At 49.4% G+C, this 70,283-nt stretch overlaps 2 protein-coding genes across 4 annotated transcripts; one reads left to right on the top strand and one right to left on the bottom strand.

Annotated features, from left to right (window-relative positions):
- Positions 1-29,210: 29,210 nt before the first annotated feature.
- On the bottom strand, positions 29,211-49,540 carry Adgrg5 (adhesion G protein-coupled receptor G5). The gene is made up of 13 exons (XM_027405672.2): positions 49,223-49,540; positions 49,079-49,126; positions 39,555-39,642; positions 39,410-39,485; positions 38,917-39,079; positions 38,317-38,436; positions 37,737-37,853; positions 36,323-36,475; positions 35,593-35,714; positions 35,110-35,378; positions 34,209-34,326; positions 30,753-31,030; positions 29,211-30,501 (listed from the first exon to the last, which is right to left on the bottom strand). Exons 3-13 carry the CDS (start codon positions 39,616-39,618, stop codon positions 30,401-30,403), a joined length of 1,581 nt encoding a protein of 526 aa, XP_027261473.1. The 5' UTR covers positions 39,619-39,642; positions 49,079-49,126; positions 49,223-49,540; the 3' UTR covers positions 29,211-30,400.
- Positions 49,541-54,098: 4,558 nt separating this feature from the next.
- Positions 54,099-70,077, top strand: Ccdc102a (coiled-coil domain containing 102A). 3 transcript variants are annotated; one of them, XM_027405671.1, is made up of 10 exons: positions 54,111-54,218; positions 58,059-58,241; positions 58,339-59,067; positions 60,401-60,627; positions 62,381-62,489; positions 64,258-64,374; positions 64,737-64,946; positions 66,518-66,688; positions 67,250-67,353; positions 69,554-70,077. In XM_027405671.1, exons 3-10 carry the CDS (start codon positions 58,486-58,488, stop codon positions 69,681-69,683), a joined length of 1,650 nt encoding a protein of 549 aa, XP_027261472.1. In that variant the 5' UTR covers positions 54,111-54,218; positions 58,059-58,241; positions 58,339-58,485; the 3' UTR covers positions 69,684-70,077. The 3 variants fall into 3 exon arrangements, with proteins under 3 accessions (XP_027261470.1, XP_027261472.1, XP_027261471.1); XM_027405669.2 differs by lacking the exon at positions 58,059-58,241 and having other exon boundaries at positions 54,099-54,218; XM_027405670.2 differs by lacking the exons at positions 54,111-54,218; positions 58,059-58,241 and adding an exon at positions 54,649-54,881.
- Positions 70,078-70,283: the final 206 nt, after the last annotated feature.

The following is a 70,283-nucleotide window of genomic DNA, read 5'->3' as shown; positions in this document are numbered from 1 at the left end:
CTCCCTGTCCAGGTGCAATCTTGGGCCACCATGCGAGGAAGCAGCTGGTAGAAGAGGGGAACCTTTGACTAGACTCTTGCAAATGGGGTTACAAACCTGGGCTGAGAGGCAAGGGGACCCTTGTTTGGCAGCAGTAGAGACTGACATAAACTAAGCTCTGCCCTTTTGCTATCGCAACAGAAAAATCTGCCTACCTCCTCTTCCTCCTCAAAAGTCAAACAAGCAGGGTAACCTGCTGCTAAACCGGTTCCCACGGATCTCAGAAGGAAACTGCTCTGGGAGCACTGGGGACGAAGAGGAAGTTGGGGTTCATGCTACCAGGTTCCAAGCTTCTCTGGCCCTCGAGTCGATGGGCTCCTTCTGAGCAAAGAGGGGCGTGCTTCACACCCTGCAGTACTTCCAGTGCCCCCGTGCCCCCATGCCCAGGCCACACTCTGAGCAGCAAGGAGTGGCCTCGGACAGCTGAGCCTCTAACTCATTCCCGAGAGACACCAGGGATCAGGCACACTCACAAGAACCTCCAAGCACTGAGCTGAACCTGAGACCAAGGTCAAGTGGGCTGAGCCAGGCTATGGCCATGCCATACCTGCTGCCCTTTCTTACCTCTGTCTCCCTCTCTGGACAGCAGCCTCTCACCTCCAGGTCTAGGCAGGCCTTTCTGTTGACAACATTTGCAGCCTCCTCGTCCTCCTAGGTGCCCAGTGCCTAGTCTGAGCCTGTCTAGGCAACAGTAAACTCAATCCAGGTGAGGCTCCACCTACCCTTCTAGCTTCCGGTACCCGTGGCCCTCTGACACTCCGAGTTTCTGGCGAGGTTTGAATGGTCTTCAGCCTTCTTAACTTTTGGCATCTCTACCCTGGACAGTATGAGCTGCTCTGTGCGAGGCTGGGGTCACCCTGCCTCTGGACTTCAGACACCTTTCCAGGCTGTGGGAGGCATGCCGCTACGCCCCCACACACCTGCAAACTGCCAGCCCTTTGTGACTTCTCTCCGCCTCCACTGAGCTGGGGCCCCACCTAAGTCCTGAGTATCCTGTCTGCCATGCTATACAACACAAAGCAGACACAGGCTAGATGCAGGAGGCCTCTGGGGCTGTGGGTGGGATTCCCAAAATGTCTTGCTGGACTAAGGTAGAAGCAGAGCAGGCAGGAGGTGAGCGCAGAGACAGAGCTTTTTCCTAGGCATGGGTGGTGGCAATTGCCCCAGGTATCTTGGGAGGATTCCAGGGGAGAAGTCCAGGCAAGCTCCACCCTGCAATGGAGAAGCTCTGTGCATGTACACTTCCCCAGCCCCTGCCACCCACCTCTTTTCAACATTCTTACAACCAGGTACCAGTATCCCCGGAGTCCTTCTGATGTACACCCACCCCCAACACTGAAACCTGCTGGCTGAGCTATACTTCCCCCAAGAAGTCAACTCAAGCAGAGACCGATCCTTTGAACAACGTGGTATCATCCACTGTTGGGGGTCAGAGCCATGAGGGTGTCTGTCCTGTAGGATTTATCTTGGGAATCTCCAAACTCCATTGTGTTTCCTGCTGCCACCAAGATGAATTCCCTCTGCTTTCCTTGTCTGTGTACCCTAGCGTTACCATAGCAGGCCCAGAGTAGGGTCTTGTCTAAAAGAATGATGGGTAACTGGTGAGTGAATAAGAAAAGAGGATGGGGGCTGGAGAGATGGCTCAGAGGTTAAGAGCTCCGACTGCTCTTCCAGAGGTCCTGAGTTCAATTCCCAGCAACCACATGGTGGCTCACAACAATCTTATCTGGTGCCCTCTCCTGGTGTGCAGATATACATTGTATACATAATAAATTTTTTTAAAAAAGAATATATAAAAAAAGAAAAGAGGATGGGTGGGTGGATGAGTGGATGGATGGATGGATGGATGGATGCACCCACGTTTATGGAAAGCCAACTGTGATCAAAGCACTGTGGTAGGCATAAGAGAGACCATACACTAAAATCTCTGCCATCTCAGAGCTGCAGGGATACAGATCATAAATTAATAAGCAATAAATATGAAATCTATCTAGAGCTATGCTAAGAATTGTGGGAAGAAGACAAGATGGGGGTAGTGATAAAGGGGTGGGGTGAGACTTTCAGACTCTCAGTGAGAAATGATGCTTAAGTATAGACAGCTTCCAGGAGGTAGCCTTTGGGGTACCGAGAGTGGGGCATTCTAGTGGAGAGCAGAGCCTGTGCAAAGGCCCTGAGGTGGGTGGGCCTGACTGAAGGGCTGAGGAGGAGCTTGCTCACTTCTGTGTGACTGAATGAAAGAGCCAAAGGTAGAGACGTGGCCACAGAGGAGAAGGTTGGCCAGATGGACAGACGGGATCTGGGGAGGACAGGAGTGGTCAAGTGTTTTAGGGAGATGATGTAAGCACCTGTCTGCCAGCGACAGCTCTGCACGGGCCCTGCTGAGGCCCTCAGTCCCACCATCACCCCTTCTACATGAGAACTCCTGGGCTACAGTGTGGGCACACACTCCTGCTCTGCCCAGCACAAGCTGGGTCCCCTAAACTGGGCAGATGAAGGGTTCCAGGGAAGATGACTGTCTAAGAGAGGGCCCGCAGGAAAAGCCTGACTACAGAGTTCCCCGTGGCCCCAGAGATACCATCTGCCCTGATAAGGGCACAAGGGGAGTCCCAGTGACTTCCTGTATGCCCACTGGTGACTCCCTCACTTGTGACACCCATGCTTTACATCTTTCCAGGGCCCCTGGCATGTGATGTAACCACTGCTCTCTGTCACTTAACAGCAAGGGCTGATGCTAGAGTCCCAGTCTTCAGCCATCTCTTGCTGGGTGCACCTGGGGAGGTTGCTTAACCTCTCTGTGCCTCAGGTCATCTATCAAATGGGGAACCCTGCCTTTGCTCTGCTTACCTTCCAGAAACAGCAAGACTTGGGAAGTATAGTGTGCCCTGGCAGGGTAGGTGCCCGAGGAGCATTTGTGAGTCTGAAAGCCTGGTCTCCTGATGACCCAGCCCATTCCCTGGGATAGCCCATTAAGTCAGTGAGCTGTAACAAGAGTGTGTCCAAGTCTCAGACTTGTCAGCTGCAGAGATGGTTGTAACCACCGTGATCCGGGCCACAGCCCTGAGCCAAAAGCAGGCTGTGGGGCACACTGACTCCCCCCTCATTTTGGAGGGAGTAGCCACCTGGTGCTGAGGGATAGGGTACTCCCAAATAAGGCAGAGTGGGGTCCATGAACAGGCCTGAAGTCACACCCAGGCAGACGGATCCACCACCCCTCACTGAAAAACAGAAAATACAGATCCCTTCCCTTCCAAGGACTTGAGGGGTGGGGTGAAAGGGTCCCCAGGTCTGTACCCCATGCTTTCAAGCTAAGCTTCCACATTCCCTCTCAGAGCTGGTGAGGACCACAAACTCAGGGTGTGAGCTTTCCCATCTGTAGAGAGCCACCTTTAAGCTTTGCTTGGGCACTGAGAAGGTATTTGCTTCACCCGTGGTGATGACTGCCTGAGCTCTGACAGGACTTCCTAGTCACAGATTAACTGACTTGGGGCCATTTCTCACTAGTTCCTGTATTTACCACTGAGCTAATAATTGCCTAATAAGTAAGCACTAGATGTGGGGCCTCTGTTTCAGAAAACAAACACCTTAGGTAGCTCAGGAGATGGTGTAGCCAGGGTCCTGGAGCATACTGCCTGGAGCCCGGCTCCACCTGCTGTTCAGTTCTCCCTCAGTCTCAGCCCAGAAGGTATTAGGAACACCTGTCCATGCTGCGCCAATTTCGTGGGAAGATGCTAAAGCCCTCTTGACAATGGCTGATACATATTTAAATGCCCCATAAATGCCCCCCATTCCCAGTGCACAGTGGAAGGAGAATTACTGGCTTTTGGCAGGCAGCCCTTCATGTGCTCAGTGCCATTCCTGCTGTAGAATGGAGGTGGCCCCTGCTGCTTCCAGTGGCCACCCATGGCAGAAGTTGCTCTTCAAGGCAAATGTGAGTATGCAAGGCCACTGCTCTAGAGCCCACCCCAGCTGCATCCTGGGCAGCCTCTGTAAACCATGCTTTACAGAAAGGAAATGGATGGAGAGCTGATGACTGTCCTCTCAGCAAGAGGCTGAGGCAAGAGGATGGAGAGTTCAAGGCCAACCTGAGCTGTGCCTCAGACCTTGACTCGGCTAAGTCTCAGTGAGTTCATTCTCAGCTCTGTGTCCTTCAGTCATGTTCAAGTCTAGCCTTCTAGATTCTTCCATACAGAGTCACTCACCTGCGCCCAGTCCAGAGACAGGAAAGCTCATTGTGGTCTGAGTGTTTGTCACTTAGTAGTACTTCAGTGCTTTGAAGCTGGAGCCTTATTCTGACCCTCAGTCAATAGGAGAGAATAAGAGGTCCATCCTGAAGTGTTTCCCAGTGGGTAACATGAGATGGGGTGGGGGTGGGGGTGGGGCTGCTGGAAGGTACACCCATGCCCACAGATCCAAGAGCAATATCTGACCCCATTTTATAGATGGAGACACTGAGGGTGGGCAAGGGAGATGTGCCACTCCATATGAGTCAATACTACCAGGCCATGTCCTCAATATTTTGTGACACTGCTTTTGTGTGCTCCTGTTTCTTGAGGTGACTGAGTCACATTTACAGCCCCCGCCCCCACCTCAGCCTGGAGATAGCACTCATGGTAAGCCCACTAGACAGACACAGGAAACTGGGGGAAACCAAATGCCACATCTGTTCCCCCAGCAGAGAAGCATAGAAGGGAGTTAGCACTGAGGACGGTTCCGCCCACACAGAGGACTCTTCCCACCCCTCCTCTGCCAGGGAAACTCCACCTGCCCTCTCCCCCCACCCCAACCTCCTGTAGGAAGTTGGTCCTTACCCTGGCAGCCCCCAAGGTCCCTTTACCTAAAGGAGCATTCAGATGAGCTCCCTGGAGCACCTCTGTGCGCCAGGTCCCTTCCAAACAGAGTCTTAGGCTGCGCTTGGATTGCATCAGGGATTGTGGAAGGCTGAGACCAAAATGTAACTGCATTGCCAAACAGGGCCAGCAGAAGGGTCTGAATGAACTACTGATCCCTGCTTTATCTTCACCATGAAGCTTCATATCTGATGTATTTCCTTTGTTCATTCAACGTTTTCCAAGCATCAAACTGGTCTCTGTGGGACCAGACAGACACTATGTCTGCTTTTAAAGTTCTTGTGCCTTGAAGAAGTCAGGGAAGGGATTAAAAAATAGAATAAATGGTAACCCAATAAATATGAAGACAAATATTTACATATCACATAAAAAGTGATGAAGAGAGCATGAAATCATGAACCCATATTACCTAGGAAATCAGGGAAGCCCTCTTGGAGCAGGGAAGGAGACAGCAGCCCTGAGAAAAATAGACCCCGGCACAGGCAGGACAAACAGCACGTGGGAAGACTAAGAAGGCCCATGAGCACAAGTATAGGGAGACTGACAACTGGTAGGCATGGTGGGAGCTGGAGGAGGACCACTCCCTCAGGGGAGAAACACCCACTGCAGTCACTCAGAGAAGCTGTAAGGCAGGCGTCTGTGGGCCTGTCTGTCCTGAGCAGGCCAGAACCAGTCACTCTGCCCGAGTCAGTGCAGAACTGGGGAAGGGTAATGAAGGGCTCTGAGTGTTGTTCTGAACTCAATGTGGGCATTTTCATTTACATTAAGTAGGATGAAACCTGGTGGAACTTTCTTTGGTTGTCAGTGACACAAACTTTTTTTTTTTCTGAATTAAAGAAGAGTTCAAGATACTAGGTTGCTTTGATGATTAGCATCATTGTTTCCATTGTCATCATTCATGATGACGGTGGTGGCTACAGGTATGACAGTCACCAAATGTGTCTTATTTAACATTCTCTCTGCCACTTCTTTGAATCCATCCAGATGATCTGAAAGCTAATGACTGAAGCCTGATTTCCATCTCTTTCAGATTTTGGAACCTCAGCCTCATCACAGACAGCTTGAAGAGACCATGCCTTGGACTCAGACCAAGGAAGATGAGCAAAGGCTCAGTATTCTACAGTATTGCCCTGATATCCATGTAGTAAATGTCACCAACCTCAAGAGGTAGGCGTGAGTCTACCAGGGAATTGTAACAAAGTACTGAAGACTTGGTGATCTAAAGAACAGAAATGTTTTGTTGGTTCTGGAATCCAGAAGATAAGGATCAAGGTGTCAACAGGGCTAGTTCCTCTGAGTGCCCCAAGAACCTTTCCACGACTCTTGCCAGCTTCTGGTGGATGAAGGCAGTCTTTGACATTCCTGGGTGGGTAGCACTGGTAAGGTGTCTGCCTCCACCTTCCCTGAATAGCTATCTGGGTTCACATTCCCTGTTTTATAAGGCTTGACCCTACAAGTCCCCAGCACACTTGTCACAAATCTCCTGCTCAGGTATGTGAACCTTGATTCCCATGACAAAGGAAGCAAAGGGAGCCAGTAGTTGGGACAATGTTGACAGACTATAGCCAAATGTGATCATTAGAAAGTGCTACATCAGTGGGGCATGCTGGCACACACCTTTAATCCCAGCACTTTGAATGCAGAGGCAGGTGGATCTCTGAAAATTTCTGGTCAGCCGGGTCTACATGGTGAGACCCTGTCTCGAAAGCAGCGAAAAGGGGTGTTTAGAACTCAGAGTGTTTACTACTTTGTAATTTTGTTTATGTAACTTAATTCCTCTCCCCTCCCCTTCCACTTTATCCCCCTCCTCCCCCCTCGCCTCAGCCACCTTCTTTTTCGTTTTTGTTTTGTTTTGTTTTGTTTTGTTTTTGTTTTTGTTTTGTGCTCAGGACTTGCTGTGTGCAGACAGCTTCCAAACTTCCAGGCTCAAGCAATCCTCCTGCCTCATCCAACCAAGTAGTGAGGACCACAGGCACATGTCCAGCTTTCATTCTGTGTGAGTAGGCTACTGGAACCAGGACCTCAAGCATGCTAGGCAATCGCTCTACCACTGAACTCCCTCCAGGTCCTGTGATTTCACAGTGACTGTTTAACAGCCAAGCCACAGATGATCCAAACATTTAACAGTCTGTGCGCCAGCACCTACCATTGGTGTCTTCCCCTTAGCTTATCCTAGGTCCTCAGGTGGCTTCTCCTGGGCTCAGATAACAGCTGGATCACAATGTGAGTTTGAGTCTTGAGTGTCTCCTCTGAGGTCTCTTCATCTAGACCCAAAGGAAGGGATACTCTGATGACAAGAGTGTGACATGGCCATCAGGCAGACAAGGAAAGAACTAGAAATAGTCTACAGTCTACATGTTCAGCGCCAGGAAAACACTCACCCCAGCTTTCACCCTGAAGGTGACAGGCTGTCTCATTTTGTCCCCAATTGTCCTTGCCTGGAAAGTTCTGCATTCTAAGAAACTGCTTGGTTCTAGGCAAACCCAGAAAGTTGGTCACATGGTCATTGGTGTGGCCACAACAACAACATGTTTACTGTAGTGGAATATCCAGTAGAAATAAAGAGAACACAAAGGCTGTGTCTTCACTGGTCTCAAGAGTATTTCTTCTCCAAGGCCAAGCTGGTACCCAGGGAAAGTCTCTACATAACAAGAAATTAGAATATTTGAGCCAAGCCTGAGGAAGGCAGAGGTGTGGGTCAAGGAGAGACACCTGAGGAGTAGTAACAGCCAGATCCTGGAACCAGATTCAAGTGACCTTGATAGGTGACCTACCACTGGGTGCCTCAGTCTTTCCATCTAAGCTCATCCTTCTACCATGGCAGTGCCTCACTTGTCACAAGTTCTCAGGCAATGCTGTCAGGATGCAGAACCTTTGGGCTAGGACTGTGGGTACTTTTTAAAAACCACTTTAAAATTATTTCCATTGTGGCTGTGCAAATGATGTTTGTTTAAAACAAAACTCATGAGTACCTAGGTATATGGCTTATCTAGAGGCGGAAACCAGATATGGGGTTGTGGTAGGAATGCATTGAGGGCTAACCCCAGTTCTGAAACATGTCATTCCTTGAAACAGCTGACTCAAAGGAGAGCTGGGTCTCCCCAAAGTTATACCAACCCAGGCCGTAACTGAACCCCAGCAGGCAGCCCCAAGGGCTGGAGAAATGAAGGCCTGCATCCCTGCTCATATGTCCAGGAGAGCATTTGTGTTTTCAGGGCCTCCTAGCACAGCAATGCTCAGTCTCAACTCCTCAGCCTGACAGCGCCCGTCACACCACAGAAGCTTCAGCACGATGGTGCTGCCATAGCCACAGAGGAAAGAAACTGCAGCCTAGACAGACCTGGGGGCCACAGGCCCACAGGGGATAAATACCTTTGCTTTTCTACCTGTTCTGAGTTCACATAACATCTGGTACAGTTAGGAGAGCCAACACAGCAGACATTCACTGTCAAGAGCCCCACCTTGAATCCTGAGGAAGCCAACTCTGTTACCACCTTATCAAAAAAGATAGTCTGAAGATGAGATTGGGAGAACTGATGTGATTTGTTCTAGAAAGTGACAGAATCCAGGTGGGAGCCCAGGCCAAACCTGTTATCCACTAGGACACCCTTCCTCCCAGACAGAGAAGCACCTGGCTGGGCCTGGGGCATCCTGTAAGGAGGTGTGCTGTGATCTTCCAGGGGGCTGGTCCCTGGCCTCAATTTCTTTGTCTCTGCATGGTGGCGGCTGTACTGGGGCAAGAATTACAAACTGTAGTGCTCATGGCCAGGCAACAAAGCTGGCCAGAGCAGGGGGGAACGGGGCAGGTGGGAAGGGAGGAGATGAACTGGAAAGCACAGCCCCACAGCAGCACGACCAGCTCTGAGAAAATTCACTGCAACAAATATGGGACAGTGTGGTCTGGCCCTCTGTTTTTGTCATATAAGCTAGAAACGTGACTGTTGTGTGAAATATCCCAATTATTAAAAGTGGGGTAGTGGTTGGAGGGTTGAAAGCCATCGGAAATCAAATGAAACCTGTCCAAAGCCAGAGCCGGGTCCTGCCTCCAGCTGGGCTCTTCTAGCGTCTGTGTCGACACTGGCTGCTTCCCTATGTCATTGCCACTGTTGGGAACAGAGCCTCTGAGTTTCATTTGGGCCAAAATATCCCTTGCTAGGTCACCTTGCAGTTAAGGGTGTTCATGTGACTGAACCCTGGACAGCAGGTGGCCACTGGAAACCAAGTCTACACTGTTGGGCTCCCTGCTTCTGAGCAGAAAAGGTCTGGGCAGTGAGAGGGCTCATGTCAAAGCAGCTGCTACCACTGATGGCCTGGCTTGATCCCTAGGACTCACATGGTGGAAGGAGAGAGTCACCTCCCATACACTGACCTCTGACCTCCACATGCCATGGAATGTATGGCCAAACACACACACACACACACACACACACACACACACACACACACACCAAATGAACAAATATTTTAAACGTTTTAAAAGGAAGTGTCCAGCCATGGATTCCTGTCCCCCACTTGTCCATCTGAATAGAACACATGCTATTGCCCTTAAACCCAGATGAAGGTCGTATGCTGGGGTGGAGAGCAAAAGAAGAATGTGTATCTGATGCCCTGTATGGCCATACTCAGCAGCCAAGACCATTTCCTGACTGACAATTACCCAGCTGCTCTTAGCATAGCCATAGTAACAATCCATCCAGCATGGGTTCAAGAATCTTGCTCAGCTGTCATTATTTGTTTCTTTTTATGTGTATTTATTATTTAATTTTTATGATGGTGGGGATAGAACCCAGGACCTTGTGTGTGCTAGACAAGTACTTTACCCCTGAACCAGCTGCATTTCAGAGTTTCAGAACCAGATTCCTTCCTGCTCCCCATATACCCATTGTCAGAGTGCAGAGGCTTGGGGAAGTGGAGAGTCTAATTTGAGTAAGAGCCCGTCTATGCCCAGACCCACAGACCTATGCTCTCCCCTAAGATAAAGGGGCTTTAGGAACTCCTGTACCCTCAGCTGTGTGTGGCCTCTGCCAATCACTGTCCTGTCTGGGCAGCTTGCCATCTAGTTCAAGCTCTCAGAACAATCTCTGACTTAACATGTTTGAACTGGCACCCAGTGTTGATCCTGCCATTTGAAGCGATCCTATCAGGTGACTCGGCTTGGCAATAGAAAGGCAATACTTCCCAATAGTCTCAGGTGCCAGGTGTCAGCCTTCCACTGACCTCAGCCACGGGCTCATCTTTCCTCTGGAGACCCAGGCCCTGTGATCTGGGAGGCCAGATGTGCAGGAACCCCTGAGATAATGTGTAGGCCCATGGTGGCAAATAAAGCTTTACCTGCCCATGCCTCCAAGTGGCCAGCAACCTTTGCCAGTCTTTAGTAGGCACTCAGCTAGGACACCCACACAGCTGTGCTGAGCCCCTGCAGTCTGAGAGTCACTTAGAGAAAACAGTCTGGCTTAGGGGCCAGGTAGACCAGGTTCTGTCTCCGAACTGAACCCGTCAAGGCCAGAGCTGTTGACCTTGAACTAATCTCAGAAGCACCGTTGCAAATACCCAGCCCAGGGTCCGGGCAGCAGTGGGTGAAGAAGCAAAGCAACAACAGGAAGGGGAAGTAAGCCGGCTTTCTTGAGGGCTTGCAGAAGTCGATAGCTAAAGTCCAAGGCTAATAAATCAAGAAATAGCAGGCTAAGCAAGTCGTTTATTGCCGAGAGGCAGCTGCAAAAGCCAAAGCCACGTGGAGGAATGAGAACCAGACTTTTTGTTGTAATCCCTTTTTATTAGTTTGGTAGAGTTGTTTAAAAGTTATGATACTCTTCAGTTTTGATTGTGAGGTTGCTGCGTTAGCAGACCTCTTCAGGTCTGGAAAGCCACACTTGGGGTTCCGTGCTCAAGTTGTACAGTCATTTTGGGTGGTCAGTGAGCAGATACATGGCTCTGGGCAAATTTCTTAATCATTCTGGGCCCAAGTTTCTCCAACTACAGAACCAGAATAGTAATTTCAAGCTCCTAGTATGTGCAGATAATGGCCCTTTCCAGGTTATAATGCCTGTCACTCCAGTTCAATACAGAAAATTCTAGTTCACCCTTTTTAGTTGGTACAAGACTTTGACTATAAAGGATGCAAAACTAATTAGAACTCTCAGTGTACACTTCTAAATGATTGGTAGGTCTTTAGAGGCAGAAGAGTGGCTGTTTTTGAAAGAAACATTCTAAAAGAGATAACTAGGCCACAAATGTTATATAACTAAAGTTTTTTGTTAATAAGTAATAACAATTTAGAATCCACAAATGCCATAAGAAAGCTTTAATGGGGTCATATTCACACCATGTACTTTCACTTTCTTTCTTTTTAAATTTAAGATTTATTTATTTATTATGTATTTAGTGTTCTGCTACATGTGTACCTGCAGGTCAGAGAGGGCATTAGATCTTATTACAGATGATTGTGAGCCACTATGTGGTTGCTGGGAATTGAACTCAGGACCTCTGGAAGAGCAGGCAGTGCTATTAACCTCTGAGCCATCTCTCCAGGACCCTTTTTTTCTTTCTTTTTTTTTGTTGAGACAGGGTCTCTGTCCTTGAACTCTCTCATTGCTGAGAATGACCTTGAACTCCTGATCCTCCACTGCACCCACCTCATGCTATACATTTTCCAACTATGGTCTCTGTTACTGAACATCTTCTTAAAAGTTCACCATCCATGTTCATTCCTTTTGTGAAATACAAACTTGCATATTTTGCCCATTTTTATTAGGCCTTCTGTAATTTTTCCCCACTGACTCATAGAGCCTTCTGCGTATAAGAACCTTATTCCTTAGAGGATGTGAGACACACATCTTCCCATGGCCTATGCCCATTTTCTTGGTATGTCTTTGATCACAGAAAAATTTCACAATGCCATATACTTACATGACTCCTGGTTTTCTTGACTTACTGTGAAAAGGAGGGATTGTCACACCTTTGCCTAGTGTGCAGAGCAGGTGGGCCTCCTACCATGTCACTGTGAGGGGAGTGGGTCCAGAGAATGGTGGTGACTGGAGTGAGGTGCAATAACTGTCTTACAGTCTTTTAGCAATGGTGCATTTTTGGTCACATTCAGCCATCAGAGTGTCTGTCTGTGCACACCACATGAAGTAGGGTTTTGTTATTTGCTTCTATTAGAGAGCAGCTATCTCTGTTTCCTCTACTGACAAAGCCACCCTTTCCCACTGACATGATAATCCTTTGACAGACATCTCTCTGACACTTGGGCACTGCTGTCAAGATTGGTACATGGTGGAACTGTGTGAACACTGGCTCTGGCCACAGCTTAAATGACAGCTGGATAGGTGCTAGCATCACCACATTACAGCTGAGCACAGAGCTCCAAACTTAGAAGAACCACAGCCCGAGACCATGGCTTTGGTTTGGCTTTTACTTTCAAACCATCTTGATTTGTCCACCTGAAAATTTCCACATTTTACATTGGTTTGGTGCAAGCTACAGGGCAGTGACTCGGTGTGTGTGTCACTTGTGCAACCAGACCCTCACCCAATCAAGATACGTCCATCTTTCAGGAGTTCCTTTGTTTTCTGTGCAGTTGGTCTCCCGCCCCTTTCCCCACAGGCAACGGCGATTGTTCTAAATGTATGTGTGCAGACGCTTGATAACATTTTTCAGAGAAATAAGCAGCACTATTCATTGGCCAGGGAGGAAAGCTAACTTCCCTCAAGGGCCTGCTCTTGGCTAATGGCCGAGGAGCAGAAAAGCTGCAGGGACTAACATCCCCATGGAACTGAAGGCTTGAGGACTTCCCTCATGGAACCGACTAGTACTTTCTAGGCCAGAGAGAACCCATTCCAGATTACCCCAACAAGTTTCATTTTAGCCAGTATTTCCAAAGCTAAGAATAAAACCTGTTAAATATTTACCTACTGTTATCTTCTGAGTCAGTTTTTGTTGTTGCTGCTATTGCTATTTTGTTTTGTTTTGCTTAAGGCAGAGTTGTGCTATGTAGCCCAGGCTGGCCTCAGACTCCTAGCCATCCTTTTGCCTCAGCGCCTGAGGTGTGGAGTTGAAAGTGTGTAGCACCACATCTAGCTGATATTTTTTGTGTTTGACTCAAAACAATCGCCTTTTAAAAGGAAACACAATATCCCCACTTTACATGATCTGGGACATGGGTCATAATTAAAGAAGGAATTAATCATGATATTAAAATTACAAGTTAATCTTGTAGCCAGTGAGATGGTTCAGTGGACAAAGCACCTGCCACCAATCCCAACAGCCAGAGTTTGGTCCCTGGGACCTGCATGGTGGAAAGAGAGAACTGTCTCCTAAAAGTTTGCCCTCTAACCCCACATGTGTGTCATGTCATACCCACACAACATATCAGCCCACCCGCATCCCTACACACACACACACACACACACACACACACACACACACACACACACACGTAATTTATTTAAAAGATATTTTTTCAAGACAGGGTTTCTCTGTGTAGCCCTGGCTGTCCTGGAACTCGATCTGCAGACCAGGCTATCTTCAAACTCACAGAGATCTGCCTGCCTCCCAAGTTCTGGGATTAAAGAAGTATACTAACACTGCCCAGTTTAAAAATGTTTTTAAATTAATGGTCTGGCTGGAGAGATGGCTCATCTCTTAAGAGTGAATACTACTCTTGCACAGGGCCAGAGTTCAGTTCCCAGCACTTTTGTTGGATAACTCACACCCTCTTCTGGCCTCTGAGGACACCTGCACACACACACACACACACACACACACACACACACACACACACACACACACACACAGAGAGAGAGAGAGAGAGAGAGAGATTAAAATGATAAAAACACATTTTCAAAGTTATTCTTGGGGCTTGAGAGTGACTCAATGGTTAAGAGCACTAGCTGCTCTTCCAGAAGATCTGGGTTTGACTCCCAAAACCCACAGCCATCTGTAACTCCAGGTCCTAGGGACCCAATGCCGTCTTCCAGCTTCTGCAGGCACTAGGCTCTCATGTGGTACACAGATATACATTCAGACAAAACACCTACACAGATGAAATAATTTTTTTAGACAGTAAGCTAGTCTTATGAGTGTGGCTCAATACTCTGCCCTGGGCAGCCAGAAAAGGACCTGAAAATTTCGGATGGAAGCTAGTAGCTAAGGGGGAGAAGAGGGGCTGAGGGGGCAGGGCTGACTCATGGGTCCCAGTCTTAAGGGCTTCTTTTGTGGCTGAAGATGGGAACTTAAGGAGTTGGAGGCAAGAGGACCACAATTTTAAGGTCAGACTTAGCAACACAGCAAGTTTGAGTGTATATGGGACTTAGTCTCAGTAAGATGGGGATAACTTTGGATTGAGATGGACTAGGAACCATTAGTTCCTAGTTCCACTAGGTTCTATGACCCCGGAGAAGGGGATAAACTCTCTGAGATTTAGTCCTTCATCTGGACATTGGGCACAGAAACAATGCCTTTCTAATGGACTTTCTAAATGGACAGGGAGAGGCAGGTTTATGGAGCACACTGCTTGGTCTCCAGCAGGCCTTCTAGAATGACAGTCCTTTGCCTTTCGTCTCCCATAGGCTCTTGAGGGGTACAAACCCATGACATCAGCCTTCCCTAGGTGGTTAATAAGATTGGTCCCACTGAGAGAAATGAGTGGTTCTAGCAATTACCACTTACTAGTTAATTGCTCATTAAAGTCTTTGTGTTTTACTAATAAAGCAATTACCTGCCTATAGCCTGGGAACCCTGCATAATTAATTTGACCCTTGGTCTGGAGGCAGGGCAGGCTCTGGGTATGTAGAAGCTCCTGCCCAAGAAGCCTTTGGAACCTACTCCAGAGCTCCCAAGCCAAAGTCCTCTAGTTTGGGAACTGGCTTCAGCCATGAGTCTGGTAGAGGAATGGTGAGGGGGAGGTTACTGTTGCCTTGCTAAGCACAGATCCTGGGCCAAACTATGGGTGAATAAGCTCCAGGAGCCCCATGCCTACCTGCGGTGGGAAGGGGCATGAGTTTGACAATATGAGGCCCAGAGAGGTCAGATAGCTAGATAGATAGGGGACCCTTGTCCTGAGGACCCATACTCAATATGGCTTCATCTCCATGCCCAAATGGGAGAAGGAATGGCGACCAGGGCCAGTCTCAAAGGACTGTTGCATTTTACTAGATGGGGATCTTGAGAGTTATCTCCACTTCCTCAGTCGCATTTCCCTGAGTAGATCCTACGCCTAAGAAGGGCAGAGGTGGGTGGGAGACCCAGTTAAAGGTCGGTTCCCAGTGTCCTAATGAACTCAGGACCTGGAAGAGCCCAGAAACCCAGAGAGGGAGGTGTGCCTGCCAGAGGCTACCCAGCTCCCACAGAACAACGGGTCTGAAGGTGCCAGGTCCACTCCCTGTGAGAAGCTCCAAGGCAAGCTGGTGGCATCTATATAAAGTGCTATGAGTGCTACATAGCTGAGGCTGGATCCCCTCAAGCTTTGTCCACTGCACATGTCACAGCCCTGCAAAGTTCTAGGGTTACCTTGGTAACCATGATCCCACTAGCCTCCCCAACACCCTCCTACCCCCCCCCCAGACCTCAGGGGTTAGATGGAGCTAGAAGGTGTAGGAGGATAACCAGCCCTTCCTCTTGGTTGATCAGTAGGGAAACAGAGGCCCAGGACAGTATAGGTTAGGTCACAGCTACACAGCATCGTGGAAACAGAACTAAAACCCTGGACTCTCACTTCCCTGATTTCTGCTAGGGGGCCTTAGCTGAATCCATGCCCTCTCTGGATCTTGGTTTCTGATCTTTTAATGAAGCTTGCAAGATAAAAACAGCAAGAATGATGGGAACACATCCCAATTCCAGCTGATTGATTGATTGGTTCATTGATTGATTTAGCCATGAGTGTTCTGTCTGCATGTATGCCTGCATGCCAAATGAGGGCATCAGATCCCATTATAGATGGTGAGCCACCGTGTGGTAACTTGGAATTGAACCCAGGACCTTTGGAAGAGCAGCCAGTGCTCTTAACCTCTGAGTCATCTCTCCAGCGCCCAAAACTTATTTTCAATACATGTTTTGTAACACTGACTCCCCAGAAGCACCTCGTTATAGACAGATCACCTCATGCATTCTTTCACCTTTCTGAGCTAGTTCCAGCTGTGATTGTCTCCTTGTTGCTGATCTAGACAAGACAGCATGGAAGATCATACCACCAGCAAGCAGGAAAGCTGAGACCACCAGGCCAACCTGACTTCTAAGTTCAAACTCAGAGCCTGTCAAAACACTACTCTCAATTCAAACCATGGGAAAGGAGGCAGGAGGGGCATCAGAACACCTGTCTGGAGACAAGTGGTCACTGGGATATATGGTCCACTTCCTGCCTCCCCAGGAGCCTCCTCAGCTTCCCAATTGCCATGCAAACACACGTCCACGTTAACTCACTTCCATTCACACCACCTCAGGAAGCCGTGTGCTGGCTATGGCACATAGAATTGTGGTGTAGAATATTATTTGAAGGGGTGTGGCTTTTGTTTATGCTCTGGAACATTTGTTTAATGCAAAGATGTGTTTGATTCAGGAAAGTTCATCTGTGGTCAAGAGTCTGGGTCAGCAACTAGCTGACAGGAAGTTGTAAGGAGGAGCCAGGTGAGAGAAGGGTTTATAAGGAGGGGCGAGAGAAAGCACGAGGACTTCTCAGGAGACGCGATGAGTGAGCTGCTTGCTATTCAGCCTCTCTGGGAAGCAGGATTCTACCTCAACCTTTGAATCTTGAGTTCTTTAGCAGGGCAGAGATTTAGATAAGTTTTCTTTAGTAGCTTTGAAAGAGTCTAGTGCCTAAAGGAACAGAATTCCCTCAGGCTTTGGCTCTTGCAGCCTAGCCGTGCTGGTACCAGCCTAGTGGCAGTTGTTCTTTCTTGGTGGCTGTTTGGGTGTCTGTTCCCGGACATCCTCCTCTCCTTATTCTCTAGCTGCTCCTTTCCTTGGTTCTCCTTCTACTTGTCCTCTCTGCCTGCCAGCCCCACCTATCCTTGCTCCTGCCTCACTATTGGCCGTTCAGCTCTTTATTAGGACCACCAGGTGTTTTAGACAGGTACAGTAACACAGCTTCACAGAATTAAGCAAATGCAGCATAAACAAAAGTCACACACCTTAAAATAATATTCCCCAGCAGAAGTGGGAGAACAATCTACTGGCTTGGTGTAGGTAGAGAACAGTGCTACACTGACATCATTTTCCCTTAAGTAGTGCAAACACAAGATAACCACTTAATGAATGGATCCCTCTGGAGCCTCAAGCTCCAGGAATGTAAAACTGAGATTTCCATTTCTGGAAATAGAGGGCTTCCTCTTTCTGAGGACTTAGAAATGATGCTGAAGGGCTTGAAGGGCTTGGAGAGCCCAAACGCTGAGTCTCATGAGGGACCTTAACAAAACCACTGAAGCCCCTTTGGTGCCAAGGACACCACAGATGCATGCATGCGGGCTTAGGTTCAGGCATTTACTAGTTGAGCAAAACAGACATCAAGCCCAGGACCAGGAAGGGAGAGAAGCTGTAAAGCAGAACCTCCACATGAGGGCACCCCATGAGCCAGAAAAGCTGGGAAGTTTATCATCTAGATAAACTTTAGACAGAAAAGGTTATAATAAAGGACTAGAAATAGAGCTGTCGTTCCAAATTCAAAAAGCAAATACAATGATAAAATACACACAAGTAATGTTTAGAGACCAAGAAAAGGAAAAGAATAGGATGAGTGAGAGTCATAAGACAACTTAAGGTAACAGGGTTAATTTTAAATATTCACAGTAAGTGTATATTATATTCATTTATATGAAATATAAATGAACCTAATCCTCCAATTGAAGAAAACTTATTTCTGACTGGATAGAGACAATTACAAAAGGAGACAGAGTTCTAAAACATAAAAAGAGACAAACAATTTAAAGCTAGAAGATAAAAACACTTGAGAAAAGGAAAAGAAAGCTAGGCAGGAGAAATGGCTCAGTGGTTAAGAGCCCTTGAAGCCCTTTCAGAGAGCTCGAGTTGGGTTCCCAGCACCCATATAGGAAGGTTCACAGCAGCCTGTAACTCCAGGGGATCTGATGCCTTCCCCTGTCCTCTGTGGGCCCCAGCCTCCACACACATACACATCAATAAAAAGCAAGTAAATCAACCTTTAGAAAGAAAGCTGATATAGGTATTTCTATTGAGAGGAAACATTAGCCAAAAAGCATTACTAGAGGTAAAGCCAACAGTAAAAGGGAACTAGAAAGATGGCTCAATGGTTAAGAGCACTGGCTGCTCTTTCAGAGGACCTGGGTTCAATTCCCAGCACCCAGTGGCAGCTCACAACTGTCTGTAATTCCAGTTCCAGGGGATGTGACACCCTTATACAGACACACATGTAGGCAAACACCAATGCAGATAAAGGGATCATTAAAAAAAGATAATAGTAAAAGTTAGTTTTACTAAAAGGACATAACAATATTACAGTTATATCATGAGCCTGAAATATATAAATGACTGTGGCAAAATCAATAGATATGATAGATTTTAAGACACCTTTTAAATTTGTTAGAAAGAATACAAAGTACTATAGAAGAAGGATCCAATAAAGATTGAAGGAACAATACAAATCAGAGGGCACAATTTGAAGATGTAAGTTTTTAAGACCTTCCATCACATTAACAAACATGGCTCATAATCTTTGTTATAAAGCAAATCTCAATAGATTTTCATACTGTTCCTCTGGCATGAGGTCATCAAGTTAGAAATCAATTAAAAAATAATTAGGGGGCTGGTGAGACATCTCAGCAGGTGGCGGTGCTTGCCACTAAGCATGACAACCTGAGTTTGGTCCCTGGAACCCACATGGTGGAAAAGAGAACCAACTCCCAAAAGCTGTCTTCCAACCTCCACATATATACCAGGGTCCACGCCTGTACACAAACACACATAACACATATATACCACATATATACCAGGGCCCACGCCTGTACACAAACACACATAACACATATATACCACATATATACCAGGGCCCACGCCTGTACACAAACACACATAACACAAAATGCATAAATACAATGTCAACAAAAAAATTTTAAAGAAGAGATAGAAAACCTGAAAATCCTATACACTGAAGACCTTGTAGCTGGATTCACAAATCTTCCCACAAAGCAAAGTCACGTGCGGGCCACTTCACAGGCAAATTCTACCCCACATTCCCCAGAGAACTAACAGCTCCAAGTTGCTCCAAACCCTTGTGAAGATTCAGAACCTTTTTCTGAGGTAAATATAATCTAAACCTTCAAATTCAACAAGAAATAGAAAAAAGCTACAGTGTTCCCTTTCTCTCTCCCTCCTTTCTCTCCTTCCTTCCCCCTCTGATGTGAAAGTTCTTAACAAAATATTAGCAAACTAACTCCAGGTCCCAATGAAAACACAATGTCTGATCAGGTTCCATCCTACCAAAGTAAGATAGGAAAATGACTGTGGCCATGGCAGGGACAGATCAAAGTGACAAAGTAATCATTATGATATACCCAAGAGAAGTGTGGGTTGGAATTTGACATCTATTCATGCTTTTTGTTTCTTAGACTGGGCCTCATTATGCAGCCCAGGCTGGTCTTAACTCACAATTCTGCTGCTCCTTCCTAAGTGCCGGGGTTATTCACAATCATACCCAACCCATTCAAGATTGAAAAACCGAAAAACCTCAGCAGATCAGAAACAGAAGGGAACTTCCTAAATGTGATTTTTTAATGAAAGAAAACCCAAAACACCTCATCAAACATTATGCTTTCACGTGACACTGTCAAGAACTTTCCCTTGAGGTCAGAAGTGAGATAAGGAAGACAGCTGTCACCCCAGCTGTCACACTGTCCAGGAGCTGCGGGTGTATCTGTGTGATAGAGAGCTTGCTTAGCATGTCAAGGCCCCAGGTTTGGTCCCCAGCACCAACACACACGCACACACACATACACACAAACACATACAAATACACACATGTGTTCGAGCATGCATGCACACATGTGCTAGTCTGAGGTGTAACCTGGGCAGTAAGGAAGGGAAAACAAAACAATCAAAAACTGGGACGATAAAATCAGCTTCATCACTCATCAGTGACGTGAGTACAAAAGAAAAAAGAAAAAAAAAAAAACAAAGAACCCATATACAGAACATTGGTCGGTTTTTTGTTTGTTTGTTTGGTTTTTTCCGTGACAGTTTTTCTGTGTAGCCTGTGTCCTAGAACTCTCAATCTGTAAACCAGGCTGGCCTTGAACTCAGACATCCCCCTGACTCTGCCTCCTAAGTGCTGAGATTAGAGGTGTGTGCCACCAAACCCTGGCTTTGTCATGTTTTTTAATGTGTCTATCTGTCTTTAATGTGTGGTGGCTAATTGTGGTTGTCAATTTGACACACCTGGGAAGAAAGAACCTCAAAAGAAGAAAGTTTCTAAAGAGAACAAAGGTAGAGCCAAGTGGAAGCAATCCCTAGGGTGTCAAAGGCCCTAAAATTCAGTCCTGGTGAAGCAGAAAAGGAGGGAGGGAGAAGAGAAGGGGAGGAGGGGGGAAAGGGGGAAGGGGAGAGAGGAGGAGGGGGAGGAAAGGAGACTTCTCCAGCAGGCAAACCATACTACATGGTTTAGGAATGTAGACACAGGTGGGGAAGTTAAAATAAAACCATGGGGACTTTCCTGAAGGCCAGGGCAGTCTCCACTCTGGGGCAGGGACATCACGGTAGGAGGACAGAGCCTGCTGGGGTGGTACCCAAGCTTCTTTCTTCACTAGGGTGAAGTGAGGTTTTCTGGTTGTTTTTGTTAAACTGTATATACACCCTGAATAATCTCTCACAGCTCCCAGCACTTGGGAGACAGAGGCAGGTAGATCTCTATGAGTTTGAGGCCAGCTTGGTCTACAGAGTGAGTTCCAGGACAGCCAGGGCTACACAGAGAAGCCTTGTCTCAGAAAACCAACCAACCAAACCAAACAAACAAACAAAACACCACAAAAAAACAACAGAAAAATAATAAAAAATGAGTAAACAGAGTGTAGTAGTGTATGCCTGTAATCCTAACATTTGAGAGATGGAGGCTGGAGGATGAGTTCAAAGCCTGCCTCAGCTTCATAGCAAGTTCAAGGTCAACCTGAGCTGGGACCTGGGGACCATAAACTCCAATCTTCCACTGCAGCTGAGACAATGAGAACCTTTGATGGCATCTTTTCAGAATGGGTGGTCATGGGACACTTGTACTCCTTGGTGACAGCACAGTGTGAGGGGCAGGCCAAGATCAGAGCATGCCTGAATGGAACCTCAAATGTAGCAGTCAAGTCCACCCAGGCACATAAGTCACACAACGAACTTAGGAAACAAAGTTGACGGAAGGCGCATCTTTTAAAGCAGATTTCATCCTCTTGTTTCTTTCTTCTTCCTTTAGATTTAGGTTTTTGTTTTTTGTTTTATGTGCATATGTGTCTGTAGGAATGTGTATACCAGTGAATTCAGGATCTCACAGAAACCAAAAGAGGGCATCAGACCCTCTGGAGCTGGAGTTATGGGCTCACAGTGGATATGAGAAACTAAACTCAGATCTTCTGGAAGAACAGCAAACACCCTTAACCACAGAGCCATCTCTCCAGCCTCCTAGGGAGTTTCTATGTGACTCAACATTAACAGCTAAAGTGTTTTCCCCATCAAATGTTTAAATAGAATATTTTCTCATACTCAAATTTTCATTCCTACAAAAGAAGCAGAAACGTTGGGCCATTTAGGGTTCTTTAAGTTGTATTTCTTTTCTTCCTATCCTGAGTACACTTACCCAGCCCTTCCGTTCTATCTGGGTGATGGGCACTGTGGTGGGTGTGGCTATCACACCAGAGAGGTGTTGACATTTACCCAGATAGAAATGGCCCTTCCAGGAACAAGCAGTGCCTCTGGTTGTCAATCTCCAACCAAACTCCTTCTTGCCTGTTGTGGGAGATCTGGTCACTTGCTTGTGTTTTCCCACAGATTGGCTGGTCTTGTCTGTCTGGAAGACCCCCCAGCTGAAGCATTCATAGATGCATGGTTGTCCCATGTGGCTCTGGAGTCTTGTGTTTTGCTGTTCCTTTTATATTTGCTCTATTAATATTGTGTGTGTTATGTGCATGATGTGTATGGGGGGTGGGTGGTCAGGACACGCCTCAGCACGTGTGTGTAGGTCAGAGTCTGTTCTTGCCTTCCACCTTTATGTGGCTTCCAAGGACCAGTCTTACACATCCAGCACCTTTACCTACTGAGCCACCTCAGCATCTCCATTTGAACTGTTAAGTCCAGATGAGAATCTGGTGACCAGGAGGCTGCAGGGCAGGGGCAGAGTTAGGGACCTTCTGTGTCCACTGAAAGGCCAGGTTTTACAGCTCCTTGAGGAGCCAAGTCCCTGTTGCTATCCTTTGCCAGTTAGAGTCAAAGGTACATCCACAGTCCTCCAAGGAAGGACCAGTCTTCCATCCAACCTGCCAGTGGTGTTACTTGACTGCTTTGCCTATGGGATCCTGCTAGCTCCACCCCCACTCCCTCCACCCCTTCCTGGAATGACTGTCCCATCCTGAGACTATGTCTCTATGTCCAAAAGCTCTTTGATGGCATTTGTTTGGCTCTGGTTCCAAGTAGTTGGGATTCCTGAGGTAGTTCCCTGTCTGGCAGGTCAGTGCAGATACTGTAATTGCCACCCAGATTGTAGCCAAGGTTCTGTGTCAGAACCTGTCCCCACAGTGACTGTGACTGAGTTCCAATGTACCATTCCCAGGTCCCTCCTCCCTGGACCCCACAAGGCACAGCTTGGGCTGGCATTCTCAGGGTCCAGAGTTCAGTGGTTCAGTGCTGCTTGTAGGATGGCTGGGGCATCACAGGGCTAAAGTCTGAGGCTGAGTGAAAGGGGATTGTGAATTCTGGTCTTCAACCTTTGGTTTCTTTGGCTGTTGTGACCGCTTGTCCTTGCCTCAATGTTAAAAATGTCAGAAATGACCTAATCATTGTTTTCTTTCCTGTCCTCCACTTATCTCAGCGAATCCTGCCCTGTAGCTGTCTTAGCCAGTAGTACAGCCTCACAGGAGATGGGGACTGGGAGGCACTAGCATCTCCTGTCTACTCAGGGTCAACCAAGGACAGTTACCCCTGCCTGCAGCCAGTGTACTGTCTCCACTCACTCCTGGAATGTGCTCTTTGACACAGATTAAAAAAGCCTTAGACAAAGATCTTCAGTTCCTCCCACTACCCAAGTTCTACCATCTGACCCCTCTTATCACTCTGGCTTCCAAGTTTCCTTCCCTCATGGGTACCCTATGACTGAACAAGGCCTGGCTCAGCAGAGGCTCTGTCTCTTTGAGAGAGAGAGAGACGGCAGCTGGACAGGTGTGTGATGGATCAATGGATGTGTATATACAGTCACACAATGGGCAGGAAGATGACATACATCAGGGCAGACAGACGGATGCAGGAGAGGGTGAGAGGGTAGCTGGATGATAAGTGGAAGACAATGAGTGGATAGATAAATGAGTGGGCAGTTGAGCGAATGGAAGATAGCAGAGTGATGGATGAATACACAGATGCATGAATGGACAAAGCAGTGGGCAAGTGTCTGAACAAATGGACCTTTCACTTGTCCTCTTTAGCAGAAACTAGATCAAGCCAGAACCCAATTGCACTCTAGCTGGAGATTCCCCAGCAGGCAGATGTTGTGTCTTTCCTTTGCCCTAAGCTGCTGGAACACCAAGAAAGGCAGAAATGGCCAACACTGACCCCTGGTGGTTACTGTGGGAATTACCACTCCAGAGCCTGGCTTGGCAGTCCTGGCGTCTCAGCTAGCTGGATGCTGGTAATGGAGCTACAGAGCGAACTGATGCTGTACCCAACAGGAGGCTCCATCAAAGGCTCTGAGACAGTGCACTGCAGCTGCACAGAACAAGGCACTGGTCCCATTGCTCCATCACACCCCAAAGGACCCTCTCTTGGCAAAGAGCTGTTGGAGGATGCCTGAGGAGAGCTGCCAGGGATGTCAGAGACAGGTACCCCACGGTCTAGACAAAAAATTCAAAGGTGTGCCACATGGAGAAGTGGGCCAGGTGCCTCACATCTTTCTCTGGTCATTCACACCATCCTGAAGCATCAACTCGTACCGCCTCAATGATGCAACTATGAAAACAGAGTCCTCGAGAGGCACAGAGGTTTGCCAAGCCAAGGCAGGCAGGTGACAGCCTAGATATGAGCCCAGGCTGCCTGGGATTCATACCTGTACTTTCTGAGCCCTGCAGCATTGTTGAGAAGAACCTTCTGATTATCCTGGTGTGAGCATACATCTGCAACCAACCTCCATGGAGATGGCTGCCTGGGGCTAACGCCCACCCTCCCCATTCCAATAAGGAAGCAGAGTCAACATCAGTGTAAGAAATGGTGTGGGGTAAGCCTCTCTGTGTGCGTTGGTTTCCTCCGGTGAGCTAGCTGATACAGATTTATTTCACAAGTCTATTGTGAAAAGCAAATGAACTGATAAAATATTTATCTGATACATGGAAAGTCTTTCTTTGAAAGATGAAAATAGAGCCCAGAGGACAAAAAGCTTGAATTCTCGAAAGTAGAGATGTCTAGGGCAGCAGTTAAGAGTGACTGTTGCTCTTTCAAGGGACCTCGGTTTCATTCCCAGCATGCCTGTCAGAGAGCTCACAACCCCTGTAACTCCAGAGTCAGAGGGTCTGATGCCCTCTTCTGGCCTCCACAGGCAACTGCACTCACATGCACATGCCAACAAGTAAATAATTTAAAGTCTTAATAACAATCCTTTTTTAAAAACATAGAAATCTCCTATGCCATGCTATCTCTCACCATTTCTCAAAAACTCTGTGCAGTGCTGGGGATCTAGTGCTTTCACTTCATGCACAAGGGTCCAGGGCACCACAAGAAACAAAGGAAGAGGGGGAGGAAAAGCAACAGCCTCCACTTCCACCTGCAAATAGACCATAAACTCCCGGGGCTCCCCTCTGTCTCCCAGAGTGCTGTGCTGTTGCTGTCTTAGCACTGTGTGCTTCTGTGATATTGACTTCCTGGTTTACAGGGCACTAGGCTGTGTTCTCAAGGACTGTTGGCTCTTTGACTCTTTCCTGAAGTGAGTGACCTGTGCTGATCAGCCTTCACGTGTTTAAAACATTTCACTGTGTGGTGGGCACAGCTTGTCCAGCCACACTCAACGTTCCTAGGCAGGTAGGCTGTGTCCCACAATTCTGCAATCGCAAACAATGCTGTTAGGGCCTCTCTCAGAACCGTGAGCGTCCTGCTGGGATCCTAGAAGTAGAGTATCCAGGACGAGCATGTGCCAGGGAATCAATTAGGGCTCCACAGACACTGTATGAATCCCTGTCAAGGCCAGGTCTCCGCATTTCTTTCCAATAGTACCTTCTGCCAGCATCAACCACACGGGGGACCAGGCTTCTATCATGTGAGCTTTGGGAGAACACATTTAAATCCTACACAAACCATTTATATCAATGTCTTGACAACCTAACAAGGGCCTCTGACCATTGTAGCACTCTCTCCTCTCTTGACTTCCATTCTATCCTCTGGTATTTCAGCTCTGTCTGTCTTTAACATCACAAATGAAGACACTATTTCACACACATGTGCAAATGGCCTTGTTACACCCAGTTTCCTATGCTCACCATGCCTTCCTGTGTCCCAGGGTGATCTTCTAGAATCATTTTCCTTGTGAAATACACTCTTTCTGAAATCCTGTTAGATTGCTCTCAGCTTTTATTTACTTTAAATGTTAGACAGAACTTATTTCCCTTTGTGTCTTAGTTCATGAAAGGGCTATTGGCTGCAGGCAATTCTAGCTAACCTTTCCTTGTTCCCCTCTCTTAGGGATGCAATTGAAGTCTCCTAGCCTGTGGTGGCTATGGAGAAGCTCATGTTGCATGCAGTCTGTCCTTTCTCACTACTCTACCTCAGCATCTTCAGATGTGCAAAGCACGGCTTCATTTTCACGTGTCCTGCTTGACATGCACCGTTCTCCCTGGTCCTGTGGGTCTGCTTTTCATCGTTCCCAGAAAACCTGAAATTGTTGTGTCTGTCACGCGCCTTTAGATTCTTCTTCTGGGACTCCTTGTGGGTTTTCTGATTCTGTTCTCTGTGCCTCTGTCATTCTTCCAGTATTTCATGTCATCTCCCAGCTCACTCCTCCATTCTCCTTGGATTTGTTTGTTGAATTTTAGATTTTAGAATTTTTGTTTCTAGAAGTTTTATTTTACCGCTGTTGCTACTTCCCCCCCTCTTCTTCTGTCTATCCCTTCCCTTCTTCCTCCTTTTTCTTTTTCCTCTCCTCTCCCCACTCTTATTTCTCTCACTGATGTGCACATCCTGCCATGGCAGCTTTTATTTCTTTAAGCATCCCTATGGCCTCTTGGTGTCCTGTTGCTCTTCCTTCCCTTTCTGTGGCCTGCCCCTCATGGTGGCTCACACCTGTGATTTAGGAAGATGAATTTGGAGCCTTTTTGCTTGATCTTACTCACAGAGCAAATTCTCCTGACCTAACCTCGGAACTTGTTTCTCCAGGTTGAGAGCGCTGCCCTCTTCCAGAGGGTTTCCCAACTCAGGACCATCCCAGCTCCCTGGGAGCTTAATCTCAAAGGCAACTTCCCATCCTCCATACCCCTAGGTTCCCCAAAGTTCACTACTACCACATGGAATTGCTTTAAGAAACCCTGTCCTTTGGGGCTGGAGAGATGGTTCATCAGTTAAGAACACTGGCTACTCTTTAGAAAACCCTGGTTCAATTCCCAGTACTCACATGGTAGCTCACAACTGTCTGTAACTCCAGTTCCAGGGGATCCAACACCCTCACACAGACATGCAAGCAGGCAAAACACCAACGTACATAAAATACAAATAAATAAATAAATAACAGAAAGAAAGAAAGAAATCCTGCCCCTCACTGACCCTCTCCTGAACCCCAACACCCAACACCCCAGGAATCATCTGATGAAACCAGGGTTTCAGCTCCCGCTTCTCACTTTCTTTTATGTTTCTTCACAGTTCATGTTACCAGCTGTCATATTTTATATCCGTTTGCTAAACTGCTTCTTGTAGGCTACCCCCGCACTAGAATGTGATGACTTGTTCATTTATATATCCTTAGCAACTAGTGCAATGCCCAAAATATAAGTGCTAAACCGTTATATGATGGATGAATGAGCAAATGAGACACAGCACCTGTCTCCAAATGCTCTCCGTCTGGCAGCTGAGCCAGACAGGGACAGTTAGTTACAAGACAGAGAAATGACTTCTGCTGTGGGGGAGGGGAGTGTGGAAGGAAAGCTCCATCCAGCCTGGAGGTAAGGGCCTTCTCTGCTGGGGCTGGAGGGGGCTAGGGATCGACCAAGCTGAGATGCTAAGGATGCGTAGCCATCACTCCACAAATGAAAGCCTTCAGGGAGAATGTTCCAGAAAAAGACCTTCCCAAAGATGAGAAGGATGCTATCTGGGGAAATGAAAGTTGTTTGGTGTGGCAAGATTGAGGAAGGGAAACTGGGCAGGAGAGAGGTCACAGGTCAGATCCCCTACCCTGGTAGTTTGGCAGTGAGGAGGGGAGTGTGGGATGGTTTCAGCTGTGGAGAGAACATGCTGAGGTTGCTAGGCAGGAGGTTCCCTCTGGCTTCTGGGGATGCAAAGAAGCCTGTACGAAGGCTCTGTCCAGAGGGGAGCTGGTTCTGAGCCAGGACTGATGATGCAGTGGGGCCCTTGGAATTCCTGCTGGTGGAAGTACACACTGAGTGGGCTGAGTGAGTGGGCTCATTTGATGGGCAGAGGGGCTGCTCAGCTGGTATTGGTGGGGGTGATCTGAAAGATGAAGAGCACACATCCTAGACTTCTGAGCCAATACTTTTTAATTAGGGTTGGATTTAGCAAAAATAAAAATAGATATATGGGACATGAGGCTGAATTTGAATTTCAGATAAACGAGTTAACTTTTTAGTGTAAGCATGTCTTCAAAAATCCAAATTCTTTTGCATTATCTGGAATTCTCTTTTCAACAGCCACCATTCACCCACACTCGCACACACCTGATGAAATAACAGTGCCCAATAGCCCTGGGTCTTCTTGACCCCACGCCCGCTGTCAGCCCTTCATCAAGAGCCTCCTCGGATCCTTTCTCTGAGCAGTCTCGCCAAACTCTATCCCTCCTGCCTTCCTGCCAGTCTGGAAGCCCAGAAACTGGTCCGCCACCGAGTCTATTATTGGGAACACTGAGGACAGCTAGAGCTGACCTGGTAGCCCAACCCAGCTCCCCACCCTCACTGAAGTATCTACATGAAGTGCTGCCCCAGAGCCTGGACCCCAGTGGGGCTCAGAGCCACAGGCTTAGCGCTCATTGTGACCACACCCTCCTTTGGGTGGCTCTGGGTTTACTGGTTCTGAGAGGCCAGGTCCTGAGCTCAAGCAGGGCCTGCTTCACTTGGGTCACCTCCCCGACCACACAGTCATCCAAAGATCCCTCAGCACCCTCATTAGCATGGAGACCCAACACATGGATCTCCATGCTGGACTAACCATGAGGATCTATCTGATGGAGGATCCTGCCTGGAGCCAGAGTGGGGAAAGAGGCCTTCCTTGGGGTGCAACTGGGGAGGTTTGTGGAAGCTGAGATAAATGGAGCAATGGAGGACTCAGAAACCGGGAGTGGAGACATGGCCAGCCTGGAGTTGTGTGGTGTAGGGAACATCACTGCCATATTAGGGGCCAGGAAGGCTGATCAAGATCCTCCTCCAAGAAAAGTGGGAGAGGAGACCACAAAATAGGAACCAAAGGATATGCCTAAGCAAACAGAATTTTCTGTCCCATCCGGTCCCACTGTGGGGTCAAACAGCACCAGGCATGGACCTGAATGAACATCTTGCCTCAGTTGAAGCTGTTAACAACAATAATAGGGGCTTTGAAGAGATGGTTTAATACCTAAGAGCATTGTGTACAAGCATGAGGACCTGAGTTCAAATTCCAGCACCGATGTGAAAGCTAAGTATGTCACACAAGCCTGTAACCTCAGAGCCGCTGTGTGTGTGTGTGTGTGTGTGTGTGTGTGTGTGTGTGTGTGTGGTGTCAGGAGGTGTTAGGGTGAAAGTAAAGGATTGCTGGTGTTGCTGGCCCTCAGCAGCCTGACTCCATGTTGAGTAAGAAACCCTGTCTCAAGGAAATAAGACAAAGAGTCATACAGCACAACAGCCAACACCCTTCTCTAGGCTGGGCAAGGACTCTGCACCTGCACACATGTGTGCACATACACCACAGACAACACACAAATAGTAAGAATAAAAATGATAACATAAATCTAATCATAGTAATAGCCATTTATTGAGGCCTCATGTAGTAAGAATCAAGTGGATTTTTTTTCTTTACTGAATCTTGCAAAGAGTTACTACTGTTGTCCCTGCTGTAGATGGGGAAACTAAGGCACTAAGAGATTGGACGACGTGTCCCAGCCACAGACAGACCTGGCATCTGAGCCCAGGCAGCCTGGCCCAGAGCTTCCACACTCACCAGCCATTAAGGAAGTACATGATTACCCAGAAAGGCAGAGGACCCCCTGGGAGGATGGCAGCCAGCTCTGATTCCCTTTTTGTGGTTCAAATACATGGTGTGTCTGGTGGCCTCCATGGCCCTGAGAGTACCCCAACCAGCTGCTCTGGTGCCAGGAATGCCTGGGCACAAGCCCCCAAATGTGACCTTGCTCAGCTGCACACAGAGACAATGGATTGTGAAAGCCAAAAGTGTTGGAGGTCCCAGACTCCCCTACTGGTTGATAGGTCCTCAGACAGGTAACAGCTACATTTCCAGGGGCAATTTTGAAGCCAATACCTTGGCACACACGCCAATGGCACCTCCTACTGTCCATCCTGGGGAAGGCACTGATGTCTCCCACCTGGTCTGGCAGGCATTGCATATTCTCCCCCATTGTGGGCAGAGTCAGTAGATTTTGAACACACTCCCTCATGTCCACCAGGAAAATCTGGTCCTACACAATGGTCTAGATCCCTCAAGCCCAGCTGGCTCTATTTCAGGGGAAAATGCAGAGGCCTGGCCTTGGCTGCTGGTCTATACCACCTGTTAAAGGGGTTAAGGAAAGGCAAGGGCTGGATTTCTTAATCTTTTGAAAGATAGAAAGTTTAAGTCAACATCAGTTGGGACTGGCAAAAGGCAAAGTGGCCCCAGGCATAGGTCACAACACTGTGAGTATCTGTAAGTGCTGAGCAGGGTGTTTAGACTCCTGGCTTGCAGGCCAGTGCTCTGTCCATTGCCTGGCCAATGGAGTTGCACCCAGGCATGAAGGACCAGGATGAGGAGTCACACGTTGCCCTCTGCCCTCAGTAATTCTGAGAGGTAAAAGGGATCCCTGCAACCAGCCCACCACCTGCCCTGGATGGGCCAAGGCCGTAGGCTTCCAACCACCTTCCCTAGATGGGCCAACGCAGTGGGTTGCCAACAGTAGGAGAGGCTGAGGCTGCAGGCTGGGAAGTGGGTTAGTGTGTCATCTGGGAAGAGCTGACTGCCTCCATCTCTGCCTTGGCTTCAGCGTCTGAGTGACATCTGTGCAAGCAGAACCACAGGAAGAGGAAGAAACCTGCAAGACAGGCTGGTTAGTGAGAATGTCACCAGAACCCAACAACCTCCTGTCACTAGGTGGGTAGAGGGACAGACCCAGAGGGCACCTTCACGCAGTTCAGAGGCAAGCCTCTCCTCAGGGCAGATATGTACCCAAATCAGCTTAAATGGAGCTGTAGGTTCAGTCATCATCCACCCCTTGACCAAGAGACCCCCGGTGACTAGCCTGCCTCCCAGTGCCTGCTGCCCTGCGTGCTCCTGCAGCCATACCATAGAGCGAGTTGAAGATGGTGAAGAGGAAGAGCTGAGGTAGCCGGAAGACACTGAAGGAGAAGAAGGCTAGGACCCAGGTGGTGCCCAGGAGCACAGTGAGACCCAGCACCATGACAGTGTCCCGGTAGGCCCAGGGGCTCAGCGCCTTCTCCCGAATCCGTAGCCTGCATAAGATCCACAGAGCCCAGGTCAGAACCACCAGGTTGAACAGAGACATGAGGCCACCATAGCCCATGACCAGGACACTGTGTACAACCGGACTGCACACCCAGCACCTGCAGGAGACGGGAGAAGGCCAGGATTAGCATGGCCCCAAGACCTGCAGGAGGCCAGGTGCACCTGAGCCTTGGGACCGACTCTTACCCCGGCCTGGTCTTGCTGTTCCAGTGATTACAACTTCCATGATAGTTCATATGCCCGAGCCCCTCACCCAGCTTCCCATCAGTCACCACAACAGGGTCATCAGCACCTCCATCCACTTCCTGAGGTGCCTCCTTTCAGCCATGGTGCCTCAAGCCTCCTCTCCTCTTTCTGCTGCCTCACCTCCTCCATGCCAACCTGATCAATGTCCTAGTAGATCACTGGCCTAGGCTCTCACTCTGGAGGCTTCCTTTTCCATTCTACCCACCATTGCCACTATCTTGTGCAATGGGACAAAACTCCCTAGACATTTCCCACCTAGAACTGAGCAGTATATGAAGCGTCACCCACAGATTGTTGGGGAGATGCTCAAGAATGAAAGAACTGGGAAGCAGATGAGCCGCGGGGAAATCCCACAGAGGACACTGAACCTGGGGCGCCTGCTGGGCCCTGACCCAGGCCTTCCAAGAGACCTTGGGCTTTTCCCATCTGGGACACCTTCAAGATAGGTGCTAATCTTTGCTTAGGTCAGAGCATGCCCCATAGTCAGCATGGGTTATCCCAGGCAATCCTCATGGCAGACCAGGGCCAGGCACCTAACCATCTCCATATCACAGTTAAGGAAACCAAGGCTTCTGCTCAGGAGCACACACTGGCTGGGGCAAGGGTGAAACTTGAAGCCCCTTGGTCTGGGCCCCGAGTCTTGGTTTCTGTCGCAATCATGTATCTAGATACCCACTCCTGGGACGCTGACACTGGAGTCACAGTGTCCTTGAACATTATTTGCAGGAGCCATGCACATTGGTAACCAGCATGATGGGTCCTTCTCTTTGCTGCTACAGAGTACTCTAGCATGACAGCTCTACCACTGCTTGATACACCAGCATCCCTGCTACAAGGCCAGATTGCATTTGAAGAGTGCTTTTTAAAATATCAGTTTAGGGATGCAGATAGATGAAAGGTGGGTAGATAGATAAGTAGAAGATAGATAGATAGATAATGATAGACCTTGTGGATTAGTATTAATCATCAACCAAGTGTAGATCTAGAAATTACCTTGTGTTAATTGAGGTGGGAATACCTCCCACTGTGAGGGGTGTGAATGGTGCCACTCCTTGACTGGGATCCTGAGCTACAGAACTGGAGAAAGGCAGCTAAGCAGAAGCACACATTCATCGCATCTTCTGATGTCACATGCAGACATGTGACCAATTGCTTCAGCTCCTGCCACCTCTACTTCCCCTCCATGATACGGACTGTACACCGAAACAGGCAGTCAAAATAAAACCTTCTCTACTAAGCTGCTTTTGTCGGAGTATTTTATCACAGCAACAAAAAAGTATCTAAGACAAATGATAGATCAAAAGATAGATGGATGCATGCATGGATAGATGATAGATAGATAGATAGATAGATAGATAGATAGATAGATGCATAGACAGACAGACAGATGGATAAATAGATGATAGATAAATGGATAGATAGATGGATAGATGCATAGACAGACAGACGGATAAGTAGATGATAGATAAATGGATAGATAGATAGATAGATAGATAGATAGATAGATAGATAGATAGTTGATACACAGATGGATAGATATATGATAGAGTTCTATGGGGTTTTAATGGAAGACAAAAGTCACCAACGTGGGATAACAATTTCCTGAAAGACAGAAAAGGGTGAGAGAAATACAGGGACGCTGGTTCATAGTTTGAAGGCTCCTATTTGTACACTGCTGTGTTCCTGTCTGGGAACCTGTCGATTAAGCATGTTTGTTCACACTGCACATGATATACTGGGATACATCTCTAAAGGGGCTCACCCCTCAGCAGTACCCATGCCATTTCCCACTCTTCCCCAAACTCCTGATGACAGCCAGGAATTGGAGCTGGGCAATGTCTGGAGGACTGTTCTGGAGCTGCTGGTAGGCTAAGTCACAGCCCTTAGTTGATAGCCTAAGATCTCATGGATGAGTTCTTGAGCTGTCTGTGCCTCATTTGCCCTATTGTGACACAGGGCTGACAGTGCGGTTAAACCCTCACTGTGAGCACTGAACATACTCATCCACCAAGCCTGCCCCCACAAGCTCTCAGCCATCCTGAGCTGCCAGGAAGAGCCATGGTGGCTGGACTATCAACTCTCTAAATGGCTTCTTGAGGGTCTAATTCATTATTTTATTTATTATTGTTTTATGCGCATGGTGCGTGCAAGTGTAGGGATGCATGCAATTGAACACACAGATGTGAGGGTCAAAGGACAGCTTTGGGGAGCTAGTTTTCTCCTTCCACCATAGATTCTGGGGCTAGAACTTAGGTTGTAAGTTTGTGCCTTTACCCACGAGCTATCTCACCCACCCTCCACAGGGGTCTCCTACACTACTACACTGTACCCAGCTGTTGGAAGTGTTATGTAATAATAAGATTGATGTCCTTGTGTGCATAAAGCCACAGTAGAGCTTGTCTTCACCTCTGCTGCCTCTCCCTGCCCCCAGGTCCCACACCAGCAGCACGGGAGGGAGCTGGGGTGCTGACAGTATCCTGTGCTCTGTGCAAGGAAGAAGGAGCTAAGCTGAGCCTGTCAGCTAAACAAGGTGGCCTGAAGGCACAGCAGTCAGGTCCCAGCTGAGCTGGGAAGCTCTGGGGCCTGCATTGTGGCCATGTGATATATAGCCAAGTGTTGCCAGGACCTCCTAACTCAGTGGCTCTCAATCTGTGGGTCAGAACCCCCACAGGGGTGACATATCAGATGTCTACATTACAGTTCACAACAGTAGCAAAATCACAGTTATGAAACAGTAACAAAAGTAATTTTATGGTTGGGGTCACCACAACATGAGGAACTGTATTAAAGAGTCACAGCATTAGGAAGGTTGAGAACCACTGAGCTGGTCCGGAGGTTCAGCAAGCATTGGTGTCAACTCTATGGCTTCCTAGTCAATGAGCACAGAGCAGGCATCCTCCGCTGCAGAGACCTCAGGAACACGGAAAGGGTAGGCAGAACCCACTGGAATTCCACCCCCCAACCATGGCTCCCTCTTAGCCCCTCAGCCATCACTTTGCCTTAGAGAGCCCAGGCCCGCCAGGAACTCACATGGACACATTCTGGAAGCCTGTGCCATTGTCCTGGCTATTGGAGAAAGAGATCACATAGGGCCCGTACACTGAGCTCTTGATCACCAGAAGAAGAAGCACCAAGAGGGCTGGAAACCCTGAGGGGTGACAAAGACAGGAGGCCCCAAGATGAGCAGGCTCTGGCCCTTGGGCCGGCTGACAGAGGAGGGCATGCCCACTGTGCTGAACTGCCGGCCCACACAAGATCCAGCTTCAGAGCCAGCCTAGCGGTCTTGGCTCATCTCCAAGATGTCAGTGAAATTCCAGGGCTGAGTGGCCACAGAGATGGTGGTCACCTGGAAGGTGGCAGGGAGCTAACAGGAGGTGGGATGGTTGGGAAACCTGAGAGGAAGTGGAGACAATAACAAGATGGACTAAGGTGGTAGAGGTGTCCACGGTGGTGCTGCTGTGGAAAAGATGACTGAGGGGGTGGTGGTGGGGTGCAGGGAGGGCAAGGAGGGTGATGAGGATGAAGGAGATGGGGTGGTGGAAATTAGAGTAAAGGCAGCTGTGGATGGTAGAGGTGGGGACATGGTGGTGGTGATAGTGGGGACAGGGGACTGGGGGCGATGGCAGTGCTGAGAGGGGAGGTGGTGAAGGCCACAACAGCAGTAATGATAGTGTTGAAAACAAAAGCAGATCAGGAGGTAATGATAAGCAGCAGCAATGGTGTTGGGTGGGGGTGATGGTAGAACTGATGCCATTGATGGAGATGAGTTAGAGGCGGTAGAGAGAACTTAGTAATATTGAAAATGGTGGCAAGGGTTGACATGGATGGTAGCTCATGGCTATGCAATGGCCACTGTGACAGGCAGGACGACTTGGGGTTAGTACCCTGTACACTGGAAGTTCCAGTGGCAAGTGAGATAGATGTCCCTTACCCCAGCCCAGCATGCAGAGCTTGAGCAAGTATCGGTGGATGTAGACATTGTAGACATGCCCCAGGAGAAGGTAGAGGTTGTAGCCTTCAATGGCCATCCAGGTAAGGCAGCTGAGCAGTGCATAGTGTAGGGTGGCAGCCAGCGCTATGCAGACTGACTTGGGCACTGTGGGCAGGGCCATCTGGGGGCTCAGAAGGAAGGTGACATTCAGGAGCAGAACAGAGCCATGCAGGTTCATGTGGATGCGTGTGATGGAGTCACTTTGCTTCCTGTGGGTGGGACATCACACAGATAGTGCCATGGCCTGGCTCACAGATACACCATAATGGGGAAACTAAAGCTAATGGGGAGAGACCCAGTGGCTGCCACACTGTTAGGATGGCTTATGCTCTGTGACCCTTCCCACCTGCCTCGGGAAGCTGGAGCAAGAAGGAAGACACGAAGCAGCAGCAGGGCAGGCAGGCTGGGCAAGGCAGGGATTACCTGGAGTGGGCATACAGTAGCATGGTGAGCAGTGAGGCCACAATGGAGATGCTGCAACCCACCAGGGAGATGTACTCAAGAGGCTCCTGTAGCTCGGCCGGCACTGGATCTCCAGACAGCTGCTACAGGGCAAAAGAGGCTAAGGGCCGGAAGCATAGAAATGCCCAACTCTCTCTGGGTTCTACCAGAAGAGTTTTCCAGACCTCAGTTCCAAGTCCCTTCCCCACAGCCCAGCCCAGTCCTGCCCTGAATGAAGTCATAGAATGCACTGTGGTGGCTTTTGTCACCTACACCCCCTGAAAGCACACTCACCCCACTCCATGCACACAGACAGGGCATGCTTCTCCCATTGTATGGATTGGCACACCAAGCCTGAACTTGAGACTGGGTAAGGGAGGTTCTTGAATTCCATTAGTCTGAAAGCCAGCAAGGCTTGAGCCTGAAGACACTGGCAGCTGTGTTATTATCCCCTAGGGCATCCTAGCTGAGGGCCAAGCCAGGATGGAGTAAGCATAGTTGAAGGATAGAGGTAGAATCATGTCTTTGTGTGAGTTAGCCCCTGGATCAAGCCATGCCTGAAGCCTAACAGACTTTTAAAGGAAAGCAGGCCCCTAAGTTGGCTTGTGTGACTTAATTGCCACCCTTTATGCCGTCTTCAGCTTTGCTCCTGTACCACCTATCTGGGGCTCCTGCAGCTCCCACCCCTCTCTCACGGCGAATGCCCACATACCATGAGAACAGCAAAGTAGGTGAGGTGGTTGCAGTGGCAGAGCACCTGGGAGGGTGAGGGCTGCTCTGTATAACAGCCCTCAGGGCTCCAGGCCCCCCAACTGTGCTTGCTGGCTCCCTCCTTCCAGAAAACACAGGTTACTGTGTATCCTTCCTGAAATGAGATGTGGGGGTCAGTCTAGGGGTGCAGGACGAGACCCCATATTAGGGGCTGGGGGGCTGGGGCCCAAGAGAGATTCAACTAAACCACTGTCGACATTTTGTGGGTGCTGGCTGGGCTTTGACAATCCTAGATGCCAGCCCCACCTTCACCACAAGTTCTCAGTGTCCTGGACAAGTGGAAAAGCTTCTCTGAGCCTCACTTTATTCATCTGCAAAATGGACCATACATATCCAAGTCACAAGGTTAGCAGAAGCACAAAAGGCCATTCAGCATTTGGAGAGGGCAGGTTGGCAGTGTTGGCTCTTTGTGTGACAGATCTTCTATAAACCACTGTTTGCTACCTCCTCCCAGACACAGAATCATCACTGGAGACTCACTCGCAGTCAAATCCTATGATGGAGAGAAGGGGTGCGACCCAGACATGCTATGAAAAGCAACAGAGGAGGGACAGGGAGAAGGGAGGCCTTAGGGGGTGCATGGATTAAATGGAAGTGGAACGGGACACTCATTACAAAGAGAAGGGCAATGGTAACGCTCAGAAGGTGGAAGGAAAGGTGGCTGTGAAGTTAAGAACGCAAGCCTTCCTGCCCAGATTCAGGCAGATGGAGCCAGAAAAGAGCACTTGGACTTCATGGGGAGGCAGGCAGACTGGGGACCCGGGAGCAGCAGCATCAGGACTTGTGCCTCCCAGATACTCTTTCCTGTCCCAGCATCAGCACCAGCACTACCCCTAACCCCAGGTGACCCAGCGTAGCAAATGCACACATCTCAGCCTCCTAGACACAGCCTGGTTCAGCCACAGACACATGAGTCAGTCAAACCTCTTGGAGCCCTGGTTTGCGCTGGTGGGGAAGAACCTTCCAAGAAGAAGAGATGCAAACACGGTGTCCTCAGCATGCATCTTACATAGGAATGAAAGCCAAGGTAGGAAAACATTGCTGAGACTAGAGAAGACTGAACTCTAACATATTATGTCCATTCCTGGATCCAGCCATACCTGAAGGTAGAACTCCCCTGAACATTCCATTGATAGGAATGCAAAAATCCCCTTTAGAGCTTAAGCTGGCTCTCTAGTGCTAGCCACTGGGGGAAAAAAAAAATCATGACAAAGTTCTTTTCCGTTGCTTTACAGAAATTTTCAAAGAACAGATTTAAAGTTGTTTTCCAGATGGTGCCATGAATTTCAGTTTAGCCAAACCAGGGTTGATGGGAAAAGTTCCTAGGCATGGGGTGGAGGGAGGCCCAACAGTACCAGACTTTGATTGTGCCAGAAGCTGATGTTGATGGGCTTCTGAAGGTTGTTCACCGGCCTGTGATCCAGCTGGGCCCCCAGGACATAGTTATTGAGCAGGGATGAATTACTGTCATCCTGGAAGGGCAGTAGAAAGGGGAGCCAGAGAGATCCTGTGTGAGATCAGAATCCTTATCCCAGCCCCTCCTCCCTGTTGCCTTCTGTCTGTCTCCCATCTTGGAACAGACACTGAGGCACTAACGTCTTGGGTCTCATTTGCAGATTGTGACCCTACCTCCTTGTGAGGGCCAATATATATTATCAATTTGATGATATCTCAAGTCACCTTGAGTCAAGCCTCTGGGCAGGTCAGTGAGGGGATATCTAGATTAGGTTAGGCTCGGATAGACCTGAGCACTCCTGCCCACCATGATGGGCCAAAACAAATTCTTCCTTCCTTAAGTTATTTTGTCTCTCCCTAGAGCAGGCAGGGAAAGTGGGCCCCAGAGTGGCAGTGACTAGCTACAGCTGCACAGTAAGCTGGTCCTCATTCACAGGCCAACCTGAGATACAGAAGCCTCCTTGGCCACCCTCTGCTGACCTGGAAGAGGTGTGCGGTGAAGAAGTAGATGCAGATGAGTCGAAGCTCGGCAGGCCTGGAGGTCACACAGGAATCCTTGGTCAGCTCAGCGGGAAACTGCATAGCATGTGGGGCCCAGGCCTGTGGATGGTAGCAGCTGGGCTGAAGCCTTATGAGCAGAGACCACAGATCCAGTCCCAACACCTTTGGGCTCCCTCCCCATTAGACACTACCAGGCCTTGCCTGAGCCTCTACTCTCCGACACCTCCTCCCAGACTTCCCCATCCATCTTCATTCCCTGAGAAGAGAACCACCCCAGCACACACCTCGCACTAACCAAGCCTCCTGCCCTATTAACACCAGAGTCCTAAAAGGACACAGATGGCCCTGGCTGCCACCAACCCCAGGGACCTGCCATCCACCTGCCTCCAAGCAAAATCAGGATGAAGACCCTGACCACAAGCAGTCATGGAGTGCTTCCTCTTTCTGCTCTCCACACAGCAAAGCCAAAGAGGCAACTCCCCGCTATCAGGTAGAGCATGCACAGGGGACTGGGGTACCAAGCAGTGGGGGAAGATCTTGACCATAAGCCCCTACAGGACATCCTTGGCTGCCTCTGACCTGGGAGACATTTGCCATGGTGGCACTGGACAGGGAGAGGCCGGAGAAGTCACAGTCAAGCTTGAAGACCAGAGACTGGATAGAGTTTGTCTGCAGCGTCAAGTTGTGCCCAAAGAAGCTAGTGTTGAGCAGCATCTGCTCCAGTTGATGGATATTCCTGGGACTGGACAGCAGAAGAGGAGGAGCTGGAGACAGCCTAGGGTTGGGGCCTCCCACCCCCACCCAACCCTCCCATTATTACAGCTCTACTCACCAACCCCCAACCCACCCTGTGTAACCCATGTCCTCATCCCAAGTCTTAGAGCACCTGCCTAGGAAATGCATGAACCCATTTGGTTCATTACACTTCATTAAGGATCCTCGATAGACAATAAACTCTGGGAAGACTGTGGCACACATCTTCTGAAACTCTAGACCCTGGGACCAGGCACACAGTGGGTACTCAGTCACCACAAGCTAAGGATGTGTCTGGCCGAGGGTACAGCTGACTCACCTCACTTTGGAAGTCAAGGCCCGGCCCATGGGCCGCTCAAGGCGCTTCATCAAGTACAGTAGCGGTAGCAGTGTTTCTGTGGACAGTGGGACTAAGACCTTGAGCTGACTTCTCAGCACTCCTCCCCCATGGAGTCATCACCTACCTTGTGAGATACTTTGAGCAACCAGAATGCACAGACAGAAGAAAAGGGACCTCTGTGTATCCATGTCCTCAGCTGGTATCCTCTTGGCCTTGGAGAGGGGAGGGGATACCATGGTCAGCACCTCTACCTTCTAGATATTTGTGTAACCCCCCAGCTTTCTTCTTCTTCCTCTCCCTCTTCTTCTTCATTGTTGTTGTTGGGATAGGCTCTTCTGTAGCTCAGGCTGGCCTCAAACTTGCTATGTAGCTGAGGGAGACCTTGAACTTCTGTCCTCCTACTCCTTCCCCACAAAGTGCTGAGATTGCATGGTTCATCACAGCACCCAACAGTATTGAGGATCAAACCCAGAGCCCCATGAGTGCTAGACAAGTAGTCTACAAACCCAACTACTCCCATATTTCAGATAAGGAAACTCTGGCTGAGGTCAAAGAATTTGTCTTTGCTTGAAGGTGGCTGAAGTCAAGAAACCCTGACCTCAGGAAGTCTGACCACTGAATATAGCTGTCATTAGCTACTCAGCCTGAGAGTCTCCCTGGGGCTCCCCAGTCACACTAGGTTTTGGGGGTGTGGGTATTACTAACAGCAACAAGGCATAATCCTGACCCATCCTGTCACTAACTGTACAAATAAGGATCTTCCCACATCCTTTCCCAAGTTTTTCTCTGTGTTGACAGACCTTGCCAAGAGAGTCCAAGGCCCCAGCACCTCAGAAAAAGAGAGGGATACATGAATGAATGAACTTCTACTTAAATACAGTAAGATTATGTCTACCCACAAAACCCTTCCAAAATGAGACTGGACAGATATGATAAGCACAAAGCAGAAGGCATAGTGATGCATGCCTTTAATCCCAGCACTCAGAGGCAAGAGGCAGGCAGATGTCTGATTTGAGGCCAGCCTGGTTTGTGGTTTATAGAGAGACAACCATAGCTACGCAGAGAAACCCTTGTCTGGAAAAACAAGCAAACAAACAAACAAAGATAAGCATAACACCACAAGACAGAAAAATGGGGAGGAGATCTCATGGCCTTGGAAGCACTTGAGAATGAGAGGCATTGGGGCCTCTGAAGAGAAGGATGGAAGACGAGGCTAAACACAAGGATTTGGCCAGGAAAATTACCCAATAGGTAAACAAGAGGACCTGAGTTTGGACCCCTAGAATCCATGTAAATGCTAGGTGAGCAAAGTGACCATCTGTTATTCCAGCCTCAGAAGACAGACAGGGGATCCCCAGAGCAAGTTGGCTTGATTAACCATATTGGTTAGCTCTGGGTTTGATTGCGATTCACTGCCTGATTGAATAAGGATGGGAGGGAGAATAGATAGATAGATAGATAGATAGATAGATAGATAGATAGAAAGAAAGAAACATAAATTGGTGGGGGTTGTTTTGTTTTGAAACAGGGTCTCACTGTGTAGCCCTGGCTGTCCTGGAACTCAAGATGTAGATCAGGTTGGACTCAAATTCACAGAGAGTCCCCTGCCTCTGCCTCAGAAATGCTTGGATTAAAGGCACAGTTACCATGCCTGGTTTTACAACGTTTTTTAGTGATATGGCAACATTCATTTAGGCCAAGAATCTATTTGACATAAAAATCCTGATAGAAGAATAAAATAATATGGTAAAAATTCCATTTATATTGTGTCTGAATGAACCTGAAGAATTTTGCCTGGTTCTTTTGCCAAGCAAGTAGGATGAAGACATCCATGACTGTTGGCCACATGTGCTGTTTCCTGCTTTTGACATATTGTAGCATCAGACCCTAATGTTTCCCAAACTGTGTATATGTGTTGTGACTTCATTCAGAATGCAACCATGAGCCCCAAAGGATGAAAATTGGGAAAGGAAAACAGTTTAGCAAAAATAAGCAAAATAATCCTGCACATGTTGTATGCAGTGTACGCAGTCTGTTTCTGTAATTGACTGTTTAGAATGTGCCTAACCTGATCAGTGGGACTTACTTTTCATTAAATTACTTCAGGAATTAATTAAAGCTATTAAGGAAAGAATTTTTAAAAATAGGGCCAGTGAGACGGCTCAGATGGTAAGAGTGTGTGCTGCATGATAAACATCGTGACCAAAAGCATCTGGTTGGGAACATTTCAGCTTACAGTTCACATTCCACCATAAAGGGAAGTCAGGGCAGGAATTGGAGCAGAGGCCATGGAGGAACATGCTTACTGGCTTGTTGCTTGTGACCTGCTCAGCCTGCTTTGTAAACAGAACCCAGGACCACCTGTCCAGCAATGGCACCACCCATTGTGGGCTGGGCCCTCCCACCTCATCATTAATCAAGACAATACCCCATGGGGCAATTCCTTAAAGGATGTTTCCTCTCCCTAAAATGATTCTAGCTTATGTCAAGTTGACAACAAAACAAAATAAAACAAAACACAACTATGCAGCATTCTGCACAGGCCTGACTCCCTGAATTCCTTCTGCAGAACGCATGGTGGAAGGAGAGAAGCCACTCCCAAAGGCTGCCCCTGACTTCCACATACATGATGTGCAGGAGCATGACCCTCCCACACACACATACACACTAAATAAATAAATGTTTAAAAAAAATGAAGTCACACAAGTGTCCACACTCATACATGTGAGTGCACACTCATGTGCAACATTATAATTAATGTGCTGGCTAGCTTTATGTCAATTTGATACAAGCTAGAGTCATTTGGGAAGAAGGAAACCTCAACTGAGAAAATCGACCTACTAGATCGACCTGTGTGGCATTTTCTTTGCTGACTGATATGAGAGTGTCCAGCTCACTGTGGGAGGTGCCCACCCAGGGTTGGTGGTCCTAGGTACTATAAGAAAGCAGGTTAAGGGAGCTGGAGAGATGGCTCAGAGGTTAAGAGCACTGAATCCTCTTCCAGAGGACCTGAGTTCAATTCCCAGAAACCACATGGTGGCGCATAACCATCTATAATGAGATCTGGTGCCCTCTTCTGGTGTGCAGGCATATATGGAGGCAGAATGTTATATACATAATAAATAAATAAAATCTTTTAAAAGAAAAAAAGAAAGCAGGTTAAGGGCTGAAGATATGGCTCAGCAGTTAAGAGTACTGAGCATTCTTCCAGAGGATCTGGGTTCAATTCCTGGAACCCACATGGTGGCTAACAACCATCTGTAATTACAGCTCCAGAGAATCTAAACCTCTTCTGGCCTTCCTGGGCATCAGGCACATACAAGGAGAATAAACATTCATGCAAGAGAAATATCAATACACATAAATTTTTTAAAGTTTAAAAAGAAAAAAAGAAATCAGGCTGAATGAACCATGAAGAACAAGCCAGTAAGAAACATTCCTCCATGGCCTCTGCTTCAGTTCCTACTTCCTAGTTCCTGCCTTGAGCCCCTGCCCTGACTTCCCTTCATGACAGTCTGTAAACTGTAAGTTGAAATAAACCCTTTCCTCCTCAAGTTGCTTTTGGTCCTGATGTTTTATCACAGCAATAGAAACCCAAGGACAATAAATAAAATAAATTCTAAAGAATACAAAAATAAAAAGAGCTGGGGAATACAGCTCAGTAATAGAGCATTTGTCTAGCATATGTGAGGCCTTCAGTTCAATCCTTAGTACCACAAAAAGAAAAAGAGAGAAAGGGAAAGAAAGAAAGAAAGAAAGAAAGAAAGAAAGAAAGAAAGAAAGAAAGGCAGGAAGAAAGAGAGAGAGAAGAGAGAGAGAGAGAGAGAGAGAGAGAGAGAGAGAGAGAGAGAGAGAGAGAGAGAAGCTAGCTGGAGATGGAGAGATGACTGCAAAGTTAAGAGTGCTTGCCCTACAATAATGAGGACTGGAATCCAGATCCCAGATCCCATGTAACAAGCCAATGTTCCCCACAAGCTCCTATTACCCCAGTGCTAAGTGGATGGAGACAGGGAGATTTCTGGGGTTTGCTGGTCCCCAGCCTAATCAAGGGATAAAAGCCAGGTTCAAGAGACCCTGCCTATGGGGTACAGTTAAAGAGGATGTAAGATGTCCCACACTCATTGCTGGACTCTATGTGCATGCATATGCAAACTCGCACACACAGAGACAAATGAAAATCTCTTATTTAAAAAAATTTTTTTTCTAGCAATCTGGTTTAGTGGGTAAAGGCACTTTGCCACCATTCCTGAATTTAACCCACCAACCTGGGTTAAATACTCAGGACCCAAATGGTGGAAGGAGACAACTACCTCTCACAAGTTGTCCTCTGACTTCCACAGATGTACTATGAACTATACACACCTACACAGTAAATAAATGTATTTTAAAAAGTTTAAAGCCTAACACAACACTATTCACATTTAATCTCAGCACTGTGGAGGCAGAAACTGTGAGTTCTAGGCCAGCCTGGTCTACCTAGGGAGTTCCAAACCATCCAGTGCTACATAGTGAGACCCTCTTTTTAAAAATATTAATAATTTTTATAGAAGGAAAGTTGAAGTCAAAGGACTTGGGTTCAGTTCCCAGCCCTACATGACAGCTCACAACCATCTGTCACTCTAGTTCCAGGGGATCTGATGCTCTCTCTTCTTCTAGCCTCTGCAGGCAATGAGCACACTATGGGATACATATATAACTGGAGGCAAAACACGCACAGACATAAAATAAAATAAAATTACAAATAAATAAATGCTTTTTTTAAAGGGGGGACTTAAAATATCTATTAATAGAGGAATAGCTGAATAAGATAGGGTTCACTCAGGAGGCAGAGGCAGGCGGATCTCTGTGAGTTCCAGGCCAGCCTGGTCTCCAGAGCGAGTGCCAGGATAGGCTCCAAAGCTACACAGAGAAACCCTGTCTCGAAAACCCAAAAAACAAAACAAAAACAAAAAAAGATAGGGTTCAATGACTCCTGGAGAACAGCTTGGCAGTGTTATATGTATGTGTATGTGTACATGGGTGTGGGGGGAGACAGAGGGGGAGGGGGGAAGAGGAAGAGGAAGAGGGAGAGTGTGCACCAGCCAGCACTGGGCTGATGTTCAGTAGCAGAGTGCTTGCCTCACCCATGCAGCTTGGGTTCCGTGGCAGCACCACAAACACAAACTGAAACTAAAACTAAACACGCATCTACCATGTGAGCTTGCAGTAGCTCTTGAGTGTTCATCTGAGAGATAAAAACCTGTGTTCACACACACACACAAAAATCTGTATACAAACATTCACATTAGCTTTATTAATAATATCCCAAAGTTGGGGGGGAGGCTGGCAAGATGGTTTCAGTGGGTAAGGGCACTTGCCACCAAAACCTGGTGACCTGAGTTCAGTGCTTGCAGCCCACATACAGGCTAGAGAGAACCAAATCCATGAAGTTGACCTTTGACATCATCATTATTTCAATGGCATATGCACACACACACACACACACACACACACACACACACACACACACACACCATGCAACTGTATGTAGCACAGCCATGCCATGAGATGTAACTCAGCAATGCAACGAAATATGTTTCTTTTAAAAATCTATATACTTGCCAGGTATGGTAGCTCATGTTATTAATCCCTGCACTCGGGAGGCAGAAGTAGGAGAATCTCTGTGAGTTCTGGGACAGTCTGGTCTACCTAGTGAGGCCTGCCTCAATAAAAGCCAAAACAAAAATCAAACAAACAAACAAACAAACAAACAAAAAACTATATACTTAGATGGATCTCAAAGGAATTCTACTGAGTAAACCAAAAAAAAAAAAATCTCAAAATGTTGAGAGAATGTGATGTGACTAGCAGAACATGCTTGAAATGATAATTACAGAGACACAGATGAGATCAGCGGTTGCCACAGGCAAGGGAGGGCTCCTGTGCGTCTAGGAAGGGGGAACGTTGAGAACCCATGTGGTGATGGAGCAATTTGTGCTGTGACTGTGTTGGCTGTTCCAGGAGTTTACATTTGATAAAGTGCATAGAACTCAATCCTCACCCACACTGTACTGGTCTTTAAACAAACATGTATCAAGCTGGTGATCTCTGCGAATCACACCAAAGTGAATTTCTTGGGCTGGAGATTACACTATAGGTGTGTAAGGTATCACTATAGAACACTGGATGAAGAGCACACAGAACTTTTCTTAGGATTTTTTTTTTTTTTTTTTTGGCAAGCACCTGTGAATTTGAAACTTTCTCCCAAAATTAACAGTTAAAAAGGAAAACCAGAGACATAACTCAAGTGGCAATTGCTTAGCAAGCACCAGGCTTAGGTTTGATTACCAGTGTTAAGAGAGTACAGTGAATTAAAATTTTACTTTTTAAAGTTAAAAGTGAACACATCATAGCATTTTGAGACTCTGAAAGTCACACACACACACACACACACACACACACACACACACACACACACACGGACAGAGGTGAGGCTCAGTGGCAGAGCACTGTCCTAGCATATGCAAAGCCCTGGTAATCTCCAGCACTAGAAGAGAAAAAAAAAATGGTTTGGGGGTTGTAAAAACTGGGGCCTGAAGAGACAAGCGGTCAAGCAGATAAGAGCACTGGCTGATGTTCCAGAGGACACAGGCAGCTCACAACCACCTGGAACTCTGGCCCCAAGGGATCCAGCACCCTCTTCCGACCTCCCTGGGCACCAGGCTCGCAAGTGGTGCATAGACATATATGCAGGCAAAACATCCATACACATAAAATAAAATAGTTTAAGGCTGTAAAACAATGTAATCCCATCCTTCCAAAAAAACAAAAAAACAAAAACAAAAAAACAAAAAAAAACAAGTCTCATTTCTTACATGTGCGAAAGCAGGAAGGTGAGGGAACCACAGCACTGCTCTGCTGCCCTCGTGTATGTGCCTAAGGTTTGCCCATATGCTACACTTGCACGTCTCTGTTTCTATTTACTTTTTGGACAGCTTAGATATTTACATCTTTCAAATATAAACAGTAAGTAAAGAAATAAATACAAAAAGCAGCCCTCCATTCTGCAAGCCCAGCTGCTCAGTCCCGGGTTAGTGGCCTGCAGGATACTCCCTTTCTTGGAGTCTGCTCAAGCTAGCTTCTAATGTTTCTTTATGCAAATATAGACAAATGAGACTTCTCCCATTTAATACACAAAGTGGAGCCTGGGCTGTAATGTTCTGCCTTAGGCTTTTTCTCTTGAAAACACATCTGGGAGAGTCTGCTACAGCTGTATCCAGGGATGCCACCTCTTCAGCTGCATGTGCTAATGTTATCTTAGGGAAGAGTCAGGATTTATCTCACAGTCCTCTGTTAATAGCATCTAATGGGCAGGGATTCTAAGCCCTCTGGCCAGTTCTAGTCTTTTGGGCTTACAAACAAGCAGCAAGGCTAGGGTGTTGCCCATTGGCAGAGAGTTTGCTGAGCATGACCAGGCCCTGGGTTCCATTCCCAGTGCTGCAAGAAACAAAAAACAGTTGTCACTGTGTGCATCAGTTCCAACGTGGGCAGGTTCACCATTTGTGCATTGGGGTACAATGTACCTATCACTTTCTAGGAAGTTTCTGTAGTAAGAAAAGCAACCTCTGTCTATTACATGAGCACAAACAGTTCCTAGTTTGACAATTTTTAACATCACATGATCCTTTATTTTGTGATGTAGAAGCATCATTTTTAATCTTTTGTTTTGTTTTGGTTTGGATTTTGAGGCAGGGTCACACTGTGTAACCTGGTCTAGCCTCATTATGTAACAGGCTGGTCTCAGTCTTAGTATCCTCCTGCCTCCACTTCCCAAGTTCTGAGATCACAGGCATGCACCACTACACCAGGTCTTATGTGGAGCTAGGGATCAAACCCAGGCCTCTGTGCATGCTCAGCAAAGCACCCTACAAATGGAGCTACTTCTCTAGCCTACAGTTTTTCGGGATACTATATTAATATATAAGACAGCTTAAGAGAGGACTAGAGCTGGGCTGTTGATTGCATGATTCACTTACCTTCTTGAGACTCAGAGAAGGGATGTGGGGCAAGCTTTGGGAAGACTGAGGAGGCTTTGGAAGGGACAACATGAACTGTTTCCAGTGAGACAGTCAGGACCTGGCAGTACAGAAGACCTCAGCTGGTGGAACTATTAGTGGAGAAACTGAAATCCAGTGGACAGAACAATTTGACCTTGAGGGTCTGGGCCCTAAGACTTGATTCCCAGACCTTTGCCATGCTGTTCCCAAGCAGACACAGAAAAAGGAGCAGCCTGACTCCACATGTCACTATAAAAATCAAGGTTGGAGCAAAAGTCCCTTCTACCCCCAAACAGACAGGAGCTGCGGTTTCTACCTCACTCCCAGGAGCAAACCACTACCTTTACTTCTGCCTGTAAACTTCAGGTACCCTTCCTGTCCCTGCCGAGCAGGACGCATGCACCACCACCCTGTCTCCTCAGCCATCAGGTCTCCACTCTGCAGCTCATCTCTTGAAGCCCCCTGGGAAACAGGAATTCCTTTCCTGACTTTCCAGATGGTTCCTGGAGACTGCAAGACAACATTAATACCACGAAAGCAAAAGGTTTGCTTGGGGTTCAACAGCAGCCCTGTAGCCAAGCTAGGACCCAAACTGAGCTCCAAATTCTAAGCCAGCAGCAGCAGCTTCCAAGGGTGGCTGGAGAGCCGAGTGGCAGTAGACAAGAACATCCTATTTTAGGTCAACGAGGAGATTAACATATATGTGAACAAAGGAGAGTGTAGAAAGTTGTGGATTTAATACACAGTTCCACTGTCCAGTGCCTAGGCTGTGTGACACTAGGTTAAGAACTTGGCCTCACTGACTCTCCAATTTTCTCATGTATAAAATGAGACCAATGAGACCAATTTCCCAGGAAGAACTCAAACAACCCCTTCCGGAATCCTTACTTGTGGGAATCAGACCCTGCCTTACTTAGGTCTAGTCCTCTAACCAAAGGGCTTCAGCAGGAATGCATCTGTGCATGAGGCTGGAGAGCCTGTTTTCTTCCCAGAACAGATCGTGTACCCCAGCAACAGCAGGACATGCCCAGTACAATGCTCCTATACATACATGGTCCCTCAAATGGCTACTGCTGCCAACCACAGGTGGGGACCCTGCCTCTGGCTTCTTCTAGCTGCCTCTGGTGAGGAATGGGCCAGTGCGTCAGCAAATCACAGCTCAGAGAGATGCCACTACGAGCCTGTGTCACAAGTGGCCCAGGAAGGCCACAGTAAAACACCAAGGAGTCTGGTCCAGCTTATCTGGAGGCACTTTCTCTTAGACACTGTGTGTCCAGGCTGCTCAGGAACTTCACCAGCTCCAATTTGCTGGGCACAGGCTCTGTGCATGCAGAGCCTCTAACAATCCACACTCTGTCACTCAAGACTTGATGACAGAACTCATCTCATTTTATATATGAGAAACTGGGGTCCAGGAAAGGTAGGCCCTAAAACATAACCATGCCTTGACTTTAGCAGCCACTAAAATCAGGGGTGTCTTTGGAATTGGAAGGTAGTGGATCCCTTGCTCAGTACCCCTAGGATTTCATGAAGCCTGTACACCTGGGAAGGGGACTGTGGGGTCTGTGTATGGGGACCAATGGGAGGGATTGGAGAGGTCTAAGGGACTAACCTGTGGAGCTGCTGCAGCCACGTCCTCCTCGATTCAGTCCTCCAGCATCTGCAGGGAGAAAAGGAAGTTGGGAGGAGCTGAGAGCTGTGGCTTTTCTGTTCACCTCAGCCCCCTTGTCTCCTGGCTTCTCTGGTCTCACTTCACCTTCTGCTCCTGCCTTACTTCTTCTTTCGTGGTATCAGCCTCTGTTTCCTCTGAGCTGTTGGCCAGACCAAGGTCTCCTTGATCTGACTCTGGGGCCCCTCCTGCACTTCCAGGGGCAGAGTGTGTACCTCCAAAGAGATGTCAGGAATCGCAGCACGGTACTGTCCAGGGCAAGTTGCTGGCAGCTCTGCACCCTTGGGCAAACTACGGCTCTTCCTTTAGTCTCAGTTTCCCCATTTATAGGAAGAGAAAATGGCCTCTGACTGACTTGACAATCCACAGGATTGATCCAGAGACCTGAGGCAGGGGCTGGGAAATGTTGCCTAGGTTCAAGTTCCAAGCCCCACCCCCACCCCACCCCCACCTCCACCCCACCCCCAGCCTTCATGGGCTAAGAGAATTGGAGTGATGTCTTTAAACTGACTGAGCTTCAATGTCCCTTCTGTAAGATGGAGCTGCTGGTAGTAGCATCTTGGGGTGGGATGTATCAGCAGCAAGACCAACAAGTGTCACAGATAGTCAGATGACAGTCTAGAGAGGATAAGGACCCAGCTCTGGTGGCCCAGGGCAGAGCTCAGAAAGTAGGGCCAAAGCAGCAAGGGAAACAAAACTGACCAGCCTCTCTTTTAGCCAGAACCCCCACAAGCCCACCTTGTAACACCAGCCTCACTCTCCACCGAGCCCTAAAGAGAATGAGGAAGTGATTCTGGGATGGAAAGCACAGATGCTGTCCCTTGCCCAGCCTGTCCAAATTCCCTGGGCAAATCATGACCCAACAACATGCCCTCCTACTCCTGGGAGTGGGGGCAGTAGAAATAGAGATGCAGCCAAAGGGGGAAAGCAGGGAGGTCCCAGCACAGTCCCCTCCCTGCTGCCACTCAAACCAGCTCCTTCAAGGTGGCTCAGCACAGCTCACAGTGAGTGCAAGGGGCTCAGAGGGAAAGTGGGTACCATCCCAGATGCCACCAAAGATTTTTCAGGAACCCTGGTATAATTGTGTCTCAACTACTTGGCCACACTCCCATTGTGTGACTTTGATAAGCATTTGCCCTTTTTGGATTTTTTTTCTCCCTTGTTATTGTGACATTTGGCCTCAACTCCGGGGCCTTGTGTACACATGGCAAGTATCTGCACCCTGAACCACACCCCTAGCTCCCTCACCCCCATGCTTTTGTTTTGCTTTGACCATTATAACCAGACATTCACCTCCTGGCCTTTTGCATCCCGGGTCTCCTGGCTGCCTCTGGGACTGAAATGAACTGCCAGCTCCTTCCTGCTCCCCAGTGAGCAGCTGGACTGAAAGCCTAGGTAGAGTTCTGGTCCCCAGGCCTCCATAGCCCCTGTTTCCTACCTCACTGTTCTTGCTAGTTACCCCTGCATACAACGCCTTAGAACTCACCTTCAGACACTCTCATGTTCAGACGCCAGAAACGGCTTCCTTTTGCCTTCATGATCCAACCAGTTCCTACCTGGCTCTATAAATGTCAGCCACATTAGTGCCCGTGTCTGCTCTGCACCAGCTGTGACACACATGGACTGAGCATAGTCCTGCAACTTCACTCCTGCTCCCTAAAAGACATTATGAAGTCGACAGCATGAAGAGACAAATCAGTGCCTTCTTCATGTGGGAATGAGGTCATTGCAATCCCTGGACAAGGGTCTCCCCACAGAGGTTTCTGTGAGGGACTGAGAGCTGACTGGACATTAGAGCAGGTAGGTAACACCATGAATGAGTCCTTTACACTCCAAATCTTCCCCACTCTTGATGGCAACCAGAAGCCTCCAATTAGAGACAAAATGTCTCTAGCCTCCTTCTGATGAACACACAAGTTCTGACCTGCTGCGTTGCTGATCTGGGCCAGTTCCCCTTCCTAAAGCAACTTGGCAGTAGCCATATTGATGCAGTACTTGGTGGGGACATCAAACCAGCATAGCACACTACAGCCTAGGAATTCTGGACTCTGGACATCCTTCTGGAGTAGCTGGGGCTGCCTCTGTGCCTGGCAGGATTTAGTTTTCTAAATGCCCCCACTCTCCATTCTTCACTCTTTTATTACACACAAAAAGCAAGATACCTGAGCTGAGCATAGTGGTGGGCACATTCCTGTAACCCCATTCAGAAAGGCTCCACATGAGGCCTCAGCCATATAATGAGTGCTTGTCTCAAAAAAAAAATCTTATTTTAAAATTTTAACATATGCATATATCACAAAATTTGTTATTTTACTCATTTATAGGGATTGAGTTCTACAACGCGAAGTACACACACTGTTGTGCAACCATCACCACTGTCTATCACCAAGCCTTTTTGATTTCCCAAACGTAACACCCCATTCACTGGACCCAAAGGCCTGGTAACTACTCTTCTAATGTGTCTCTATTAATGCATCAACTCTAAGGATCTTATAGTCATGGTCACACAGTGTGTATCCTTCTCTGACCAGTTAATTCCACAATGCACACCATCAAGATTCAATCATGGCCAGGCAGTGGTGGTACACACCTTTAATCCCAGCGCTTGGCAGGCAGAGGCAGGTGGATCTCTGAGTTCGAGGCCAGCCTGGTCTACAGAGCTAGTACCAGGACAGCCAGTAGTAACGTTACACAGAAACCCTGTCTTGAAACACAAGTGTGTGTGTGTGTGTATGTGTGTGTGTGTGTTTAGATATAGATATATATATTCTAAAAAGTAATGCGACTCAAAAACTGTCAATGTGTTGACGGCAAAGATAACAGCAGGGGTATAGAAGGTACATACTAGTATAGGCCACAATCACCCTCCAGTATCTTGAGTCTGAAGACAAAACCCCATGCCCTGTCTCCTGGTGAGGGAAGCTAAAACCAGATTTTACCAGAGGGGCCTAGAGAAGTGACAGTGATCAGACTGAGAGATATGGGCTCTGAGACTTCCCAAAGTGAATTTAAGCCAACCAGTGGTTTTCCAACATTAACTGGTTTCGCCATTACATGTTGGTAATGACTCCCAGTACACAGGATAGCTGTGTGGCTAAGTAACTCATGGGAGCTGTCTAACCTATTGCTAGCATGTACTAGGTTTCTGAGTGAGTGGCTCCCTTCACACACCCTTTGCAAAACATATGTACACAACATACACACACACACACACACACACACACACACACACACACACACACACACACCAGGGAGGGCTCAGTTGTGATGTAGTACAGCCTGAGGCTAGGCACACCATCAACCCGACCTCCATCACCCTCCTACCCTTTACCAACTCCAAACACTAGGGAAAGATGTCTTGATTCAGGGCTGTCACCCCTGGGACATCCTGTCTCACTGGAACAGCTCACTGCTGTGAGATCCCATCTGAGCCTAAAGCCAATCTGAACTTTCATTTCCCCAGCTCTAAAAGGAAGACATCTTTGTCCTGAGTTCTCAATGTGTGAATCCCACAAGTTGCCCCTGTACAGGAAGCAGAGGGCAGCCACTGGAGCACCTGCAGGCTGGTAATCTGCAGGTGCTAACCAAATCTCAAGGGTGCCCACCCAAACACATCTCCCACAGATCAGAGCAGCTACCCACACAGCGAAAGACAAGTGAAACTATAGAACTTGCAAAATCTGTGGGATTTCACGAAATTGGTGGAGGCCAGGCAGGAAAGGGAGCAGAAGACCACAGAGTGGGGAAGTGGCTGACTTCAAAAAGAAACGCCGAGCTCACTGAAGACTCAGAGTGGGGGCTGAAGAGACAGCGCAGAGTTTAAGAGCACTTGGTGCTATCTCAGAGGACCCCAGTTTCCTTCCCAGCATTCACATGGTAGATCACAACTATCCATAACTCCAGCTTCAGGGGATCTGACCCCCTCTCCTGACACACACATGGTGCTCTTAGAAGGGGAAAAGATTCAAAGTGACCCCTGTTTCCAAGGGAGCCCTTGTTTGTTCGGTTTTTTTGTTTGCTTTTGTAAGATAGGATTTCTCTACAATAGCCCTGGCTGTCTTGTAACTCACTCTGTAGGTAGTACAGGCTGGCCTCGAACTCAGAGACCCGCCTGCTTTTGCCTCCCAAATGCTGGTATAAAGACCCCAAGTGTTGGGATTGAAGGTGTGCACCACCACGGATCTGGCTAGCACTGATATTTTTTTGTTTAAAAAAAAAATTCTAGAGTAAATCATCTAGGAAGGATGCTACTGTTCAACTTCATATGAAAAAAAGTTTCAACTCTCAGTACTGTGTTCATTCTTCACAAACTACTAAGCACATGACCATAATTAGAATTGAAACATTCTTAATCAAAAGATATGATTTGTTTGCCTTCATCATCTTTATCTTTTCTAGAGACCAATCAACGCAGCCTAGCTACCCAGGCATTTTGTGACTTTTGGTCCTGTCTGTAAGACTGACCTCCCTCGCTGTAGGATGTGGTGTGGGGACAGCATTCTGATCTTCCTCTTCCCTTAAGAAGACTACAGACACCCTACCCCCAGGAGAAAGTTAGCCCCGAAAAGACTGTGCACAAGGGGTGCATGCCTCTGCCAAGCACCATCGCACACCAGAGGGTAAAAAACTCCACATTGTGGGTAGGTCCCCATCACTGAGATCGCTTTGGTTGGACAAATAAGGGAAATTGAGGCCCATTAAGGACATGGACTTTGGCCCAGGTCCAGTCGGTGACAAGGCTGGCACTGGGAAGAATGCAGTTAACCAGAGGACTTGGTGACGGACGCTCCACGTGGGCCCGTGGTACCCACTCCTGTTCGTGGTTGGCGGGAAAACTGAGGTCGAGAAACCTGCGAGGGACACCCCACATTAGGTGAACCAGCGGGGGTCTCGCGGCCTGGCCCCAGCCCGCCGCAGGCCGCGCCCCACGCGGGGCCCCCGCCCGCTCCCCTTCCCCTCCCCCGGCGGGAGGAGGAGACTCGGCGGCCCTCCCCCGGCCTCCCGACGGCCGCAGCAGCCAGCCCCGCGCCCTCTCCACCCTGAGCGGCATCTCGAACGTCCCGAATCCCGGCCACGGCCCGAGGTGAGCGGGGATCGCGAGGCGAGAGGTCACGGCGGCGGGGGAGGTGCTGCGGACCGGAGCCTCTCCCGCGCGGGAAGAGCTCTGCAGCGGGGACAGGAGCCGGGGCGGGGCCGACGAACACCAAACTTTGAGCCCAACTTTCTGGTCCCCACTTGGGGTCTCCCAGCCCTTCCCCTCCCCGGCAGAGGCCGGGTCCCGCGGCGGGACAGTGGGGGAGGGGGCGCCCCTGGAATGCCTGCTGGGCCGGGAGGGGCGGCGGGCGGGGGCGGAATGTGGAACTCTTCCCGGGGGACCCAACGTGGTCACCATGGCGAGTGCCGGACGGACGGGTGGCACTGGCCAATCAGAGCACGGCTTCACGCCCAGACCCTCGGCGCTGCCAATGGAAGCCAAGCGGTGGGGTGGGCGGGACCGCGTTGCAGGACCGGACCCCCGCATCCTGCCAGCCGCTAGGGGGAGCGGGGCTGGTGGCCCACGAAGAGGCGATCAAGTAGGGACTAAGGCTGTGCTGGGCCCTAGAAAACAGAAAACTAACTTCGGGAACTAATGGGGACAGGTGGAGCAAGGGCTGGGTGCTAAGAAAGGGGTCTCAGCAGTCCACCGCTCTGGCAGTGCTGGGGTGAAGTCTGCAAGCCTCTTCCCCATCCCGCGGCTTCAGTCTGTGTAAGTGAGATATGCCCCTTATTCGGCCGGTTCCCTGAGCTTTTGTGGGAGTTGGATTGGTTCTTATTGGCACAGAGTCTGCTTACCTGCTGGAGGTATTAAGAATCTTGTTGGTGCCTCTAGATTCTACACATAAGGAAACAGGCCCAGAGACCAGGGACTTGCACATACCACACGGCATAGCAATAGGAAAGCTAGGATTGACGGCTGTTCTATACGAATGTGCGATCCCAAGAGTCCTGGTGCTGGAGTCGGTGCCCAGGAAGGTGTCCACTTTCCCTTATCCAAGTCACATTTGTTTGGTGGACCTAATGTCTGATGACCTCCCCCCAATAGGCACTCCTAGGGGCATGGGGCTCTTCAGGTAGTCATGACCCAGCTTCAGAGGCACCCAATTCCACATTTTAGTTCTGTTTACTGCTAGCATGCTGTGCCATGGCAGGCAAATAGCTGTCCATCTAGGCTCAGGTGACCCAGCTGTAAGGGAAAGAGTTGGAATCTGTGACTTAGGATATAGGGATACCTGGGTTCTCTTCCAGCATGGAGACCTAGCTTTCCTCCCTCTCTCACCCTCCGTTTCTCTCCTGGAGGTCCAGCAGCTATATGCTGGGCTCTCTCAGTATCCGTGGTCAGAGGAACCGATGCCCATAGTCTGCGGGCTGACCAGCCTTGGGCCCTGCACTTATCCAATCAGGCAGTCCCCCTGTGGTTTCCTACTGGGCTCTAATCCCTACCCACAGCTAGGCCTGTGGCCCTGGGCTTAGCCCAGAGTCCACCTGAACGATTCTAAGAGGACATAGGAGAAGTCAGAGTTATGGAGGTCCCGGGTTCCCCATCGCCACAGCTGGCCCCCATCCAGTTCTTAGTGTCCCTCATGCCTCTCCACGGATACTGAGAGAACCAATCAAACACCAAGGACAGAATACAAAGTTGAATATCAACCCCAATTAGAGAGACTTCCTCAGGCAAGAGCTCAGATGTCTGACTCTGACATTGACCACAGACAGACTTAGATACCTACCTGTATTAACGCCAGGCTGAAAACTGGCTTCTGATTTTTAGGACTACACAACTTTCCCAAACTGTCTGACCATAGGGAGACCCCCTAATAGGAGCTTTGTCCATCTTTCATGGGCTCAGGAAACATTCATACAGCATCTGCTCCGGCTCTGCCCTGTTCAGATAGCCAACAAGACCAAGAAGCCTTTGAGAGCTTCACAGTATGTTCATTCCCTGAAACAAGGAGGGTCTGGTGTTTAGAAAAACTAGCATGAGGTTAGAAGGTCTTCTCGGGTGAGGAGATGATGCAGGCAGGTCTTGAAGGTTGTGCAGGAGTTTACAGCTGTAGACAGGAAGAGGGAGAGGCGTTCCCAATGAGTCTGTGAACAAAAGAAGACCCTGGTCACTTTCTACGGGCGGCACTGAATCTGTAGCCTGTAATGAGTGGCCAGTCAAAGTGTCCTTGTTTCCTGGACCAGGCAGGGACCAAGTTATGGCTGGGGTTCAGAAGCTCTGAGACCTTCTCAACTCTGCTGCTTAACTCAGATGCAACTCTACGTCTTCCATCACACTAGCCAACTTTAGGCAAGTACTATATGCAGGGCCTGCCTTATAAGCTGTAAGCAGCACAAGATGCCTCTATAGAGTGGAAGGCAGTGCTGTAAGAGGTCCCTGGCCAGGTATGGCTGTGGGATGGGATAGGACATTTCCTAATGGTGGTGCCTGAGTTGGGAGCATGGGCTGGCTGGCTTTAGGAGGAATGGAGACAGCTACTCAATGGGCCTGTGGGCGCTGCCCCCACCCTCAGCTGCTCCTTGGAGTACAATGGCAGCCTTAGGTAATCAGCCTCCCCCCACCCCCCAATGTCACCAAAGGAAAAAGGCACTGAACCTGGGGATGAAGGGACAAGTGGCAGGCAGCGGGGCCCTGCCTGCCTATCTATAGCAGGAGGCATGAGCAGGGCCTATGTGTACCTGGGTTACCACAGATACTTGAGTGTTTCCAAGGCTGTTATGTGAGTAGGGTGGGAACGGGGATGTGTTGCTAGGCAGAGGCCAGCTGCACAGGGGTCTGCACAGGTGTGCTTGTGGGGGTGGGGTGGACATGTTCCACCTCTTCCCCCAAGCAAGTGCATACCTGTTCTTGGTCTGAGGAGAAAGGCAAAAGGTGTTCAGAGCCTCCCTGCCCCACTGTTCCTACCCTTCCCCCCACCCTACACCCCAGAGGGGCCAGAGCTGACTTTGGAGGCCCCAGCCTGGAAGCCATTAGGGGCCTGCATGATGTCTGCCCTGTTCCTGTGCCATGGGCTTAGAATTTCTGGAAGGAGCCAGTTGGAGCCCTCTCAAAGCCAAGCAGAGCCCTATGCCAGGCCTGGCAGCTCTGAGGCAGTGGATGTAACGGCGGCAGCCCCCCTGCCACACTTCTACCATAGAACTTGGGCTTCCTGCCAACCCCCTCCTCTCCTCTCCCCTGCAGATAGATAGATGCTCATGTTGTTTCTTTTAGGGCTGTTCTGATGGAACTGGGCCAGGAAAATGGGGAAGGGGGAGTGTTGTGTGCCCAGAATTCTCTTAGGAGTGCATGTTTGGGGGCCTATTAGTGTGCTGGTGCATGTATACAAGTGTATCTGTATCTATTTGTATAGCTGTGTGCCCATAGGTCCATCTCTGACCGTATGTGTCATTTACCCCTGTTTTGTGTGGGTGGGATTGCTCGCATGTTCCCAGATGTGTCTGTGTATGCAGAAATGTCTAGATGCTTGTGGGCGCCAAAGCTACCAACTCATCACCCAGGCCGAGACACTGAGTCAGAAAGGGCACACTGCCTGTCAGGAACTAGATCCTGGGTCCTTGTGTCTGTCTAGTGACTATCCACACAGTTGAGATATGTATGGAACTGTAAGCAATAAGGGTGACATGGGCTCAGTAGTAGAGAGCTTGTTAATGGTTTTCCATGGAGAAGCTGGGGAGACTCGGAGTCTTGAGCCTGCTCAGAGGTTGCTTGAATACTCAACAAGCCCCACACGGGGACCCCTGAAATGTAGTCTCTGCTGTATACCTGCCAAACACCGCAGGCCATGAACTGCTGATTGTTTATTAAGCAAGGCTCCAGGTGAACCTGAAGCACACCCGGATGAAGGTATCCTGGTCTTCCTTACTCTGCACCTCCCTCCCATAGTACAGGCAGAGAAGCAGAAGCCCAGAAAGGCTTACATGAAGCTCAGACACAACAAATCAAGTGTTCGGATCAGCGGCCTTGAAGGGATGAGGGGAGTTGGAGCCAGGGAGAAAGTAGCTGAAGACCCCTGCAGGCCTCCTTGGGGCCACCCTGGAACACACCTCCCCCTTCCTACTACTGCCAGTACTGTCCCATTCGTCCCCTGAGCATGCATAGGGCTGGCTGATGGGGTAACTGTCAGTGGTGGTCACAGCCCAATAATGGTTGTGTTCTCCCACAGGTCTGAAGAGCTGTCCCAGACGGGTATCCGAGGAGTAAGTGAGCCCCGGAGTCCATCACACACACAGTGGTATCATGTAGGTCTCTGGTCCCTGGCGTCGTCCTTGAGCCTAGGCGAGTTCACACCCAGGGCCTGCCCAGCCTCACTATGAGCCACGGCCCGAGCCCGCGGCTGGCCGAGTCTCCTCAGCTGTCCAAGAGCAGCCTGCTTACCATCCTGGGCAGCCCGTCCCCGGATCGCATGGGCCCGGCCGACTCGTTGCCACCCACACCGCCCAGCGGCACGCCGTCACCGGGGCCGCCCCCCACGCTACCTCTGCCCGCGCCCGCCCTGCTGGCCGACGGCGACTGGGAGAGCCGCGAGGAGCTGCGGCTGCGGGAGCTGGAGGAGGCACGCGCGCGAGCCGCGCAAATGGAGAAAACAATGCGCTGGTGGTCCGACTGCACGGCGAACTGGCGCGAGAAGTGGAGCAAGGTGCGCGCTGAGCGCAACCGTGCGCGCGAGGAGGTGCGCCAGCTGCGCCAGCGCCTGGACACACTCACCAAGGAGTTGGCTGGCGCGCGCCGCGAGCGCCAGGAGGCTCAGGGCGAGTGCGAGGCGCGCGGACGTGAGCTGGCCCGGCTGCGGGGAGCGCATGGCACGGTGGACAAGACACACGACGGCCCGGAGCCTGAGCGCGAGCATGAGCCTGTGCGCGACATCGGGGCGGAGAGGCCGCCTGGCAGCCAGGTGCGCCCAGCTACACAGATTGGAAGAAGGCTGGCTTTCGGGCTGGGCTTGCACAGGGGTACAGGTGGGAGGGAGCAGTGAAAAACAGCTAGGAAAGATCTGGTCTCTAGTGAGGTGGTGGAGAGGCCAGGTAAAGATCACCTTACACTGGAGATCTCCAAATTCTGGTGGTCTGTACACCTCCCACACCTTAGAAGTCATCGAAGTCAAAGAATCTTCCACGACAAGCACAGGAGAAATCCTTGGACTTGCCTTAGATGAGTGGTAGAGCTGACTCTTCATTCTTTCTTTCATCCTGAAGGGAACTGGCTCTCTGGTCCCCAAGCCAGGCCTTTGGGAGGGGCGTCAGAAAGACTTCCCCTGAAGACGTTAGTTAAGCTGAAGCTGAGAAGAGGCATGTGGGAAGTGCCATGATCCATAATAGTTGATGGTCGTAGCAAAAGCTGGTAGGCTGGCTGGAGTCCTGCTGAGCCTGGGGAGCGGTGGTAGCTGTACCCACCACCCCGTGCCTATAGAGACATTATCTACTTAGTCCCTACAGCAACCCCGAGACAGGGAGGTTCAGAACCAAGGTCTGTGTTGCTTCTCCAGCTGCTGTGTTTGCATGGGTAGTGGGAGAGTGTAACATATAGTATGGCTGGGGCAAGATGATGGTGCAAGGGCAGGCCACACAGGCAAGCTCTGGGCATTGGTCCCCAGGAGACCAGTTCCTAGCAATGAGACTCTTAGCAGACACTCTCCTCTCTGGCCTGGGCCTCATGCTCTTCTTACCCTCTAGTTTGGTTGTTGTCACAGCCCCGGAGTCTCCAGCAACAGTTTAGGGAGCCTCAGGTTTGCAGTCTGAGTTTGCGTACCAGCCCAGACACTCCATATTCTGTGATCTTCCTTTCTGGTGTTTCCATCTGTCCCAGGTGGCAATCAGAGCACCCTTCCAGGACCACCTGAGGTCAGAAGGGTGAGAGGTCAGTCCTTCACACGTCCTCAGAGCCACCAATTTCCCAGTGACTGTATTTGCCCCTGAATTGGAATCCTAAGCCGTAGTAAGAATTCCTGCTTCAGCATCTGTTCCAAGTAGTTCACCCAATGTTTGCATACTTGGGTGCCCAGGATATAGGAAACCCTGGTGGCTGGCAGTGTATTCCCAGGATGTGAAGGGAGAGGTCCAAGAAGGAGAATAAAGCAGCAGCAAGAGAAACCAGGGCCAAGAAGCACTGTGTCACCTGCCCCAGGTCACTTAGCAGGCTCATTCCAGAGCAGGGCCTGAGATGACCATGAGGATGGTGGCCAGGGTAAGTCCCTGGGCCAGCTGCAGTCCCTACCTTGGTCCCCACAGGAGCTGGACCTGGTGGAGAGCCTGCTGAAGAGCAGACCAGAGGAGACTGAAGGCTGCTGGGATGCCTGCAGTATGGCAGCTGGGGGCTCTCGAGCCAGCTCAGGCCGCCAGGATCGCAACCGCCTGCCCTGGGAGGATACAGCCAGTACAGAGGAGGATGCTTCCAAGCTGACTGCCCTGCGGCTCCGGCTGGATGAATCCCAGAAGGTGCTGCTTAAGGAACGAGAGTGAGTCCTGTGGGGAAGGTGGGGCCTGGGGCTGGGCACCCCAGAATGCAGGTGAGTCACGTGAAAGCTGTTGGGGCACAGGCTCATATTTTACTTTATCTTTGGGTGGTTTGGGGCTTGGGTTTTTTGGGGGGGGTTGTTTGGGTTTTCTGTTTGTTTGTTTTTGTCTTTTTTGTCACCCCCCCTCTCCTGCCCCAACCCCTGCCAGATGAGGACAAAACCCAGCTAGGGCTCTGGACTTGCTTGGCAAGCGTTCTACCATTGAGCTAAATCTCCAAACCTACAATCTAAGATTTTAGAGCAGTGAACCCACTACAGTGTCTTTTTTGCTTTTTATAAAGATTTTTAAATTTTTTATTATTTTTATGTGTGCCTTCTTGGCTGGGTGATGATGGCAGTGGCAGCAGCACACACCTTTAATCCCAATACCAAGGAGGCAGAGGCAGGGGCAGGTCTCTGTGAGTTCGAGACCAACATGGTCTACAGAGTGAGTTCAGGACAGCCAGAGAAACCCTGTCTCAAAAAACAAATTATGTATGTGAGTGATTTATAGGTATGTGTATATGTATGTGTACCATGTGAGTGTCTGGTGCCCATGGGGGCTAGAAGAGGGGATTGGATCCCCTGGAACTGGATTATAGATGTTTGTAAACTGCCATTGTGGATGCTGGGAACCAAGCCTGGGTCCTCCATAAGAGCAGCAAATATTTTGACCTCTGCACCATCTCTTCATCCCTCATCATTTGTTTTTAAAGTAGAACTTCAGTACGTGAACCCAGGCTGACCCTGAGCTCCCTGTGTAGCCTATGGTGGCCTCAAGCTTACTTCTGATGACAAAGAGGGTAGCAGGCTTAGGGAAAGCGGGGATAGGAAAGGAGGTTGGAGAGTTTTGTTTTAGGGGAGTTGTGTTTGGCACAAGAAGGTAACAGTTGGTGAGTGTGTGGGTCTGGAGACTCAGACAAATCTGGGCTAGAGGGGAAAAGGCAGGGGTCATCAATGAACAGGTGACCTTGGAACTCAGGAATCTGAGAATCAGAAGTGGACTGGCAAGGAGGAGATTATGGCAGGAGTCCTGGCTCTGTCAGGCTCAGAGTCCGGCTAGAGGAAGGGGTGGGGAGAGAAGTAGGAGGACCATTTTCGGGGAGAAGGAAACAAGATACTGTTTAACAGGAGGGTGGGTGGCTGGACTGAGCACTTAGCTAACCAATGGATTTAGAACATGGATGTCACCAGTGACTTGGATGATGGCATTTAGAGGGTATGACCTGATGTTCATGAGTATTCTGCAGCTGTGGTGACCAGGAAATAAGTGTATAGATTACATACTTGGTTCACGCATACAATTTTACTTTTAAAAAAATCAACATAAGAGCTTGGGAAGAGGAGCTCAGTGGCTTAGCTGGCATCTATAAAGCCTAGGGTTCAGTGCAGGGGCGGGGGGGGGGAGAACAGGAGGAAGGGAGGAAGAAGGCATGCCCTGTGATGAGTTGGAGAGATGCTTCTATGGGTGCACCTTTGGCTAAGGAAAGCCAAAATGGTCAGTAGCTGACAGAAGCTGGGGAGAGGATGAAATGGGTTCCTTCTGACCACCTCCCCTGCCCACACCTCATCTTGGACTTCTAGTTACAGAATGTGGGAGAATGCAGTCTACTGTTGTTACGACAACAAAATCAAGCTATTGCACCCCCTGAATTATGGAGTCAAAACAAAAGGAGTCTAATAAAGTCCCCGTGCTTGCCTGTCCCCTCCCCAGGGATAAACTGGCTCTGAGCAGGAGCATCGAGAAGCTGGAGGGAGAGCTTAGCCAGTGGAAGATCAAGTATGAGGAGCTGAGCAAGACCAAGCAGGAGGTGCTCAAGCAAGTAAGGCTGGAGGCTGTGTGTGTGGGGGGGGAAGCCCCTGCTGGTGGCAGCTGCACACTGGGGAGTTCCAACCCAGGACACAGGTTAGGGTGGAATCCCTTCACTGCCATGGTTCTGAGTACCAGGGCAGGCAGGGAGATGATGGTAGCCTAGCAGGTAAGGTCTATGTGTAGAGAAGGCATCAGAATAACCCAAAGAGCCTGGTGGTGGGGGCGCACACCTTTAATCCCCCAGCACCCGAGAGATGGAGGCAGGCGGATCTCTGAGTTCAAGGCCAGCCTGGTCTACAGAACAAGTTCCAAGACAGCCACAGCTACACAGAGAAACCCTGTCTCAGGAAAAGTGGGAGGGAGAAAAACAGCATGAAGGAGGTGGGGTGATAGGCTGGGGAGGGTCTCCATAAGATGACATCCAAGCCGGGTGTGTCAGGTCACACCTGTAATCCCAGCATTTGGGAGACTGAGATAGGAGGATTGCCTGTCAAGTTCAAGGCCAATTTAGATAGGGTGAGACTCTGTCTCAACATCTCTGCTCCACTGCCTTCAAGATGCTGTTTAAAGTGAGACCTAAAGGGGCTAGATGAAGTCATTCTTGAGACGATAGGGTTGCTCAGCAGCAGTCCTGGAATAGACAGACAGACACCTGATGTATGCTGGACACAGAAAAGGCTAGTGTAGCTGGAGAATCCTGTCAGAGATGGGGTTGAGGGGATACATTTCAGAGGGTTTGTGACCAGAATGGAGGTGTCAGATGTGACATTTATCTAATGTATGTCGAGTGAAACTGAAGCCTCATGCAGTCAAAGGAGCTGTGTCCTCACGTTCCCAATTTAGCATGAGGCAATGGAGGTTGAGAGGTTGGCTGCTGCATCTGCCTCATGTACAGATTGGTTATGGCCACCAGGGGGCGCAATCGTCTTGGGAAAGCTTTGCCGTATCCTCTGGGATCGCAGAGGTCAAAGACCAGACTTGCATAGGAAAATTGCCTAGAACTGGTCTTCCCTGGGAATCTATCTCTTCAAGCTCCTAAAAGAGCCCTAGGCCCCTCCTTGCCTACTTGAATCTCCCTTCTTTTGGGGTCCAGGAACCTGGCCCCACACTATCCAGACTTCCAAGTGTAGTTGCTGGAAGGACACTAATGGAGCACCAGAATACAGTCGAGCAGAAAATCCTCTTATGCCTGGCTTCCTTCCATGGCATTGTCTTAGAGGCTCACTGTGTGCCTGTTTGGAGCAGCAGCTTGGAGAAGCGCCCGCCCACAGCAGTTCTTATGTCTACACATACACAGTGGTGTTTAGAGCCACCAGTGTGTGTTGGGAACCATGGGGGAGCAGCAAATACTTTGACCTCTGCACCATCTCTTCATCCCTCATCATTTGCCGTGTTGTGGGCAGTGAGATGAGGCCAGGTGGATGGGAGGAGCACACTGGAGCATTGTGTCATGGGACTTTGTGAGAATGCATGAGTTGGGTTCTATCTAAATACACCAAGAAACCCTCAAAGGGGTTTTGGTGTGTGGGGGTGGGAGGGTGAACTGACTTTGTTAAGGTTCACACTTGATTCCCATGGTGGACAGTGAGCTGACCCAGTCATGTGCTGCCAGATTGTGACGAGGTAGGAGGTGACAGATGTGTGAAGCACAGAGTGGACAGACTCAGCCTACTCTGGGTCCCTGGGACCCCTTTACCCTGGCTGGTGCTCACTTCCATCACTGCCTCTGGGATATATCCTGGTGGTCCTGGTGATCAGGCTGGGTGATGTCTTTGCAGCTCAGCATCCTAAAGGAAACACACCAGGATGAACTGGGCCGCATGTCTGAAGACCTGGAGGATGAGCTGGGCGCACGCTCCAGCATGGATCGCAAGATGGCTGAACTGAGGGGTGAGGTGAGTGACTGAAAAGAGAGAGGGGCAATGCCTGAGACTCAGGGGTTCAGGGGATCTATTGAGCAATCAGTGGGAAAAAGACGGAAGCCTGGGCTGTGCTGCTGGTGGGGGTGGAGGGCGGACAGCCACACTCCAGGGGTTTAGTCTGCAGGAGGCATCCCCTTTCCCACACAAAACCCAGAAGCGCCCCCACATCCTGAACACCATGAAAAAAAAAAAAAAAAAAAAGCCCAGCATAATTATAGCTGCTGCAGCTGGATCTGCTTCCTGGTGCCATTTTTGGCTTCAGGGTGGGGGGTGCATCTAGCTCGTCTCTCCACCCCTGTCCCCCAGGAGTCTCACTGCATTCCTCGCTGTTGCAGATGGAAAGGCTTCAGGCAGAGAATGCAGCTGAGTGGGGCCGCAGAGAGAGGCTGGAGACGGAGAAGTTGGGCCTGGAGAGGGAGAACAAGAAGCTGCGTGCACAGGTTGGAGACCTGGAGGAGGCCCTGGCTCGCAGACGGCGTCAGAATGCCAGTGCCCTGGATTGTGATCTGAGGGCCAGCCAGGCCGCTCTCTTCGAGAAGAACAAGGTGGGACAGGAAGTGATTCCCGGGGCCCCCATCTAGCTAACCAACACACTAGTGTATATCCTGCATGTGGGTAACTGCAGTATAGGTTGGGCCTCCTTGATCCCCAAATTAGACATCCAAAGGGCTCCCAAACCCCCAACTTTGAGCATTAACACGATGCCTCAAAAGAGCAGAAAAATTCACACTTAGGTGTGGTAGGTCCCAGTCAAAATGCGAGGGCAAATAAAAAAGTTAAAGGAAATTGCAATCAGACCCTAATGACATACATGAAACTAATAGATTCTATGTTTAGACCCAGGTCCTGCCCCCAAGAGATCTCATGATGTATATGTGAGTACCTCAAAAGCCCAAAGCTTCTGGAATCTAGGCTGAAGATAAAGTTTGGTAGAATTCTTGCCTAGTATGCTCAGAGCCTTGGGTCCTTTCCCCAGCATCATGTAACACAGTGTGAAGTCACACATCTATAGTCCCAGCATCTAGAAGATAGAGGCAGAAGGATCAGAAGCTCAAAGTCATCCTTGCCCACAAGGAGAATTCAGTGCCAGCCTGGACTACATGAGACTCCATTAAAAAAAAAAATTGAAAACCAAACCACTTTTGAGCCTAGGCACTTTCAGATAAAAGATACTCAACTACTATAAGATAAAGCAGTTGGTAATTATAGTAGCTACATGTTCTGAGCACCTACTGTGAGATAGTGACAGCAATGAACAAACAGCTGTGTCTACATATTCCATGCTTCTGATCTGATGTCTTAGAGGGACAGATTGCTCTCTCCATCACATACGGTTAGGCCTAGCCCTGAAAAGGCTTCCTGGGGGGCAATGACTTTGGGCTGAGGTATCCAAGAAAAGTGGAAGTTGACTGGTGGTAAACTTTCCAGAGGGTAGGGTGAGAACTGGGGAGTCATAGACGAAAGGAGGACTCTGGATGGGTGTGTGTGACAAGGCGACCCAGGTGGTAGAAGCAGGAACCGTGGGCTTCGTTGAGAGCAGCAAGCAGAGGTGGGGTGGGCAGCTGCCAGATGGAAGGCGGTGGTAGCTCAGAGGGTAGAGAGCCACTGCAGTTCCCAAGGCTGCAAGGGGTGACAGACAACCAGACCCTGCTGGAACGGGTGGAGGAGAAAGTAAAGCCAGGGCTGACCCCCCTCTGTAGATGGGAAATGAGTAGGGTGGCCATCTCTTTTCCTGGCTGTCCCACTTTGACCTCAGCTCTCTTCCTGTGCTGTGGAAGAGACTTACTGCACTGTCTGGCTCATCCCCAGCCTTAGAAGATGCATACCACGTGCTTGTCACCAAGACTGTAGAGCTCATCGCTTCCCTCAGATCCACAGCCCACTGGACACCTTCCTGGATCATGACAGTTATACAGCCAAGTGGAACCACTGAGTCACCCACCTAGCCTTCTCACCTCACTAGGTGGTGGCACTGCCAGCCCCCAGCTGATCACTAAGCTTTAACATTCAACAGCAGGGGTGATACCCCTGTAGAGGACATGCCAGGGTCTCCTAGCTGACTGTCCCATGGGCCTCCCTGAGTGAGCATGTGACCCAAGCCTTCCCATCCCTGTAGGAGCTGGCAGACCTGAAGCATTTGCATGGCAAGCTCAAGAAGCAGTTTCAGGAGAAGGTGGCAGAGCTGGCACACGCCAATCGGCGTGTGGAACAGCACGAGACGGAGGTAAAGAAGCTGCGGCTGCGGGTGGAAGAGCTCAAGAAAGAACTGGCCCAGGCGGAGGACGAGGCAAGTGCCAACAGACCTGAGAGGAATGGGCCATATGCCCACTTGTGCTGCTGTGTACTGGGGCCTGGCACCTGAGGCAGTGAGCAGGTGGCAGCAGATGGAGGGGAAGGCAAGTGGATGAGGTAAATGAGCAAGTGAGGTGAATGGAGGTGTCGATGGTGAGATAGAAGGCAGGAGGATTCCACGTGCACAGAGGACTAGACAGACGGATGAATGGAGAGCAAAGTGGATGAATGAGCTAGAGCAACAGGTGGCTGATGGTGATGGGTGTACAAACAGATTGATGACTGGGTGGGTGAAGGGACAGGGAACAAAGGGCATCTGATGAGGAGCAGGTGAGTATGGGGGAGAGGAAATGTGACCGGGTAAACTGGTGCATGCTGGGTAGATTTGGAGGCTGGTGGCCTTCAGGGATGGAGAGTGGAATGGAAGTGGCTCCAAGGAGCCTCAGCGACAGGAGCTGGAAACTGGGCACAGTTCCAGAGCAGAACATGGGACGTGGCCAAGCCAGGCAGCCTCTGACCAAGCTGATCCTCCTGTTCTCTGTCCTGCTCATCCCAGCTGGATGAGGCCCACAACCAGGCACGGAAGCTGCAGCGGTCACTGGACGAGCAGACAGAGCAGAGCGAGAACCTCCAGGTGCAGCTGGAACACCTGCAGTCCAGGTGGGCAGGGGTGCCCTGCTGGGGGAGGACCCTAAGTGCGCAGAGCAAGGGCAAGAACCCTCAAGAGGGCCAAAGGGGAAGACCAAGAAGGAAGAGCTCCTGGGGCCAGAATCCTGTCCCCTTCGAACAGGAAGGGCCAGGGCCAGGAAGCTGGTAGGGAGTGGCTGCAGGAAGACAGCCCAGCTGTGGGCTCTAGAATTGTCTCCTTCGGATGGGCCGGCTGGTGGTGTGAGTACATGGAGGGCTGCCAAGGAGGCCGGGCTCTCGGCCAGCTGCCAAGGAGGCAGGGCTCTGGGCAGGGCCCAGTGATTCTGGGAGTCCTTAGCAAGAAGCAACACCATCCCCCCCGGGTCTTGGAGGTAGGTGACCCCAGGGTCAGTAGGAATATGAAAGGTTGAGAGCAAGGAATGGCAGAGAGTCAGGTCAGTCCCTCAGCAGTAGCAGGAACCCTCACCCCCTGAAGGAAGTGGAGAGGTGCTTAGATCCGCCTACCTGGCACACCACTCTCTCTCCTGTCCCCACCCCACTGTGCCAACTCTAAATCCTGGCTCCTCCTCCATACATTTCCCACTTCCAAATCCCCCTAGACGCCTCAAAGCACCAGACAGAGCCCTCCAGAGCCATAGCTGGGAAGCCCCAAGAATGTGTGGTCAGTGTGGCCACACCCATACCTTCCTTCTTACCTGTGGGTGGAGGGACCTGGCCTGCAGCCAGAATTCTTGGGTAGGGGAAAGACCAGAGGACCTTAGGACACTGAACCCTGGTGGGTCAGCTCTCCCCTTTGTAAAATGGAGATCTGTCGCTGTGACAGTGAAGAGAGCTTATTGAATCTTAAAAAGCACCTGAACCAACAGATGCTGTGATGTCATTTGCACCTGATTGGAGATGTAGCTCAGTAGCTTGCTGCAAATATTCTACACCCAGATTTGATTCCCAGCACCACATAAACGGAACATGGGGTTATGTGGGTGTGATGCTGGCACTCAAGAGGTAAAGGCAAATCAGAAGTTCAAGGTCGTCCTCGGCTACATAGGGAATTGGAGACTAGCCTGGGCTGCATGAGAATTATGGGTGACGCAATTGGACCAACAAATGCTGAGTCACTATTTGCACTGATTGGCCACTCTCATTGCCTCTCCTGGAAGGGGACTGAGGTGTGGGCTAGATAGATACTATGCCAAGAGCCTGCTGTGAGGCAAAGAAGGGGCAGTCTCTCCCCCCAGGACTGGAAGGCAGAAGAAAGCCCTGCCTAATAGTGACTGGCCTGTTGGGATCTCCTGGTCTCTTGAGCATCTTCTCCGTGCTACTGTGTGCTGAGAGCTTGTGGTCCAGAGAGGCTTTGGAGCCTCCTCCTCCAGGCCTCATGATTATGTGGCATAATCAACAGAGTCTCAGTTTCCCTGTAGCCTTGAGTGAAACCTGAAATTTATACAGGGCCCAGTCACTGATCTGAGTCAGGCTTGTTGCATGCCCAGCTCCACACGGTCCAACCCTGTACACTCCCCCCCTCAACAGGCCACTCGTTCAGCCTGGGGCTTTCCAGAAGTCTCAGCCACATTCCTGGGGAGCCATAAACTCCCAAAATGGGCAGACTGGCTCTGCTCAGCCTCCCCAGCACCTCTGTCGGGGGCGGCCAGGGCCACCCAGGATTGCTGCCTCATTCTAGTTTGTAACTTTTCTTGCTTTAATGTTCCGGACAGCGCACTAAATCACTGTGCAGTAATGGAGCCACACTCTCGCCCCTCCCTGCCTCGTTAATAATTCATGCCTTCCAGTAAGATACATGGAGCAACTGCCTTGTTGGGGGCAGTGCATTTCCTCCACCTCCTCCTAGTCGTATGGGAGAAGTTTGTCTAGCACATTTTGCCTTTGAAAATTGTAATGTGAGGAACTAGGGCTGAGCAGGCACTTGGAACGCAATGTGCTCCACGACCTATTCCTTGGTCTCCTGCATCCCTGTGAGGAACCAACCCCATCTCAGTCACCTCTCTAAGTCCTCCATCCACACCAGAGCTGGCACTGCCCGCTCAGAGCACAACCCCACTGTCTCCTGTCTGAGTGACTTTCAGTTTCCTTGTATATAAGTTGGAGTAGCAACAGCATTCCCCCCATATGAGCACATTGCCTCAGTGTGCATCGAGCCACTACCAGCACAGATGCACTATGATTCCTGCTCTGACCTGCTACCTCCACCCCTCAGGCTCCGCAGGCAACAGCAAAATGCCCCCCTTTTTGGGAAGATCCGCAGTACCCGATTTGGCACCGAGGAAGCCGGAGATGGAGCCAGCGACCTAGATGAGGATGAGGACCTGCAAATCCAGGTGGCCTAGAACATCCGGGGCAGAACAGGACTGGCCTGAAGCCACAGATGCCCAGATGAGCATCCACTCAAACCAAATTGTGCAGCTCTTCATGCTCTCTGCACTCCCTTGGGTCCCATCCCACTGTTGGGGACGACTTCCTCCTCTCCCAGGAAGGCTGCACTCTCACCTACTCATACCCCATGGATGGGGAACCTGTTGGATTTGTATATGTATATATGCCCAGGGTTGCTTGGACCCATTCGATTTTATAAACACAGGACCCAGTTCCTAAGACCCCATCTGCATAGGACTTCATGCAAGGATGGAGCATATGGAGGGAGGCTTGGTGGTCTGGCAGGGGCTATTCATAATAAGATACCATGAACTCAGACTTTTGTAATAAATGGAGTTCAAGCTCTCAGGGCAGAGTCGTGGAATTGCAGCAGACTTGAGAAGGAGGCATGCTGAGTCAGCATTGCCTGCCCCTAACATTGAACTAGAGCCCAGGGTTGTTGAATGAATGAATGAGTACTGAGTGGCTGAGGCATCTGGTGTCCAGCCTGTTGGGAAAGAAGAAGTATGGTGTCTGTCTGATGTGGACAGGAGGAGGCCTCAGTTCCAGAACCT

This window comes from Cricetulus griseus, chromosome 3 (assembly GCF_003668045.3).
Source record: "Cricetulus griseus strain 17A/GY chromosome 3, alternate assembly CriGri-PICRH-1.0, whole genome shotgun sequence".
In the NCBI taxonomy this organism is placed as follows: domain Eukaryota; kingdom Metazoa; phylum Chordata; class Mammalia; order Rodentia; family Cricetidae; genus Cricetulus; species Cricetulus griseus.
This window is presented reverse-complemented; position numbering and strand designations above follow the sequence as displayed.

Coding starts and splice junctions, on each gene's coding strand:
- Adgrg5 (XM_027405672.2), bottom strand. CDS start 39,618: ATGGATACACAGAGGTCCCTTTTCTTCTGTCTGTGCATTCTGGTTGCT. Junction 37,854..38,316: donor TCACCGCACACCTCTTCCAG/GTCAGCAGAGGG, acceptor CTGCCCTTCCAG/GATGACAGTAATTCATCCCT. Junction 34,327..35,109: donor GCTCTGCATGCTGGGCTGGG/GTAAGGGACATC, acceptor GTCACCCCTCAG/GGTTTCCAGCCCTCTTGGTG.
- Ccdc102a (XM_027405669.2), top strand. CDS start 58,486: ATGAGCCACGGCCCGAGCCCGCGGCTGGCCGAGTCTCCTCAGCTGTCC. Junction 64,375..64,736: donor TGGCTGAACTGAGGGGTGAG/GTGAGTGACTGA, acceptor TCGCTGTTGCAG/ATGGAAAGGCTTCAGGCAGA. Junction 64,947..66,517: donor CTCTCTTCGAGAAGAACAAG/GTGGGACAGGAA, acceptor CCATCCCTGTAG/GAGCTGGCAGACCTGAAGCA.